This window comes from Malus domestica, chromosome 09 (genome assembly GCF_042453785.1).
Source record: "Malus domestica chromosome 09, GDT2T_hap1".
In the NCBI taxonomy this organism is placed as follows: domain Eukaryota; kingdom Viridiplantae; phylum Streptophyta; class Magnoliopsida; order Rosales; family Rosaceae; genus Malus; species Malus domestica.
In genome coordinates this window covers 20,639,936-20,712,024 of record NC_091669.1, presented here as the reverse complement: position 1 = coordinate 20,712,024, position 72,089 = coordinate 20,639,936, and the positions used below count along the sequence as shown (strand labels likewise).

Here is a 72,089-nt window from a genome sequence, read left to right as displayed (position 1 = left end):
AAATCATCAAGAAATCGTTCGAGTGGTTATAATCACTTCATGTATCCAAATAGAGATAGGGAAATATCACCATAAGCTGCTCGTACAGGGTATCTTTTACATGTGGAGATTATGATGATGTTTCAATGACTATCGATCGACTTGACAAGTCAACTCACTTTTTGTTGGTCCAGAGGGACTACATTTAGACCACTTGGTAAAAATTCCTCATTCTTGAATTTATCAGATTTTCTAGGGTTTCAATCAACATCTACTCTGATTGTGATTCCATATTCACCTTTTGTGCTAGAAAGCATTTCAGTCAACCTTGGGTACGTGTCTACCCTATTGTGTTTCATATTATTTTTGAAACAGACAAATCGTCTAGGAGAATTGCTCAGACATTGAAATTTAGTTGTGACCATTAATTCTTCAATGACCGAACAAATACTCTGCTAAGCAAACCGTGACCATTGGTGATTGAATATTCTGGAAGCTACAGTTGTAGCGAGATAGATGCATTTAATCCAGTTACTTTGTATTCTAGATTGATGGACTTGTTTTGACTCTCAAATTCTTGAATGGTCTTTTAGCCTTCTCGACATAATTTTTCGCTAAATTTGAGAGAAATTCACTATGAACCTACTGGCTAAGGCGTTGTGAACTACAATTGTTCGACTACATGGTGTGCAAGTCACCACCATATCTCACTGTGATGCACGTTTCACTTTTAAGTCCTGGGAAATCATCTTGAAAACCATGGGTACTAAGTTGTTATCCAATACCACATTCACCCTCAGACTAATGGCCATTCTGAACGAACTATCTAGATTTTAGTGGACATGTTGCGTTTTGTTCTTTTTGCAATTTTAGCATGATTATGACCGACACCTATCCCTGTTAGACTTGTGTGTAACTACGGTTACAATTTTCAGTTTTGGGTATGGCATCGTTTGAGACGTTGCATAGAGATTTTATGCACAATACATGATCGACAGAAGAGTATTGCGAACAGGTATTCGAATGATCTAGATTACGATGTAGCAAAATTGTGTGCTATTGACGTTGTCACCCGAGAGGGTAGTACGTGGCATGATTGAGCGTTATTCAGTTGATTTATGCGTCTTTCTGATGTGGAAAAAACTAACACACAAATTAAACCCTATTAAAATAGTTGTAGTACGCGTAATTAGGGATCGTTCTAGGCTGGAAATCAACTAGGGATGCTAATCAACACACTGCACTTAAAAATTGAAAACTAGACTCAAACAACTCAAAACAAGCTAAACAGACTCAAAACACACAAACTAAGTTGAATTGACTCAAAACAATAACTAGATAGCAATTTGGACGAAAATTGAACTCAAAAGACCAAAAACAATGTAAAATAGCCAATTGATGTGAAAATTAACTTGACACACAAATTAAACCCTATGGATGACAATTGTAGTATATGAGCAAATAGGGATCGTTCTAACCGGGGATTAACTAGGGATGCTAATCAATGTAAAACTGACTCAAGAACATAAAAATATAATGTAGAACACTAAACTAGACTCAATTAATGCAAAACTAGGGTTTAAAACACCTAAACAAACTAAAAACTCAAAACAGCAACTAAAAGGCTCAAAACTGCCTTTAAACCACTTTCTGGGCAGTTTTGAGTACCTAACACTAGTTTGGACGAATTTGGACTATGACTTGACTCAAAACACTTAAAAACACAACTAAATGGATTTCTAACTAATCTAACACTTTAAAATAAATGGGGGAATGATTTTGACGAAATTAAAACTTTAAAACTCAGACTTTAAAAACAAATGTAAAGCAGCACAGATTGTGATTAAATAGGATGGTGAGAAGCTAGTTAGAGGGTTCCTTATCCACACATGAACATATGCATACAACTCAATCTCCAATTACTCTTTCAACAAACCATGAATGACAATGCCCCAAATTAACTAGATTGCACCAATTAATTCTCAGATTTCCCTAGATTCATTGAATTGAATGGAATACGCATGACAACCAAATTATTCTTATCAAGGACCCTAACTATGGAATACGCATGATAGAGACACATATCAAAGATCATTAAGTTCAATGGACATCATAAGCATTGACGAGGCATTCATAACTATGGGATACGCATGTTATTCTTGCCTAGGAATTACTTAACGCAATCGTGACTAGCGACTTTCACTACTTATGAATATAAGTTAATAACGATTAGGTGAAATTCCCTTATATCCTAGCATCAAGTTTAGGCATGCAAATTAAGTGTCGACCCTCAACCCACATACATAAACAAGTTATCAATCAAATAGATAAGTAAATCACATTCACAATTTCTGAAATCATAATTGGAAGAAATCAAATCATATAAAACATATGTCCATGGCTTCAAATTCACCTCTAACTAAAAAGAAATTAGTTCCACATGTCTAACATAATTGAACAACAATTTAAATTAAACATGAAAACAGAAACAAAGAAAGAAAGAACTCTAGAAACTCCAATGGTTGAAGATTGCATGCGGCAAAAGCCTTCCTCCTCTCCAAAGGTCACGGCAAAGCTCCTCTCTTTGGTAGAATGGATGTGTTGCGGCAAAAGGATGGGGGAAGGTTAGAAAATATGGAAGAATGGTGGTAGATGGCTTGCGGCCAGGAAGAAAAATGGCTAGAATTGTGTTTTTGAGGTTTTTGGATGTGTAGAATGGTGTGGCTGGAAATATGGACGAAAATTCTGAATATGGAGAGGGTCGTCTCCGGCCAAGGGAGGTAAAACACATATATATAGGCAGCCAAACCCTAAAGAAATCAGGTTAGACAAATGGGCTAGGGTTTAGGTGCGGCTAGGGTTAGGAAATCCACCAAAAACTAGGGTTTCTAGAACATTAGGTGCGGCATGGGCTTAGGGTAAGTAATCAGATTTTTTTCATGTGAACAAGGCCTAAGTGCGGCTGATTAAGTGGGCTAGGGTTAGGGTTAGGTGCGGCATAGGTCCAAGAGGCAAAGATGGGTCATCCAAAAGCCCAAAGTCAAGAATAGAAACTCTCGAAAATGGAAACCTCCAAGAATAGAAACTTCCAACTTTAGAAACTTTAGTTGCCAATTCCGACTTCTTTGTTCTTTACTTTCATTTCTTCATTTCTTAAGCTCCCTCGACCTTCAAACTCGTCCATTCCTCGTGCTCCATTTGCATACACCACATTCCAGCTCACTTTTTGCTCCAAAAGCACCAAATTGCATCATTTCGTGTAATATGTCCTTTAACCCTGAAAACACATGAAAGTAGCTTAAAAGACTACTTTGACGAAGAAAACATAACAACAATGCATAAGAACTAGCTAACTAAGGCGCATAAATATGCTCCTATCAAATTCCCCCACACTTAGCTTTTGCTAGTCCTCGAGCAAAACAAACAAAAGAAAGAAAACAAAATGAAACAAACTAACCAAAACAAAACAACCTAAACCTTCCAACGTTTGCCTCAGGGATTTCCAATGCACATGACATATTAAAAATCATCATTCCCACAGATTTTAGCCATCTTTACACTTACGCACATACTTAATTATAGTCACCACGTACTAGTTCACACTTAACCAATTAAAACATGATTTTGAACTTAGTAACATGCCTTAGAGAATTTGCTCAATTCCTCACTAGATATGCACTCAATTTTCACACAGATTTTCTGACTACACACCCTATACTAGTTATATGTGAGAAGATTGATGTAAATATAAAAACGAATGCTCACATATGTTATAACAAGGAAAGCTTTTTCTGAATTTAATAAGCATGTATATGATCTCATGAAAGGAATGCTACTACTTAGACGCGAGAACCAGTGACACCATATACTCATACCAATCCCAAACTCCACAAATTGATATACACAACACTCAAGATAGAAGTTAAGGGTTGTAACGGGGCTTGGGGTATTGGCTAACAAAGAAAGGTGAAGGGTAAACAAACGTTCTTACAACAATAATAAGCAAAGCAATGAAATTGACACTTAGAATTCACTTTTGGGTGCAAAAATCACTTTTTAAGCTAAAAGGGGAAATTCATGCAACACTTAGGGTCAAATTCAATGTTTTGGACCCTTTCTTCAACAACCAACATCTTAGAGCTCATTTTCATGCTCTTTCAACTCTTTTTCACAATTTTCACATATTTTTTTCTTTTCTTTTCTTTTTCTTTTCTACGAATTTTTTTCCTTTTTCTTTTCTAACCCATGCCTCATTTAAGACTTTGGTACACAATACACAAGGCTCACTTTCCCCCACACTTGTTTTCTGCACACCCTTGATCAAAAGGAATTCATTTTAAGTCATGCTTACTATGCTTTAAGAACAAGGGTATGGATGGTCCTAATCTAGGCTAGGTAAGGATAACGTGGGTTAACAAACAATATAGGCTAAACAAGGCTCAACGGGGCTAAAACCTACAAAAACAAATGTATGGAATGAAGGCTTTTTGGATATGGTGGCAACTACTAAACAACTTCATCTTGAATACGTGTTATGCAATTCAATGAAATGTTTTGAATGAAATTGGCATGAGTTCTAGCATTTGGAACCAAAGTGATGAAACGCATTCTAAGTAACAACCAAGCAAAGAATAATGAGATCATGCAACGACTTTAGAAAACAAGAATGCACAGATTTTAACTCTCCAAATAAAGTTTAGGCTCAAGTCTCTCAGGGATGTAGCGTTAGTTTGAGTTCCTTCCTTCAAGCATGTTACAAAAACTAATTTTTTTTCTTTATGATTACATGTGAATTCATAAGTTATAACCACAACCAAGCATAAACCAAGAGTAAATCAAACTTTCATCCATGTTTATAACTCTCTTTAACAGTCATGCAATTAAAAACCGAATCCTCATCATTGTGTTGGAAGGTACCCTAAGACACAAACAAACACACAAAAACAACTCTTTTTGGGTTTTTTAAAACAAATTTTCAAATTTTTATGGGATTTTCGGATTTTTGAATCAAAACACATTAAAACACACCAAAACAGCTTAAAACACCTAAAAACATCCAGAAACAACATTGGGAAGTATGAGTGAGAAAACCCTACGAATTTGCATCAAAACACTTTGGTTACCCCCCCACACTTAAACCAAACATTGTCCTCAATGTTTTAAGCATAGACTCACACAAAAACACATAAACAAACAAAGAAACACTAACAACCGAACAAGGCAGAAACGAAATAAACAACAAAGAGAAGGGTTTAGAAACACAAATCTGGAATTGGAGTGCTCTCTAGGTCTTCCTTTGTCGAATGCATGGGTTGCCTCCCACGAAGCGCTTGCTTTAACGTCTTCCAGCCGGACGGTACCTCCATTTAAGCTGGACTAGGTGCCACGGCATGGAGGGGTACCTCCTCCACGACATGCTCCTCGAAATACTCATGCATTGGGTCTATGTATGGCAGTGGATAATGATGGTCCCAGATTGTGGCATTGAGCTTCCCATGGTAGAAACTCCCATAATCATGGATTTGATTTGGTACCTGCACCACAGAAGGCAATAACCTATTAGTGGAAATGGGAATTGGAATTAGAGGAGGAGGCTTACCAATGCATGTATATGAAGACTCAAAAGGGGCAGCAAAGGTGGTGCTCTCAGCCAGATTTGGTATTTTGGGTGTAATGACATGTTTCGTATACTCCACTCCAATACCCTCTTTGATGATGCATCTAGGGACATCCTTCTTGATTGGTGCGCATGAATGTTCCTTCCCCACATTTTTAATCACATTTATTGCAAAACAAGAACGAACATCATTAGGATTCTTAACATATTCAGGAACTTTGAATTTAATCAATTCATCACCAAACTCCATTGTTAACTCTCCCTTAGCCACATCAATCTTGGTTTGGGCTGTCTTCATGAAGGGCCTCCCTAATAGTATCGGCAATGGGGTATAATAGGGTGAATCCTCCATGTCAAGCACATAAAAGTCCGCTGGAAAAATCAAATTGCCCACCTGCACCAAAACATCTTCCAAAACACCCTTTGGATATGCATTAGAACGATCGGCTAATTGAATAATCACACCATCGTTTTTAAGCTCACCTAAGTTCATAGATGCATAAATAGAGTATGGCATAACATTAATCGAAGCCCCTAAGTCTAACATGCATTGTTCAAATTTAGTCTTGCCAATAACGCACGGAATTGTAAAACTACCCGGATCTTTGCATTTAGGGGGTAATTTCCTTTGTAACATGGCAGAAACATTCTCACTTACTTGGACCACCTCTTTGTTCGAAATCCTTCTCCTTGATGTACAAAGTTCTTTTAAAAACTTAGCATACCTCGGGACTTGCTTAATTGCATCAAGGAGCGGAATATTGACTTGAACTTTTCGAAAGGTCTCTAGAATGTCCTTCTCGGCTTCTTCCTTCTTTGATTGCCTAAACCTGCCAGGAAAGGGCACATTCAGTGGAATAGAACTAGAAAAAGTCGAATTTGGAATTACCTTGGTGGTTGAGGACGATTTAGGAGGGTTAGAGGGTGGCGGCATGGATTGTTCATCCTTGGCTGTGAGTTTTGGTCCCTGTGCTTCCTCTTGTAGCAACTTTTCATCCTCATCGTGACTTGATTTGGATGATTTTGGTTCGGCTCCAACCTGTGTACCACTTCTCAACATGATTGCATTGACGGTTTCAAAGCCTCCTTTAGGATTCACAACGGTTGAACTAGGCAATCTGCCTTGTTCTCTAATTTGCCCTATAAACTCGGCAATTTGACCCATCTGCTTCTCCAAATTGTCCACCCGTTTGTCTTGGATTTGTCTTTCCTTATTTTGAGTTTGTACTTCCTGCGTCAAAGTAGTAAGTAACTTAACAACTTGATCATTATCCAAAGACATACCTGAGTTTGGTGGAACGGTTTGCACTTGGTTTTGATTGGGGACGAATGGCTTTGTATAAAAGCCCGGTGGTTGCTGCCTAAATCCTCCTTGTTGTTGGGGTTGTTGAGGATCCCGCCATTTGAAATTCGGATGGTCCCTCCACCCCGGATTGTAGGAATTAGAGTATGGATCATGGCATGGTTGATTTTGGTTCCCAAAACCCACGGCATTGGCAGATTCCCAACCCCCATTCTCAATCAATTGAGGGCATTGATCGTTGGCATGTCCTTGCATCGAGCACACGCCACACACACTTGGTCCATGAATCTTCATTCGCTCGGCCAACTGAGAAACAATAGAGGTAAGGTTAGCTAATTGGGATTGAATCTCGGGCATAGAACTTACCTCATTCACTTGTGGCCGTGGAGGGTCCCTTTGTCCAACACCTTCGTATTGTTGTGCATTATGTGCTCGGTTGGCAATTAGAACTTTTGCAGCCCCCGGAGTTTTATCCACCAACGCACCTCCCGCCGAGGCATCAAGCATTTGGCGTTCCATGGGAAGGAGTCCTTCGTAGAAGTATTGAATGAGTAGCTCCTCCTTCATTTGATGCTGTGGACAAGAAGCAACAAGTGATTTAAAACGTTCATAATAAGAAGGAAACGATTCACATGGGTTTTGTTGGATGCCACTAATCCGTTTCCTCAAGAGAATGACTCTTGAAGTTGGGAAAAACTTCTCCAAGAACGTTCTTTTCATACTATCCCAAGATGTAACCGTTCCGGGTGCTAACTCGTAAAGCCAATCTTTCGCCTTTTCCAAAAGTGAGAATGGAAAAGCCTTCATCATCAGAATACTCCCGTCAACATTGATGGGTGTCATGCTCGAACAAACAACCTCGAACTCCTTGAGATGCTTGTTGGGATCTTCCATGGAAAGCCCATGGTATTTCGAAATGTGGTGCAACAAGCTTGACTTCAACTCAAATTCGTCGGTCTTGCCTTGGGCAGCCGCGGGGTATTGAATGCATAATGGTGCGGCATTGGTCAACCCCGAGGCCGAAAGCTCTTTAATAGTCCGATTGTCCACTGCCATAACTTCTTCTTCCACTTCTTCAAACTCAGATTCGGCCTCTGAACTTGAACTAGGTTCACTAGGTTCGGGATGCCTCCTCTTTCTTCTCAAATCACGTTCAAAATCGTCGTTGAAATCCAATATGTGTGCATGCACGGTTTGAGAGCTCCGCGTCATGCACTAGTACCTAAACCAAGAAAACAAAACAAAATAAGAAACTAAGTAATTTATACTAAAACACACGGCAATAACACAAGGGATTAGCAATTTTGCTAATCCCCGGCAACGGCGCCAAAATTTGATGTGAAAATTAACTTGACACACAAATTAAACCCTATGGATGACAATTGTAGTATATGAGCAAATAGGGATCGTTCTAACCGGGGATTAACTAGGGATGCTAATCAATGTAAAACTGACTCAAGAACATAAAAATATAATGTAGAACACTAAACTAGACTCAATTAATGCAAAACTAGGGTTTAAAACACCTAAACAAACTAAAAACTCAAAACAGCAACTAAAAGGCTCAAAACTGCCTTTAAACCACTTTCTGGGCAGTTTTGAGTACCTAACACTAGTTTGGACGAATTTGGACTATGACTTGACTCAAAACACTTAAAAACACAACTAAATGGATTTCTAACTAATCTAACACTTTAAAATAAATGGGGGAATGATTTTGACGAAATTAAAACTTTAAAACTCAGACTTTAAAAACAAATGTAAAGCAGCACAGATTGTGATTAAATAGGATGGTGAGAAGCTAGTTAGAGGGTTCCTTATCCACACATGAACATATCCATACAACTCAATCTCCAATTACTCTTTCAACAAACCATGAATGACAATGCCCCAAATTAACTAGATTGCACCAATTAATTCTCAGATTTCCCTAGATTCATTGAATTGAATGGAATACGCATTACAACCAAATTATTCTTATCAAGGACCCTAACTATGGAATACGCATGATAGAGACACATATCAAAGATCATTAAGTTCAATGGACATCATAAGCATTGACGAGGCATTCATAACTATGGGATACGCATGTTATTCTTGCCTAGGAATTACTTAACGCAATCGTGACTAGCGACTTTCACTACTTATGAATATAAGTTAATAACGATTAGGTGAAATTCCCTTATATCCTAGCATCAAGTTTAGGCATGCAAATTAAGTGTCGACCCTCAACCCACATACATAAACAAGTTATCAATCAAATAGATAAGTAAATCACATTCACAATTTCTGAAATCATAATTGGAAGAAATCAAATCATATAAAACATATGTCCATGGCTTCAAATTCACCTCTAACTAAAAAGAAATTAGTTCCACATGTCTAACATAATTGAACAACAATTTAAATTAAACATGAAAACAGAAACAAAGAAAGAAAGAACTCTAGAAACTCCAATGGTTGAAGATTGCATGCGGCAAAAGCCTTCCTCCTCTCCAAAGGTCACGACAAAGCTCCTCTCTTTGGTAGAATGGATGTGTTGCGGCAAAAGGATGGGGGAAGGTTAGAAAATATGGAAGAATGGTGGTAGATGGCTTGCGGCCAGGAAGAAAAATGGCTAGAATTGTGTTTTTGAGGTTTTTGGATGTGTAGAATGGTGTGGCTGGAAATATGGACGAAAATTCTGAATATGGAGAGGGTCGTCTCCGGCCAAGGGAGGTAAAACACATATATATAGGCAGCCAAACCCTAAAGAAATCAGGTTAGACAAATGGGCTAGGGTTTAGGTGCGGCTAGGGTTAGGAAATCCACCAAAAACTAGGGTTTCTAGAACATTAGGTGCGGCATGGGCTTAGGGTAAGTAATCAGATTTTTTTCATGTGAACAAGGCCTAAGTGCGGCTGATTAAGTGGGCTAGGGTTAGGGTTAGGTGCGGCATAGGTCCAAGAGGCAAAGATGGGTCATCCAAAAGCCCAAAGTCAAGAATAGAAACTCTCGAAAATGGAAACCTCCAAGAATAGAAACTTCCAACTTTAGAAACTTTAGTTGCCAATTCCGACTTCTTTGTTCTTTACTTTCATTTCTTCATTTCTTAAGCTCCCTCGACCTTCAAACTCGTCCATTCCTCGTGCTCCATTTGCATACACCACATTCCAGCTCACTTTTTGCTCCAAAAGCACCAAATTGCATCATTTCGTGTAATATGTCCTTTAACCCTGAAAACACATGAAAGTAGCTTAAAAGACTACTTTGACGAAGAAAACATAACAACAATGCATAAGAACTAGCTAACTAAGGCGCATAAATATGCTCCTATCACCAATCTAGACAGATTCTAACCTAAGAACACAAAATAGAAAGGGGGTTTGTTATGGACGAATTTAAAGTTAAAACTAATTACTTGCAGACACAAACTAAAGTTAATACGAAATTGGATGTTTTTAGGGTGTAAAGCTAGTTAGAGGGTCCTTCTCCACACATGACACACATGCATACAAATCGATTTCCAGTTATTTCTTCGATAAACCATGAATGACAATGCCCCAAATTAATCATGAGAAGCACAAATTAACTTTCATATTTTCCTAATTTCATTGAATTGGACTCAGGGACACAACCAAATTATTCTTATCAAGTTCCCTACATGAATTGCATAATAGATATACATATCAAAGATCATTAAGTTCTATGAAAATCATAGGCATTGACAAGGCATTCGTAACCATGAACTGCATAATACTCCTGCCAAGAATTCACTTAACACAATCATGACTAGTGACTTTTACTACTTGTGAATATAAGTTCATAACGATTAGGTGAAATTCCCTTATATCCTAGCATCAAATTCATGCATGCAAACTAAGTATGCATCCTCAATCAACACACAAGAATAAGTTATCAATCAAACAGATAAGTAAATTGCATTCACAATTTATGAAATCATAACTGGATGTAATCAATTCATATCACATATATGTTCATGGTTTCGAATTCTCCTCTAACTAAAACGAAATTAGTTCCACATGTTCATCATAATTGAAAACCAAATTAAACTAAACATTGGACTAAAACTAAGGATATAAAGAACCCAGAAATACTCCAGCACTCCAATGGCAGATTGGGCACAATTCTTGGTGCTAGGGCACGGCACAAGCTCTCCTTCTCCTTGCAAGCACGTCACAAGCCTCCAAACTCCTTCAGAAACCTGCGGCACTCATGTATTTTTCTCTCTGATTTCTCTATTGTGTGTGGTGCCAAAATAAAGTCAAAAAATATGTATTTATAGGCTAAGGTTTCAGCGCAAAGGTTGTAGAGGAGAATGATTACACAATGTTAAGGAAAAAGGACTAGGAAATTCACACAAAGCTTCTAGAATGGGATATCTGGCAGATTTCTAGAAGCTAAAGGATAAAAGGTGCGGCACCACTTAGGATCAGGAATAGGGCTTCTAGAAAGGGGTATTTAGGTGATTTAATGTGCAATTGATCCCCCCCCTTGCAGCTAGAATTAAGGTAGGAAAAGATTACGTTAGGATAAGATAAGATAAGGTTAGTTTGGATAAGATAAGGTGGATAATGTTTTGGATAATGTTCCTTTTAGTTGATTCCTTATCTTCTTTGTCTAGACTTCATTTTCTTCATCTCCTTAGCATATTCCTAGCCTTTTGAACTCTAAAAATATCCATCCACCTTGCTCCATACAAGTGTTATCCATTCTTGGCCCAAAACTGCTCCAAATTGCACTTTCTTGCCAACTTTGTCATTTGGACCTACAAACACACGAAAATAGCTTAAAACACTCTAATAAGTATAAACTAGTTATGAAAATGCAAGAAAACAAGCTAACTAAGTCGCATAAATATGCTCCTATCACTTTCCCAATGGGGGCAAGATGGTAATATTGCACCCTTGAAAATTTGTTACTTACTTGTCAGGACAACAATGAGTTGTCAGTATTGCGAGCTGCAGACCGTATTATCAATAACTTATTCGTTAGGTTTGTTAAGTAAGTGGACAATTAGTCCCATCTACGTTAGTATTTTTATTCATTTATTTACTTATTTATTGTTAAATAAATGAATAAAAATACTAACGTAGACGGGACTAAACAATACATTGAAATGAAGGAAAGCTATTTATTGATATCCCCGATAAGTCACAAATATGTACATATACATGAGTCAAAATAAACAAACAAGAGGGAGCCTTCACAAAGGTTGCTTAGGAGAAGTCTCAGCAGTCGGTAGAGCCCCAGAAAGAGCAGGCACTGGAGGGGGATCATTTGGAGCCTCAGTACTGGACAGAACCCTAGAAGGAGGAGGCAGCAGAGGTTGATCATTTGGAGCTTCATTACGCGGTACAGCCCCAGAAGACGAAGGCAATAAATGCCTTTGGAACAAACCCACAAATCTTTGATGATCAAGTAAAACCTGACCATTAGATTCCTTCATCTGGTCAAACTTCCTCTTCATGTTTGTAGCATAGTCATGTGCGAGCCGGTGCAACTGTTTATTCTCATGCTTGAGCCCTCTAATCTCCTGTTTGAGACTCATCACTTCAGCCGCCAATGATTCAACTTGGCGGGTTCGAGCAAATAGGCATTGGGCCATATTAGACACAGAACCTGCACACTGAACACTGAGAGCCAGAGAATCCTTAACAGCCAACTCATCAGACCGTTTGGAAAGTAGTCTGTTATCTTTAGGAGTGAGAAGGTTCCTGGCCACTACCGCAGTGGTCATATCATTCTTCATTACGGAATCCCCAACAGTAAGAAGACCAGTAGGGGAGACGAAGGATGGGCGCCATATGTTGTCTGGAGAAGGCGTGGCTGCCTCTTCAACAAGGTTCAAGTCAAAACAACGGTCGGAGGGGCCAGACATTTTCAAATGTGTTGAAGAGAGAAGAGGTCGGACAAATCAAGATCTTAGAAGTGCAAGAATGGAGCTTCTACTGGTGGAGATTCAAGTGTGCTTTGGAACTTAATGCCAGCCTCTATAAAAATCTGCACTCGACGGAGCTTCAGAAATCGAAGAGGCGTTTGCTTTCTCAAAAGATGGGCTGCTTAAAGACCACGAGACGTTTGCTTTCTCAAAAGTTGGGCTGCTCAAAGACCACGAAGGCCGATCTCAGAAATCGAAGAGGCACCTACTTTTCCAGCCTTGTCAGCACCTGTCAGCTTTGCGGAAATTATGGGCATTATGTCGAAGATTTCTGGTGAAGTAGAAAGCACATGAATCTTACTGTTCAATCACCCACTTCCCACACGCAACATTAGCTCATGGGTACCACAGATAACTTTGCCAAAGTTCTCTGACAAAGTTGAGACACGTGAAGCTTGCAACTCCCACTACACCGCTCTGACCAAGAAGGGTAAAAGAATAGCAAAGAAACAGCACTAACAAAGTTTAGACACATAAATTTTGAAGGTCTAGCTACCATATTATTACCCACAAGGGTAAAGGAACAGTACCACTGCTAGATAATTGGAAAGTCCCTGTGTGTCAACCTCTGTGCTTCGTGGCAAGATAGACTAGCAAACATGCCCAACCTTTTCTCACATTCGAGAAAACACTCCCAACAAGATTGCTTGCTCCAAAATCGAAGAGGCACTGCCCTCCGAATCTCGAGAGCCAGACTCCCAACATGATTATTTTCTCAAAAATCGAAGAGACACCGCTCTCCGAATCTCGAGAGCCAGACCCCTAGCAGGATGGCTTTCTCAAAAATCAAAAAGACATCGTTCTCCGAATCTCAAGAGCCAGATCTCCGACAGGATTGCTTGTTCGAAAACCGAAGAGGCACCACTTTCCCAACTTCAAGAGCCGGATCTCCTTGGATAAAGCTTGTCTGTAATCTTTACACGCAACATCAGCTTTTCAGATACCATAGACCACTTTTTCAAAGTGCTCTGACAAAGTTAAAACATGTGAAGCTGGCAACTCCCACTACCGTGTTATGACCAAGCAGGGTAAAGGAATAGCATTACTACTTGTTATTAGGGAGACTCCTATATATGTTGACCTCCATCCCCAACAGACAGGCAGACCTGCAAAAATGCTCAACCCTTCCTCATATCTGAGAGGGCACTCCCAAAGAAGCCTTTCGAAATATTCAGCTTTCTTTCCCCCCGATAATACCTCTGCAAACAAGTTATACTAGAGCAAGAATATCTCATATCATCAGGGTTAAAAGCAAGAGTATCCCATATCATGTTTTTTCCCTGTCTTTTCCTTTGGCCTTGTTCCTACCTACAAGACAAGGAGAAAGAGAGCAATCAATCAGCACTTGGAATCAAGCTTCCAGTCAGGAACTGACTGCCTGGAACCCCTTACTTGATTACTTACCTGGCATTGCTCTCGAGTACTCATCTTCAACATCTTATGCTTCTAGGGAAGATACCGCATCTGCCTAAGGAACATATAGGGCAAGTGAGAAGGATACAAGGAAGCATGTGGAGACAAGCGTAACAGCACACGTGCCGATACATCCACTACTCTGTCAAAAGCAAAAGTATCCCATATCAGCAGGGTCGAACGTACTATAGATTTGATGGACTTGTTTTGACCCTCAAATTCTTTAGTCGGCCTTATACTCTGAAGGAAACCAGAAAACCCTCCAGCCCAGTTCAAGAATAAGCCTGTGGAAAGTTACTTCTTCAAAAGCAAAAGTATCCCATATCATCTCTTCTCATTTTTCTTCTCTTTATCCTTCATGCTGCCTGCAAGATAGGGAGAATGTGAACAATCAGCCGGAACTCGAAATCAAAGTTCTGATCTGGGACTGATTGCTTCGAGCTCTGATTGCTTACCTTGTCTGTCACCTCTTTCCGCAGATCCTCTAGCTCGGCGACTTGGAGGACTCCTACTACATGGTTTGTATCGCGCTTGACCAAGCCCGAAACTACAAGTAAGCTTCAAGTGAAATTGATACATTACCTTGTGCATCTCCACCAGTTAAAGATACCACCCCCGGATGGAGGAAGAGTACTTCCAGAGAAGATGCCACATCTACCTACGAGACAGATAAGGCAAGTCAAGACGATACCACACTCCGGAACTTAGAAGTTTCGTGATTACGAGATCATTCTCCCACAATATTTCCTAATGTCATTTGTACTAAATCATTCACTTATACTCACTAAAAGAGAGCTTGAACCTATGTACTTGTGTAAACCCTTCACAATTAATGAGAACTCCTCTATTTCGTGGACGTAGCCAATATGGGTGAACCACGTACATCTGGTGTTTGCTTTCCTATCTCTATCCATTTATATACTTATCCACACTAATGACCGGAGCAATCTAGCGACGATCACAAAAAACGACCGTTTTCGCTACCTAGGATCTATCTTGCAAGAGAGCTGAGAATTAGATGGAGATCTCAACCATAGAATACAAGCTGGATGGATGAAGTGTAAGAGTGCATCCGGCGTGTTGTGAGATCGTCGTAGGTCACTGAAGCTCAAGGGAAAATTTTATAGGACGGCAATAAGGCCAGCGATGTTGTATGGCACAGAATGTTGGGAGGTGAAGCATCAACACGTACACAAAATGGGTGTAGCGGAGATAAGGATGTTTCGTGGGATGCTTCGTGGGATGTGTGGGCACACGAGAAAGGAGAAGATTGTGAATGAGGATATCCGAGGTAAAGTAGGAGTAGCCGAAGTTGAAGGAAAGATGAGAGAAAATCGGTTACGGTGGTTTGGACATGTGCAAAGAAGGCCTACTGACGCTCCGGTTCGAAGATGTGACTACGGAACAGAGGTTCGGGGCCGAAGGGGTAGAGGAAGACCTAGGAAAACTTTGGAAGAGATCCTAAGAAAAGACTTGGAGTACTTGGATCTAACGGAGGACATGACACAAAACCGAGCGTAATGGCATTCTAGGATTCATATAGCCGACCCCACTTAGTGGGAAAAGGCTTTGTTGTTGTTGTTGTTGTATTTACTTATTTATTGTTGGGGTTTGACCCAAAGATATGACATGCATATCTTCGGAATTTATGATGCTACAAGTGCGTAAGTGAAATTTTTCTACGTTCAGTTTTGATTTCAGTACAACTATTTTAATTTTATTAAATATGTATTTTGATGTTACATCATTATATATCTATTTTTGAATTTATGTTTTTCTAAAGGACTAAAGGAAAAGGAAAGTTTGAGTTTGGAGGCATGAAAGAGGAATCATTGCAACCCAATCACGTCGGAATGACATTCTCTTTTATGCAACCGCTCTAGCTTGATTTCTTCTTTATATATTTTCTTTCTATCCTCAAGTACTTTATTTTAGCAACTTATTTCAAATTTCGGGGATGAAAATTTTTTAAGGTGGGTAGATTGTAACAACCCGTCCCTAATTTTACAATTTTATAAATTTTAAAAGAGTGAATTTATGAAAATGCCCCTAGAGGCGAGATTGTTGACTTTTGTCGACAATCATTTCGTGATGCGTATGACCTATTATTTTCATGTATTTATGTTGTACTCGATCGTACGAACGTGTGGGCGCAAGTGGAATTGAATTTAGAGTTATAACGAAGATTTTACAACACACTAAATACTGAGGGCAAATTGGTAAATTCATACTAGGAAGATATTTTGTCTTGTTTTGTGAGCCATGTGGGGCCCACACACCACTCCTTCCTTGTCCTCGGGTTCCCTTCTAGAAATTTTTGGACCACTCTCTTGTTACCACCTCATTTCCTCTCACTATTTTATAATTTTTTTTTAAACTCTCTCTCTCTTTCATTATATCTTATTCATCTCTATAAATAGAGAGGCGAAAAGGCTAGGAACCAACCACACCACCCTTTTATCCGGCCAACCACCCTTCCAGACCACCAACCCAACTTCTATTTACTCTCTTCCCTTACCATCTATCTCTCTCACACTTAAAACTCTCTCAAGCTATCTTTGCTTCATGTGCATCGACACATCACCAAGCCCATCACCATACACACACCACCATCGTCACTCCGCGAGTCCTCTAACAACCATCACACATTTTTAAGCCCTGAAATGAAGACTAAAATGAAACTTGAGGACTTTCGACCTCTATACGAACTCAGAGATTTTCCTAACAAAACTCCGAGTTTCTAGACCTTTTCCTTTTTATCCTTATAGTTGTTGTTGATTGTGTTGACGTGTTTTGGACGGTGGAATTTCATAGAGACGACGTGGGGACTTTTCCCCAGATTTCAGGCAATTCGCGAGTTGTTGCACACTTTTCCGGCTACTGCAAGATCCAGTGAGGGTATACTTCAATTCCTTGTTCTCTGATCTTCATTTTGGTATGTTACATGGCTAAGTTTCGTGGTTGATCGAAACTAGGATTTATCCCGACCTTATCTTTCGTAGTTTTTAGCGGTTGCAACGGCAACTGGCAAAAAAAAAAGCCTAAGCCCAAACCCAGCCCAAACCTTTGCCCTATTGACCTGATCCGGCCTATTTCCGAAAATGGATCTGGAATATTCCTTGTGTTGACTTTTTAAGAATTTTCTCGGAAACCCAAGCTACTTGCAATGCCTCGATTCCGTTTTTGACATCCATTTAGTAAAATTCCAAAGTTTTAATGTTGTCGACCGTCGAGGCGGCTCGGTTAACTTTTAGGGTCAACGGTTGACTTTTTACAAAATTTGCCCAAGACCATTCTTAGCGTATTTTGACATCCTAATTTTGAATCTACCGTTTGTTTCTCCAAATTCAAATGTTTTAATTGAGTTTTACTAATGGGTCTCTATTATGCTTAGGTACGATTAGCATCGGCAATCCGTATTACTCGTCCGAACAGCTACGACTTCGCAAGTATTTGTGAGTGGGTCTTTTCTTTTATATATTATTTGAGTTTCCATACATAGATTAATAATGCATTTTCTAAGTGATGCCATAATTAAATTGACGTTATAAGAATTGTTGCGATGATAAAAATTGTGAGATTATTATGAATCACACAGATGCACAGGTATGCATATTATTACGAGATACCTTCTTTATATTTATGGTAGTGAATAGTAATATGTCGACGTAAATTATTGATTTACCGCTTTATGATTTGATTTACATTATTTGCTCATCGTTGCTGCACCAATGTTAGTACTCGCCCGAGCCAAGGTCAGTCTTTCACGTGTATGTTCACATTGCACCATTCGCTCACTTTGGATCCATTATAGGTGTCAGTCCTGTCCTAGGTTACTACAAGCAATTAAGACTTGTATGTGACACGTATAACGCCAGTCTTCACGTGAGTGTAGTACTTAAGCGTAAATCATTATTATACCCAACCATGTTCATGTCAAAATACCTCAGCATGAACTCATGTGTCAACATATGTCGATGAGAACTCGTTATGATATGTTTGTTATGTGAGATATTGTGATTATCGAACGTTAAGTGTTTATCCATGAAATATTGTGACATATTGAATTCTTGAGATATTGCAGGCTACGGTAGGTACTTTCGTACTATACGTAGTATGTATATTTTGAAAACTACACTTGCTTTACGACGAGGGGTTATTATGTTTTTGAAAGGTTTTTACAAAGCTTTATTTTTAGGCCCACTCACCTTTGTTTTGGAGATTTCGTATCAATGAAGATTCTTGGCAAATCTTGGTTTTGGAGATTACCTTCGACGAAGATTCTTATTGACAAAGATTCTTGGCAAATCTCAATTTTGGAGATTACCTTCGAGGGTATAATTCTCACCCTGTTTCTATAGTATTTTACTTATGTTCTGCATCACGTGTGAATTGGGTTCAATCCCGCTCACATGCGCACTCTTATATTTAGGCACTTTTAGGTTTAAATTCGTTCACATTTTTCATATCACTACACTTTATGGCTTTGTCACCTTTATTGTGTCGGCCAACATAGCTCGATTAGAAGTTCAAGTGGACATTCCGGGTAAGGATGTGTCATTTGAGTAAAAATATGGATTAATATCGACTCATTAAGTATCATTATAGAGAAGTTTTGCTCTACTATTTTTCTTCCTTTACGGTGGAGGAAACCAAACATGTTTTTCCAAACAATAAAACTATTTGTGCACACAAATCTTGCCCAACGAACCACATGTTGTCGGGTAAACGTACTTTACATGACGAATTTTTCAATGGAAATGGTGTACCTAATTTGCAAATGATGGATTACTACAAGTGTATCCAATTGTTAAATGAATTGGAGCACTTTTGAGGGGATACATACAAAGAAAATAAATAAACTAGATACAACAAGGTTAAATGTCTATGTCCAATCCAATGCAAGGATCATGAACAAGAAGAATTTAATCTATATGCTCATTGTTTTTTAAATATTGAACTTGTTGGATGGATATACTTTGTGTATTCTTCTACTTTTATTTTCGCATTTTATCATTTTTTTAGGAATATTTTATCATTATTTTATTATTCATACAAGTATAGGTTTTTTTTTAGTGTAAATAGACACTTAATTACAAGATATACAATAAAATGAGACTTTGGATGCGGTCCTTAGTTATGAATATTCTTTTATTGAAACCTTGTTGGTTTTTAATTTTTTATCGAAGTCTGTGAAATTAATGTGATAATTTATTTCTATGTATGTTACTAATTTTTTAAATTAAAAATTAAAATTTATAGTTGTTTATATTAATGAGATTTTAAATATAAAAAATCATAATTTGTGGGGTTAAAAATATTAAAATATAAATATACTATTTTGTGTGTATATATAAACATGGGTACATTCATCAAAATTAACCAAAAAATTATTGTACCAAAACATGGGTACATTCTTCAAAACCACAAAAAAAAAAAAAAAAAAAGGTATTAGGCTTAATAACATTAGTAAATTTCTTCGATTAAACTTAACATGGATACATTCTCAAATCAAAGGAAAAAAAATGTACCCGTATAAGTTTAAAATTGGATTAGAAAAAAATTGAATAGATTTTATATTAAAAAAATGGTATTTTTTACATATAACAAATTGGTATATTTAAGAATGAGTAAATTTTAAGATTAAAATTTTGAAAAAATTACATGAATACAACATGTAAAATTAAAAAATTGAAAATATTTTTTAAAAAAGCTAATGGGTACAAACTTATTCTAATTTATTTATTTATTTTGGAAATGTTTTGAATTGAAAATTAGTTAGGAGTTTAATAAAGGAGTGAGTATTAAAATTCTAAATCAATTATTAATTTTTTTTAAATTATTTAACTGACATGTAAATTCATTATTACATTAATGCTAAGGACTTGGATCAAAATCTGAAAATTAATAAGGTTTCAATCAATGAACATTAGTAACTAGGAACCAGATACTAATTTTTTCTACAATAAACTTACATAAATTTGCTTAGATCCCTGCCCTCCGCCCGACTAGCACTTGACATATTTTAGAACCTTGGTCTTGAGTTAGGACTCCAGAGTCGCAACAAGCTCGAGTTGTAAATATGATTTGGTATTGCTGTGCTTTGAAAAAAAACTGTTTCTGCTGTATTGTGAGAATAAGCAACTGTGAAATAAAGCAGTAGAGTATTTAGTAAACTTTTTTGTAAAAATGCTTTTGGAAAAAAAAAACAATATGATAGTGTTTGGTAAACTTTTATATAAAACAACTGTGACTGTAATGACCAAAAATGGTATAATACTAGATGTGCTATTAATTTAATTTTCTTAACAAATAAAAGTGAATTACTAAATATACTTTATTTTTAAAAGAAAAATATTTATAAACGTTATCTTAAATATAAATTAGTATGACAAACTACTTCAATTGAAATATTTTAGACTGAATAGCTATGATTCATTAGTACAATATTGTTAATGTACTTGAAAGTAGTCTAATTAGATGCATTCATCAAACTTGCCGCTATTCTATTTCTTAATGCCTGTCTCATGTGATCTTTCAACTTGATAATTTTGGTATTCTTTATCATCATCATCACTACTATCGCTCTCTTCACAAAAGTCCATGGGGTCATCAAAATGACGATCACGTTCAAAATACCTTCGTATATAGTTATGAAGAGCCATTGTAGCAATGACAATCTTCACTTGCTTATTGTATAGGTAATTAGGCATATCCCTTAAAATAGCCCATCTTTTCTTCCATACCCCAAAAGTTCGGTCAATGATGCTCCTAAGAGAAGAATGCATGTGGTTGAATACCCCTTTATGACCCGTTGGTTCGGCACCTCTACGAAAATCCGGGAGATGATATATTTCACCTTTATATGGTCCCAAATAACCTCTCATTTGTGGGTACCCCACATCCATTGTTGATTAGTGAGCTTTCTTCTTTTAACTCATTTGTCGGCACCTCTCATTTTGTGTTCTGTAGCAGCTCCGCCATTGCTGATTAGTGAGCTTTCTTCTTTTAACTCAGTTTATGTGTTATAGATTTTGTTCAAGTTGTTGTATTTTGTGGGTGAGTCAGTGATTGCAGTACTCATGACTGGAAAAAGTTTGCTTTTCTGGTTTCTGCTGGGTTTGCTTTTTTCTTTTTTGATTACATAAGCTTGATGAATTGCTTGTTATATGTTGTCCTTGAATTAATTGTTAGTCTTGAACTTCGATAAGTTATGTACTTCTTATTCGGAGAAGAGGTCCTTTGCATTGTATAACATTGCAGTTCAAAAATTTCATGTCTTCTATGATTAAGGGAATTCAAATTTGCCTTTCGATAAGGATACAAACTTTTTGAGACTTGGATTATTAAAGTGTTTGCGTAGTATAGTCACTTATGCAATTTTCACTGTAGTTGTGACATTTTGGAGTGTTCCACCAGATCCAATTCAATCCGCACAGCTGATCAGTTCAGTTTGGTGGATTGGATCCATAACAATAACTGATTCAATTTTGGTTGGTTTTTAGATTTTGGAATCAGATCTAATCCAATGCAAAGCTAATAGCGTTGGATAGGTTTCATAGGATTAGATGATTGATCTGTTGTCATTGTCTATCCAATAATTCCAATTTCAATAGATTCACGTGTAATATGAAGATAGAATCTATCCAATATATTTTCCTTCTTAACTTTGGTAATATTGCTGCAGAGTTGAGATTCTTCCCTGCTAAGAAACTGATCAATCGGGCATATTGCAAACACTCAAGCTTTCTCATTCATTGAATCTGGTAAGGCCAATGTATCTCTACTGACTAATTCTCTGCTCCTTTTTTTAATTCTTAGCTCCTACTGAATATTTTGCATTGCTACTGAGTTGGTTACTTATTGCAAGAATTTGGAATTTGGAACATTATGCTCCTTGTGATTTCAATCACAGGTTTATTTGATTAGTGGCGTCATGGCCAAGCATGAGGTGGCTCCATGTGTACTGTGTATGCTTTCATGTACATAATGCTTTGATTAGTTATTTCTTGGTTATATTACAATATTATTTGTTCTTGTTTTAATATATATATATATATGTAGGAAGAAAGTGAGACTATGCAGTACTAAGGCAAGCTACTAGGAAGGGAAAAACAAGAGTGGCTAACCAAGGAGAATTTCAAAAGAAGAAGGTTGATAAGAAAGGGAATAAAAATGGAGGTGCTGCAAAACTTTGTGGTCAAATTGACCGTCTTGTTGAAGCTTATGAAACTAGGAGTTATGCAAACTTGTTGATGAGGCCGCTGCATATAGGCAGTAGTATTCCGGAAGTGATAGCGTATGTTGCACAATTGCCCGGTTATGAGCCACGTAGCGAGTTATGGTTGTTTGTTACATGTTTATTTTGTAGTGCAGAGAAGCGAGAGGTGTTTGCTACTATGAAAGATCTTGAAGTCCAGCTGACTTGGTTGAAATATATGTTCAACAAACTATGAATCAGGACTATGAACCTCAGAATCACAGAACAACTCAGAGAAAAAGACCCAGATAACAATTCTGCCGGATTTTGGAGCAAGAATCGGGTCAAAAACTTCTGAGATTGCCAGTTTGGTTGTTTGCAGCAAAGTGTCCACAGAGGCACAAGAGTGCTGCTCCCGCTGAATTGAACAAGAAGGTAAGAATTAAGCAAAGTATGGTGAGAAGCAAACTCGTGTGATCTGAAACTTTTTTTTTTTTTTTTTTGGTTACACCACTGACTATTTCATCACATTTTCTTGCAGTGGAGATCAAGGTAACATATGACACTAAGATATCAGGGTCGTTTCTCAGTGTTGCCGCCCCAATATCTTGTCTTTACAAAACTTTGTATTATTTTCTTAGGGGTTTACTTGAAGGGTTCGAAATCGAATGATACATTTTGGAATGTTGGTTTATTAGTTGTGCTAATTATCGAAACGACTTTAAGTATATGATGCTAAATAAATCGATTTCTGCAGCAGCTGAAAAATGATTTGCATTTCCTAAGATATAGAAATAGAATCCACAACATTGAACATAAACGGAGCAACTGTCGATTTTTTCTTGTTTCCTCCACAAACCCTAATTTTTTCCCCCAATTTTTTCCTCCATCCCCAGTTTTTTTTCCCGACACCCATACACTCATCCCTTCGCTCTTCCCACCCCTCTTTCACTCACTCTCCCCATCCCCAAATTTAAAAATCCAAACAAATAAATAACGAAATTTTAGACAAGAAAAGCTTACCAGAGGAAGGAGGGAAGGCGACGGCGGTGTCTGTGGCGCTGAGACTGACGGAGAGAGAGGAAAAGGAGGAGGAGGAAGAGGTTGTTAGGATTCTAGTCCATCTCAGCTATTACCTTTTGTTAAATGCCTTGTCTAGTAGTGGAATGGTAGTACGTAGTGACTCATCAATAGTGCACCTAACCTTTTGTCTGTAGTGTCTGTGGTGGGTATACAATCCCCCTTGTGTTCCCCTTTTGAGATATGAATGAAAAAGCACTTTTATAATTTCTCTGTATTTCCTTTCTCCGCCATTCTGTCTTTGGGTGCTGCTGGAACCTACCATTTGGTATCCAGAGCCCTGGTGTGCATCCATGGGCAAAAGTAAGGCATCTGTCACGGTCGCCGACGTGACCGAGGATGAACTGGACCGTGAGTTTCAGCACCACCAAATCCTCACTCAGCTGCAAGATTTTCAAGAGTCTTTTTCCATGGTGAACCTCCGCCAGGATGACCTCCAACAAGCCATCGCAGATCTCTCGGCCCACCGGATTCGTCAAGACCAGGTACAATAGACAATTCTTGACGAGATTCGAGCCCTAAAAACAAAACCCCAACCCAGCCCCCAAATCCCAATCGGTTCTATCCCCATCTCTCTCGGACCCACACCCTTCTCCGCCGTCCATACTCCCATTCCCCCACCCACATGGGGTTTCTCCACGTCCCCAACAGTAACCGCAACCTACCCTCCGGCTCCGCATATGGTCGCAGGTCCCTCGTCCCTTCCCTTCACACCCCTCATATCTACCCCCACCCACTCAGTAAGCCACACCTCCACCTCCCGTTACCTTCCCCCACCCTCCTCTGGCCCCAAACCCTCTTCCTTCACCCACGAAACTTACTCCGGACACCCACCACCACCCTCTTCTCCGCCATTCTCTGGCCCCAAAACCTTCAAGATTGACCTTCCTCGTTTTTTTGGGGACGACCCATACGGGTGGCTGGCCATGGCAGAGGAATTCTTAGACTATCACGAGATCTCCGAGCACCGTCGCGTCACAGTAGCCGGCCTACACCTGAGCGGCGATGCGGCCCATTGGCTCCGTTGGTACAAAATGAGGTTCCCTCTATCTTCTTGGGTCACCTTCACTACCCAACTGCTGCAGCGATTCGGACCGACCGACGCCATGAACTTCAACATGGCCCTGTCGCACATTACCCAAACCACCACTGTGGAGGCCTATGTCGGTCAGTTTATTCGCCTCTCGTGCCGTACTCCAGACTGGACAGATGCTCAACTATTGGGAGCGTTCTTGGGCGGCCTCAAAGACGAGTTGCAGGATGATGTCGTGGCCCAAGGACCATCCTCACTGGCAAGGGCGATCGAATTAGCTCGCATCTACGAGCACAAACAGAGCCGCCGCCCGGGGCCTCGTTCTGGGAATTTTCGTTCCTCCACATACAGCCCTAAACCCCAACTTTCCTTACCACCCAACCCTTCTTCCCCAACCCCTACCTCTCGACCCCTCCCATCAACCACCGGCCCTCCACCACCTAAACCAATTTTACGGCTCACACAGGCTGAGATGCGTACCCGTCGAGAGCAAGGGCTCTGTTTCAACTGTGACGACCAATATCGTCCTGGCCACCGGTGCCGCCAGACCCACATTCTCATGTTGTTGACGGATGAGGATGACCAGGCGCTCCTTCCAGAGACTCGGGACCCCACCCCGCCTCCTTCCCCTCCGGTTGAACAACCTGAGCACCCCATCGCTCTCAACGCAATATCCGCCACAAAACGTGCCCGAGGTCGCGCTATGCGCTTGGAGGGCTTCCTTCGCCACACTCCAGTTCACGTGTTTATTGACTCCGGGGCCGATCAAAGTTTCCTCAATCCCCAAGTGGCGGCTCGCTTGGGACTCCAGGTGGACACTGCTAGAACCGAAGCAGTTATGGTGGCTACGGGGCGTTGTTTCCGCACCAAGGGAGTCGCTCACCAAGTTCCCGTGCGCCTTCAGGACTATACATTTACTAGCGATTTCCACCTCCTAGCGGTGACGGGCTGCGATATGGTACTCGGTGTGGATTGGTTAGAGACCTTGGGTCTCATCGGTTGGAACTTTTTACTCAGGATCATGGAGTTCTCCGTGCACGGAACGAACTATCGGTTGGTGGGCATGTCCACCTCACCTGCCCTTTCCGCCCCAGTGCAGCCGCCTGCCACTACTTTGGGTGAGTCGTCTCGACGAGCCCTACCGCACCTGGCCAGTCTCACCACAACCGAGAGCTCTTCTCTTCCCCCACCCGCCTGCATTCAGTCTCTCCTCACCCGATATCAAGAACTCTTTCAACCACCATCCTCTTTACCTCCACACCGGGCGATCGATCACAGGATCCCATTACTTCCCGGCACCGGCCCAATCAATGTTCGGCCATATCGTTATGGGCATGCCCAAAAGGCTGAACTCGAGCGCCAAGTCGACGACATGCTCGCCACAGGCATCATCCGTCCTAGCATGAGTCCGTTTGCTTCTCCAGCACTGTTGGTGGCCAAAACCGACTCCACATGGCGCTTCTGTGTGGATTATAGAGCGATCAATGCCGTCACAATTAAAGATTGCTTTCCGGTTCCCATTATCGATGAGCTCTTAGCGGAATTGCATGGCGCGGTGATCTTTTCTAAATTGGATCTCCGCTCTGGGTACCACCAAATCTGCATGTACGAACCAGACATCCACAAGACAGCGTTCCGTACACATGAGGGCCATTACGAATTCACCGTCATGCCCTTCGGTCTCACCAACGCGCCGGCCACCTTCCAAGCCCTGATGAATACCATCCTCAAGCCACTACTACGGAAATCTGTTCTTGTTTTTTTTTATGATATCTTAGTCTTCAGTGATTCCTTGGATAACCATATCTCACATTTAACTGCTGTATTTGATATTCTCCAACAGAATCATCTCCGTTTGAAACCATCAAAGTGTAGCTTTGGGCAATCTTCCATTGCTTATTTGGGCCATATCATTTCAGCTTCTGGGGTGACCGTAGACCCCTCCAAAATCGCAGCAATTGTTGAATGGCCGACTCCTTCGAGCGTCCGTGCTCTCCGTGGGTTCTTGGGCCTCGCCGGCTATTACCGTAAGTTCGTTCACCATTTTGGTCTCATTGCCAAGCCTCTCACGGACTTACTCAAGAAAGATAGCTTCTCATGGTCTCCCGCCTCAGACACAGCCTTCTCGGCCCTCAAGGTAGCATTGTCTACAACTCCGGTACTAGCGCTTCCAGATTTCACCAAGCCTTTCACCTTGGAGTGCGACGCATCCAACTCCGGCATTGGTGCCGTCCTATCCCAAGAGCATCATCCAATTGAGTTCCTTAGCAAGCCTTTGGCACCCAAACACCACTCCCTCTCGGTGTATGACAAGGAAATGCTCGCAGTGGTATTTGCCGTACAGAAATGGCGTTCTTACTTAATGGGCCACCACTTCACCATTCTCACGGACCACCAAACTCTCAAGTATTTCTTGGACCAACGCATCACAACTCCAGCCCAACAAAAATGGTTGCTGAAACTCCTTGGGTACAACTACACTTTGGCTTACCGACCCGGGGCATCCAACGCCGCCGCCGATGCCTTATCCCGTAGGCCCGAGCTCCTCTCCTTGATGGGTCTGTCGCAACCACTCTTTGATTGTGTTGCTGACATTCAAGCAGCATATGCAACCGACCCTCACACCGCCGAGGTGATTCAGGCGTTGCAGCACGATCCTCACAGCAAAGGTTCCTTCCAGTTGCAGGGCGACCTTCTCTATTACAAGTCCGGGCTCTTCGTTCCCGCTACGTCCCCGTGGCGCTCCCAACTTCTCCACGAGTTCCACGCTTCTCCTTCGTCGGGCCACTCAGGCTTTTTGCGCACCTACAAGCGCCTCACCCATAACTTCAATTGGCCCGGACTCAAAAAGGAGGTCAAGAACTTTGTGGCTGCTTGTGATGTTTGCCAACGCACCCATTACGAAACAATTAAACCCCCAGGTCCTTTGCAGCCCCTACCCATTCCGGCACAAGTATGGACAGATATTGCCATGGACTTTGTCGAAGGTCTTCCCTCGGGCCATGGTCGAAATGCTATATTGGTGGTAGTGGACCGTCTCTCCAAGTACGGGCACTTCATCCCTATCAAGCACCCATATTCCGCCCCCCAAATTGCCGAGGTGTTCATTCAAGAGGTGTTTCGGTTGCACGGTATGCCGGCATCCATTGTCAGTGACCGTGACCCCATTTTTCTGAGTGCATTTTGGACGGCCTTCTTCAAACACCAACAAACTGCCCTTTGCAAAAGCTCGGCATATCATCCTCAATCGGACGGGCAAACGGAGGTTCTTAACCGCACGTTGGAGCAATATTTGCGCAGCTTTGTCATGGACAAACCGAATACTTGGGTTCGTTGGCTTCCTTGGGCCGAATGGTGGTATAATACTACCTTTCAGTCAGCCATCAAGATGACGCCATTCCAGGCCGTCTATGGTTATCCTCCTCCAACAGTTTCATCGTACCTTCCAGGTTCCTCACCGGTACACTTAGTGGATGTGACTCTCAAAGATAGGGACACTCTCCTCAAGCATTTGCGGGAGAATTTGCAACTGGCCCAACATCGAATGCGTCAACAAGCCGACAAGCACAGATCGGAAAGAGTTTTTACGGTCGGAGATTGGGTGTTCCTTAAACTCCAACCGTATCGCCAAACCTCTGTCTCCAAGACTCACTGCCCCAAGCTCGCACCCCGCTATTACGGGCCCTTCCAGGTGCTCGCCCGCGTCGGCCCGGTTGCCTACACATTGGACCTCCCCCCTCAATCCCGCATTCACCCCACTTTTCACGTGTCGCTGCTCAAGCCGAAACTGGGTACACATGCGGTTGCCTCTGCAATCCTGCCACCCATCGCTGCTGATGGCTCTTTCCTGTGGTTCCCTGAACTGGTCCTCCAACGTGGTATGTTCAAAAAGGCCAACAAAGCTGTCACTCGCTGGTTGATCAAATGGCAAGGGCTGCCCGAACACGACGCCACTTGGGAAGATGCAGACTCCATCGTGCGTCGTTTTCCAGAGTTCAACGCCTGAGGACAGGCTTCTTATACGGGGGGTGCCCTGTTAGGATTCTAGTCCATCTCAGCTATTACCTTTTGTTAAATGCCTTGTCTAGTAGTGGAATGGTAGTACGTAGTGACTCATCAATAGTGCACCTAACCTTTTGTCTGTAGTGTCTGTGGTGGGTATACAATCCCCCTTGTGTTCCCCTTTTGAGATATGAATGAAAAAGCACTTTTATAATTTCTCTGTATTTCCTTTCTCCGCCATTCTGTCTTTGGGTGCTGCTGGAACCTACCAGAGGTGCAGCGGCAGGCAACAGAGGAAGAGGGCGTGAGAGAGTGTTTTGCGAGGGGGCTTGCAGAGAAGAGTGAAAGTGTGAGGAAGGCAGGAGAAATGAGAAAGGAGAAAGGAGGGCAAGGTTGGCAAATTGAAAAATTTATTAACAAAATTACTGTAGCTCCGTGTTTTTCACATTAAGTTATTTTTGAAGTTTATTTTAGCTTTTTTTCATCTGAAAATTTGAAATAAAGCTGATTTGAGGGGTTTATCAAACACCAAAACTCTTTCATCTTTTTTTTCATACCAATTTTTATATAAATCATCTCAATACTAAACCAAACCATGCTGGAGTCCCATTTTAGTAGATTTGGTGCAGTGCCTCCCACCACATCAAGTGAATCTCAACCGTCCATCAAACCCAACAACATATTGATATCACCCTCCGCAATCCAACGGCGCAAAAACCCTCGCAGTCACTCCCCCAGGTCCCACCAGCTCATCTCTCTCAGATGAGCTTGCGTGAGCGATGGAGCAAAAAAGCTGACGTTATATTTTTATTTTTTTTCTCTGGAGAAAACTGAAAATCCGCGAGAAAATAAAAGAAATGGGAAGAAAAAGCGAGCTCTGAAGCTTTTCTTCTGACTCTGTGATACTCGCAGTATCTTTTATACCAGGTATATTTGATTGATTCAATCCCTGCAAGTTTTCTTCCTTTTTTGGTTATCGTTTTTGGGTTATAGGGTTTTTATTTCTGGGAAATTTGATTATATTTTGATTAATTTTGTATGATCATTAGTGGGGTTTTTAAGTTTTAATTCGAGTTTATAACTTAATGCCATTTCTTTGGTTCGATCGTTTTGGGACAGTGAATTTTTGGAAGGTTTTGAATTTCTATCACTACTAAGTGTAATTTAGTGAATTGAGCGAGTGTATGAAGTTTTTCAGACGTGGGTTTTGCTTCTGAGATTGAAATAAGGCTCTGATTTTCTTAAATTTGATCTATTTTGATTTTCCATTAAGTGGGTCTCTGTGTTTTGATGCTGTTTTGTGCATTGACTTGTGTTGTACTACTTGTTTGAGACCGAAAAACTAGTCGAAAATGTAATGCATATCGGATGAACGTATAATTGCGCATGGTCATCCACTTAGGAAGATAATTTGAGGTTTTTATTCTGTTATAGAACAAGTCTTAAGTGTTTATGGGATGGGGTATGAGGTTTATTCACTTTCCGCTTGTCCGGTTGTATCTTTTTGTTGAATCTTGGTTATGTTTTTTTATGTCTTGTTCTCGTTCTTGTTTCTTTGTCGTGGTGATATCCCCGACAAATTGGGGAGTAATTTAGTAATGTATGAACGTCAACTAGTCTCGTGAATCATGTAACCACCCATCTGTTTGGTTGTGTGATCCTGATCATTTTTTGTAGGCTGGCATTGCTCATTTTACCAATTATGTGATATTGCAATCCAGTTCTGCTGCATTTAATTAGTATTGTTTGATTTATGTTTTATAGAAATGATTAAAAGAACTAATCATAGTTCGGATATTGTTGCAGCTTACAGCCTTAGATATGAAATAGAAATAAATTCTTTGAATCTTCCAGTTCCAGACCGTGCCATGTATTGTGAGTAAGAAAGAGGAAGACTTTTGATCAAAGTGAAAAATCTAGAAAGTTGAGCATAATCTATATGCATTCCCACCTTCCAATTTGGTTGGTGGAGTTAGATGGATGTTCCCTCTGCAGCACCTAATAGTGACACCCAAGGTGACCAATTTCCTTTGCTACTAGAGCAGATGGAAAGTCATAACAATTGTGTGCACGTAATTGATGTAACAAGGAATTATGATGCTTCATCAAGTACATCTAGTGATGACCAACGTCCTAGAGTGGACATGCCCCAGCATGAAGACAGACCATCAGCGAGTACACATGCCCCGACTTATCTAGGTGCATCATTTTCATCAAACAGATTAAATTCTAGGAATTCCTCATTTGTGAGGAGACGTGATGGGTATAGTCATCGCCGAAGAAGCCCTTTAAATTCAGGGTTATGGATTTCCGTTGAGCTTGTTGTCACTGTGAGTCAGATTATAGCATCTATTGTTGTTTTGTCACTTTCAACAAACGAAGATCCACAAGCCCCTTTGTTTGCATGGGTTGTGGGTTATGCATCAGGTTGTGTTGCAACACTTCCTGTTCTTTACTGGAGGTTCCGTAACCGCAACAGGGCTGCTGAGCAAGAATCCATTCAATCGCATCAAGGGTCTTCTGTAAGCAGTCCTGAACCAACGTCTTATACAGCTATTTCAATTACTCAAGCTTCAGATGAAGAGCACAATCGCACCTCCGAAACGGTTACAACTAACCCTCAAATTGGAGGACCCTTAAGTGCAAGGTTTTCCATTTTTCCCTCATCTTCCCATTTTATGTTTAATTGGTGGTCATGTCTTGCATTTTACTTATTGATTGTCACCTTACCTGTCAAGTTTCCTAGTGAGCATGCTTTAAGGAGAATGAGTTTAGTTTAGTTCATTAAGTTGTGTTTGTTATGAAAATTAAACACACATTTCATAACTTTTCAACGGTATGTTCCCGAAAAGGCAAGTCTTCTCTAAAAGTTAAAATGCACAAACGGCTAATAAAGATACACAAGACGGTAGAATCACCCAACTCAATATTTTCCTCAAAAATATTTGGCACTATCTAATTTGATAATGAAGAAATAAATTATCACTGTTTGAAGAACCTCTTCGTTCGTGTTCATAACACACCAAGAAGGTGAAAGACAACATACAGGGCCTCTTCTGTCGAATAGTAATCTTAAGTATTGAGCCTCCATGAGCAACAATGCAAGCAAGTATTAAACCTTGCAAGGAACCTTATGCCTTCCAGACATTGATGATGGACTGAAAGGGTGAATGGATGGATTATCAATTAACCAAGTGATCTACAGTACTTGAAGGATGAACTACCTCATTCATTCACAACTTACAATTTTGATAGGGAAAGATATTCATAGTGCATGCTAGATCACCAAGAAGTGGCTGACATAAAATACCACATGTTAAATTTCAGTTTTGAGTTTCTTGTCTGCTGCTCTGCCTCTAATTCTTCTCTAAAGGTTTTCCTGCTTGGGTTTCTATAATATACCTGTTGTCATCCATGCTAGCATAAAATCATAGGTCGTATTAGAAATTTACTTACTTTGGAAAGTGAAATCAAAAGGAGATCTATTTTTACTGTAGCATGTACATAGAAATAAGACAATAAACTGAAGCATGATGACAACGCCAAGATTTTAAGGCCACTTTGATACATCAAACAGTTTAAATACTATTTTCAAGTTGTAAGTATCTTATCTTTTTGTCTTTCCATGTGTTTTATGCAATTTATAGATGTGTCGTGAAGTGAGGAAGTCATTCAATTTTGCAGAATTAATGGGTTAGTGGATCATTTCAAGATGGCCTTAGATTGCTTCTTTGCAGTCTGGTTTGTTGTAGGCAATGTGTGGATTTTTGGAAGTCACTCTTCTCCTTCTGATGCTCCTAAACTGTACAAGTACGTAAAGTTAATATGTGCTATGTTTGAGTCATCTAACATTTCCTTGGTTTCTTCTAGGTTATCGAGTCATTTTTATGTATTCGGTGTTTCTGATAGGTTATGCATAGTGTTCCTTACCTTCAGCTGTATTGGATATGCAATGCCATTCATACTATGTGCAACAATTTGCTGCTGCCTACCTTGCATCATTTCTGTCCTCGGATTTCGAGAGGATCTTTCTCAGACTAGAGGAGCCACCGTGGAATCAATTAATGCTCTCCCGACGTACAAATTCAAGTTGAAGGAAAACGAGAGCAATGATGATCAGGAGGGCAACCTAGGTAGTGAATGTGGCCTCTTGGCTGCAGGGACAGAAAAGGAGCGTGAGATATCTGGAGAAGATGCGGTGAGTAGGTTCTGTCCCTCCCAAGTTCATGGTCTTGAAATTAAACCGTGCTTAATCAAATTTGATTCTCACGCCAACTTTAACCATCAAGTTCATAAAATTTTACCTAACACTAAATTAAAATCCAGTATACTTCTTACGTATTACCTAACACGCGTCATTAATTATTAAGTTAGCTGGAGGTATCAGATATTCGAACAAATCGAATTTTATTTAACCGTATTATAATATTACTATAAAACAAAATATTACAACCAATGACATTCGTATTGGTTAATTGGCAATAATCACTTTCTTGGTTAACTGGAGTTATATGCCCGCGTAGTTGGTTATATATAGCGTTGCGTTTGTTATAGGAACAAAGCTTTATACATTCCTAAAGTTTTGGAAAGTGCAACAACGAGACCGTTTCCTATCTGCAATTCTCATTTGATTGATTTGCTTTTCTCCTTCCATATGGTGCAGGTTTGTTGTATTTGCTTGGCAAAGTATGCAGATGACGATGAGCTACGGGAGCTACCATGTTTACATGTCTTTCACGTGGAGTGTGTTGACAAATGGTTGAAAATAAATGCATCGTGTCCCCTTTGCAAAAGTGAGGCCGGAGAGAGCAGCGGCGAGGCCAGGGACTCCAGCCAACAATAGGGTAAGCAAGATGAGCTCAGCGATGACGTTGTATATGAAAGCAGAGATTATTCTAAATTATGGAACGGTTAAACCCCAATTGGGGTGGTTCATCCAAGTGCGAAAATCTCCATCTCGTTTCACAAAGAGATGCCTTTGACAACTGAGACCGTTCGTTGTCTTGGGTTTTATTATGTGGACTCGCGGTTCAGTATATCTGTAAATTTCATCTCTACTAATCAAAATATACGCTGGAGTTTTGTATTCTTTCTGTGGTTGGCATCCATTGCTATAGGGAAAAAAATGACTGCTGTTTCACGTCCATAACCGTTCTACCTTGGAGTAGAAATGCTGCCTAAGAAGCGTTCTTAAACATGATCGAAACTCCCTTCTGTTCTGTTCAGGTGCTCATACTTTTCCGGGGTTTAGAAATTTGGAACGTCATGGGTCTATGGATTCTTGAAGAAATCATGTCTCAAAATCTTGTTGCAAGCAAAACAAATTAAAGCTGGCAGATCACCATAAGCTCGGAAAGCATCACACACCATAAGCTCGATTGGAAAAATATACATAAAATTGGTTCGCTACCAACGCGTTGATTTGAAGTGATGTCCATGGCAAAAAATTTCAAATAAATTAGTGTTTATACATAGTGATGAACGGAAATAAAATGGGAAAAGTACAACATTGCTCCGGCATCTATTCCGACCGGCTCTAAGCCCATCGCTGAAAAAATGATATTTTGTAGCTCCTCCCTGACCTATTTGTAAGCTCGGGCGTAGTCGCACCTACCAAGAAGCAGACTCAACTAACATGCTCACAAAAATGTGAGCAGGTTCAAAAATACGAAAGAAAAATCAACCCTAGAGGCACAATACAAAGTAGATTATACACATTTTCAAGAAAACCTCATCTTAAAGCAAACCATAACATGCACAAAACCTCCGTATAGTTATCTCAAAAGAGCTGCAACCTAACATCCCCACAGCATACGTTTTTGACCTGCAGCTTGGCTTTGTGATTTGTCAATCAAACACCGCAAAGTTGCATGTTTCTTTAGTTAAAGTTTCTATTCAACTTCATGATTGGACACTGAGGCCTTTGAAGGCCTCTAATTTTCCATTTACTGCAATGGAATCTGCACTTGGATGCTGCTCTTCCGAATGTTTCGCCCTTCCCTTTTGGTTGTATGCTGAGTTGGGTACAGCAGAGCTACATTTACCTTCAAAGTATGTTGAGTAAGGGAAGTACTCGGCACATCGCCCTTTCCATCCTACAAAGGAATCAAATAGCATATTACTGAATTATATCAATTTGCATCGGATGAAGCGCTCTTAATACACGTAAAGCAATACAAATTCCGACTATTTCCCAACCAAAAAGTATCTTTGTAACATGGATTACTACCAGGACGAGATTCAACTCAGAAAAGCATAAGATGACGAGTATAGGTAACAAATTTTCGAAACAAACAATTTAAACTTGAGTGAGATGAACTGGAGCAATCCAATGCGCTATTTGATACCAATATCTTCAATTTTGTGAGAAGTAACCCAACTTCTTATATATACCATAAATTGGCTAAAATGCCAACACCAATATGTAAAACTGCTTTTATTATTTTATTGAGTACGAAAGGAAGGTTGACCATGAATAAGTGTACGGAAGGAACAAAATACACTTTAGCTAAACTACTTACTCAAAGCAGCCGCAGGGTCACCAACAATTGTTTCAAGGAGTTTGCTGACAGTAATACAATCTTTGAGTGTCCACTCTCCGACAGGTCCAAGTGCTCCATTTCTAATGATACATGCAAAGATTTACAATAATTACTTTTAAAGAAAGTACACCGATTTTCAATTTTCAAAGAAATTCATAAAATGGATCAGCGCATTACTTGGGAACCATATTGTTGGTCGACTCTTCTATTAATTTAATAGCCTCAGATTTCTTGTGAGGTTCCAGAGCATATAGCATTTCTGCAACTGCAGCTCTATGCATCAAAGAATCTGAAAAGACGAACAAAGAAAGGATGACATAAGTAAACAATTCAAACAATGGCTTAAGCGTTTATCGTTTAAAGGGCAATCTTAAAAGTCACCTTGATGTTTCTCCAAGAAATTCTTGTTTGCCTCCACCAAAGATTTATTCTGCAATTGACTACAGAGAGAATAGAACAGATCTCCAGTAAGTGAGTTTGGTGTCAAACACATACAGCAGGGGGAGAGAGAGAGAGAGAGAGAGAGAACAAAGTGCACATTCAAAGAAAACCTGATCATTGGGCGCTCAGCTTCCAAGACACTCCAAACGAGTTTCTCACTATCAGTCACAGGAGCTGGCATTGAAGCCACTTTATGGAAGAATTTAATCTGTTAACATATTAAGTCTTGCAATAAGGGCCTCTAAAAGAATCACAACATATATGTACACATACAAACAAGCGAGACATGATGTATGACGTACCAAGGAGCGATGTGAGTCTGGGTGTTCAGCATTTAACCTCAGAAGCTGCTTCAAAGCCTACAGCCAAAAGAAAATTTACAAAATATGAGTAAAATTGTTGTCCAAATCAAAAGAATGATTTATGCAAAACAGGTCAAGTAACTTCCAAAATACAAAGTGATTTAACTAGCAATAATGAATTTCTATTCCTGGCAGAAGCACTTTGTGATAGATGGTAAACTAACAAGTATAAATTCCAAGTACTATTTTCCAGTTGTTTGTGACAGATATCTTGGATACTAAAATTCGAACTCTTCCAACCATAAAACAAAATGGGAGTGCTTCAAGTAAACAAAAATAAATGAGAAACATCTTGCTCAATGTTACCTGAAAGGCAAGCAAAATCTTCTGCTTCCTCATATTTACTTCAAAAGAAAGCAAGTGTGTCTCCAAGGACTCGGGCGAGTTCTTCTGAAGCAGTTTCAAGTACTTAGTAGCTTCTAACATGGGATCCTCAACCTGAGCAAATATGTACAAATGTAAGAGGGAGAATAATGCCATTTACTATGTCACAGCAGTATAAAGTGAAATCTAAAGATGCCTGCATAGCAGTTAGAAATATGAAGCTTAGGGGTAAGAAGCAATTGGGAAACAAAAATAACCTGCAACAACTTCTCCCCATGCGGATCAGGGTCGACAGGCTTTACATGTCGTTTCCCAGACTTAGAAACACCACCTGCATTAGATTCTTCATTTTTCCCCTCTGCCTCCTAAAAAGAATGCTGAGTGTTAGGATGGGGAAGACAACAATGACAACCACAAGCTACACAAAGAAAATACAATACCTTCTTAGCTCGTGCTTCTGCCTTTCTCTGTTTTTGCCTCAGCTTCTTTTTCTGAGAAGAGGGCAACTTAGACATCTCATCATCTTCTTCGGATGTAGATTTCAAAGGAGTATCATACAGCTTCAAATAGCATCTGCATGTCAAATTCAATAACCACGAATATGAACATGGGCCAAGAATTAAAGTACTGCATATTATTCTATTTCAAAGTGAATGACAGACTACAAACCAACAAATTCTATAAGGCGTAAATAACATCAAATTTTGGATGCAGTTGTGACATGGAAAAATTATATGAAAACTGCAAACCATTAATTCTACTTCACCTGATTGCACCAACCGCTGCTTTGTGAAAATATGCATGTGAATGCAACCGATCTTGAAATTTAAGCATTTCAACATAGGCCCGCAGCGTCATTTTCCTTAAGCAATAAGAATGGAAGTCAAACTGATCTTCTGTAATATCAGCATAGTGCTTCTCCACACCTAAAAATCTTTTCAAGGCTCGTCCAAGATCACCTTGGCGGAAATAACTCTCACCAGAAGCAAGTTCATACCTTCAAAAGGACAAAGTATGGAATACTAAGAGTTCCTGACCAAAAATGTTATTTCATGCAAGCAGTAAATGGTCCCAGAGAAAATTGATACAAACCACATGCACTGCATATCATGAAGGTTGTTGTGCTGATCACCATCTTTTGTGAACAATACAGCAGTTCTATCTGCCAAAGGAACCTTGAAAAGGAGGGGAAAAAACATGTAGAAAACAGGCTCAGTATTAAGAGAAGCTATATAGAAAGGGCAACACAATTCAACAATTTCTACGATAAAAATGCCTACTAAGTATGGCTCCCCTATATCGTTTGTTTTTTATATAAGTGTGGCATTACTTGTTTTGTTTTAGGTGATTTGGTTCAAATGGACCCTATGTCCATTCCCCGCACACCCCCCCCCCCTCCTCTCTCTCTTGCTATGTTCCTTTTTCTACAAAATATTTTCCTATTAACAGAACAAAGAGAAAAGGTCACGAAAGGTGAGATCCAAAACCTGATCAGCCTGCAGCATACGCTTAACGCAGTCACTATTTATATAACGATCTGCAAGATCCATGCATCTAGCTTCATCTGCCAGTGCAGCAGCAGCAGGCAAATCACCAGCATGCTTCAAAACCCGACTCTGTGAACAGGAGGCGAGACAAAACTAGTTATTGACACAAACAAAGCTTTCCAACTAAACATGTAAAACATTGTTCAACTTAAATGATCCATTACTTTTTTGTGCAAGTTAAAGATAGAATACAATGAGAAACAGTATTACCCAAGGATACTAATTTGGATAGTTTAAATTAAGGTAATCCTTAAGAGTGAACTGACGTTAATACAAAATATAAATAATCAAAAATACAGCAGCAGCCCAAGAATAAAATTTAAACAGTCTGCGCAAGGCCTTGCTTGTGGTCTCGAAACTTCTGGGCCCCCCAATATACAGGGGGTAAGAATTTTATTCAATGCCTTCCAACGACTCATATAAGAACTTACCAGAATACAGCACCTACAGTTGACCTTTTCAATATGGCATGTGTTAGAACTTATCAAGGCTTTTTATCTAAGCACTGAATCTCATTTTCGCACCTCATTCACAACTCAAATAACTCCGAAAGAAACAAAAATATGCATTAATTTTCATTGTTATATGTAGATTACTAAAATAGACTATCTAGACAACGCCACCATTTGAACTGCCTGTTATACTTCCCTCGCAAACATCACAGAGAATAAAGAGAATAGGAACACCTCAGAAAACAATTATTTAAAGCCACAGCTGGTGAAACCAGAAGACAGCAATAAACAGCAAAAGCACACAGACGGGTGGTTCAAACCAACCTTTGCAGAGTATAAATCAATCACAGTTGGAGTGTGCTGTATGGCCTCATCAATTTTAGATAGAGCCATGTCATATTGACCTCGTCTATCATAATGCTGCATCAGTACAAAAGCTATAAGTATATGTGAATTCAAAGCAATAAGAATTGAAGGTGCAGAAGCACCAAAGATAGAAAAAACCCATAAATTACAGTCAACCTGAGCCAACAAAAACAAGGCCCACAAAAGTGTCGAAGGGGGCTCCTTATCTTCCCTGTATTCAAGACAAAAAGCAACAGCACATAAGCATAAACAAATACTAAAAGAACTCCAAGGCACCAAAAACAAAAAAAAACAAATTTAAATGGATAATAATATTTTTTTTATAAAAATAGTAAGTAGTTAGTACCAGAAGAGAATAATATTTAGAGTCTAAAAACCAATCCACCCGTTGTAGCTTTTCACACTCAGCAAGGAGGTATACGACAATAATGATGTTGTAATGCTAAGCCAGATGATATGGTTTATACCTAAATCATAATTTCACAATATCATAATTACAGTTGCGTATTACCTCCCAGGGTATCGACCAGTCGTACAAACAGAATGTTCCAACTCAAGAATAAGTTGTTCCAGAATGTCTGCCTGGATAAGAGTTCCCAAAATAAAAATTTCAAACCCAATGAGTTAATAATCCCAATACCATCATCTACTTCCCACAACCTGCTCAAAATATTCAAACCATAATACAAATGATTAGACTAACCTTTCCAGGGTGATCATACAGAGGAGAAAGATCGGAGAATAATGAAGGAACTCCCTAGAAACACAAAAAGGATTGGTCAAAATTTAAACTCCAAAACTGGGTAGTCCGATAAGAACTGCATACATATGACCATAGATACCTTAGTAAGGAGAGGCCTGATATAATTATCTGCTGCTTCTCGAAATTTGTCACCTTGTAAGAAATCAAGTGGAATTCTCTGATTGAACAAAACAGGAAACAAAGAAAGTTAAGACAGTAGAGAGAAAATAATCATGCAATTAAACAAACATCGCACCCCTGAATATGTGGGAATGCTAAGATAGTATAGATAAATAAAAAATTAACTGAGGAAAAAAGAAATAGCACTATAAACATCAATAGAAAGTATGCTACCTTAACGGCAGACGACCAATTGTATTTCTGCGCAAGGGATTTGTACAAGGTATCCAAGCGTTTGATTTCATCAGGGGAATACTGGCCATTCTCTGCATACAGCCCAAGACATTTTTGCAGGCCTTGATAATATCTGGCCATTGAAAAAGCAACTAATTAAACTCACCTTAAACAATAGGAAATGTGTAAAGAAAGATTACATTATACATAGTAATACTTTCCAACCAAAAACTTAGTCAACAACATTAGAAAAAAAAAAAACTAAAGCAGAAAAAATGAACACAATCTTGAGATAACCAAGGTCACGCACCATTGATTAAGGACATGTTTAGTGGGAAGGAGAATGGAACCAGTTCAGTGTTTACAAAGTCAATAGGCATGAGGAATCACACCATATTCTCGTTGTTTCCACTCTGTTTGGGTACTTGGGATTGGGAATATTCCACCAGGAGTCAACATTTTATAATACCAACCCAAGTAACTTTGATACAAATTTGACTGATTTACATTTTTTTTTTTTGTTGGACAAAACTGATTTAACTTGCTTAATCAATAAAGTTTTTGTCTAGGATAGCATAGGATAAGCAATTCTAAGGTTTAAAAATAACATAAAACTCCAACTACTGTTCTCAAGAATCCCAACTCAAAATAAGCACATATCGTTCATCCAATAAAATTCTTGCACCTTGTCCAAACATCTAAAATGAAATTTAGGACCTATAAATGGTTTAAAAAATGCAAACATGGTAAGTGGAAAATGGACATTACCCATAGTTGTCGGGATTCATGGAAAGCAATACCCTATACAATTTACCACCTTCTTCTAGGTGACCAAGCTTCACCAAAAGAGAAACCTCTTGCTCTTTATAGTCTAACTTATCAACCTAGAAAGAAAAAAATCAACAAAGAATGGTTAGGAAAAAAAAAATCAACAATGAATGGTTAGAACCAGAAGCCACTAATATTCAAATTATGAAATTAAACAACCCGATTGACCAGAAAAAATTGAAATACACACTTACAATTCTCAACTCTTTCTTGTGCAACTCCTCAAGAGCTCTCTCAATTAAGCTACATTCCTCCAACAACGAAATCTAGAGACATTCACATACAATGATCAAAAACTTACGAGGTAGCCACTAAAAATACCATAAATTTTGCATGAAAGTACAAATCTGGTACAATAACAAGCTAATGGAGTCATGCTGGCAGAGTTATAAAGAACTAGGCATGATTATGCAGAAGGAAATTTGCCAAATTGAGTTATTCCTACCTTGAGCAATGGCACCATTTACGACAACCAAAAAAACAGTTTCTCAAATCACTTAAAATCATTCTTTAGAAAGATCTATAGAAAGCATTACATTAAAAATAATAATTAAAGTGTCATTAAAAAAGAATGATGATTGAAAGGTTACAATTATTATGAAACACGTCCTTTTGATGATACCGTTACCCGTGAATAAAAAGTCATTTCAAATTAGAAGTCTTTTTTTCCTTGTCGTATAGTAGCTAAGTACTCAGTAGTGATCAAAACTTGACCTAACAAACCCCAACTTTATCTTCCAATTTCAGCCATTTAAGCTCTTTTGAGTCTTTCCATGGCTTATCCAAACTCCAAAATATATTCATCAAATATAGCTAATATAAGACACTTACACAAATTACTTAAGCACCTATGTAAAATCAATTTATTTCAAACCAAAATTGATCTCATCATATGTTGACAGTTTGAAACCCAACTTAAAACTAAAAGTAGAAGTACAAGAGGTAGAACCAAGATATTTATATTAAAGAGCACGAATCCTCCTCATTTAATAGAAAATGGAGAGGTACATTCATTTGATCCATACAGTTGAATGTACAGGCCCCCAATACTGGAAGCATACCCCTCTGCAGGGCATAGACAATTCTCACATGGACTTACAGTTCCTGTTTTTACAGGCCTTTTCCATTTCGCACAGCAGAGAGGAGATGAACCTATAGAAAAAGCATCAGTGAAAAATACCTTATATAAAAGCATCTCCCCATGCTCACAACGCTCATTATCTGGAGGGTAATCATCTTCAAGAGTCCCTTCATATGCTTCCAGGATTTCAACAGCTTTTAAAGCACTAAAAGATAACAAATTAATTTTTTGTGTACTACTTACTGCAAAATTTAAAAAAAAATTCAAAAGTTATGATTCATACTTTGAATTTAAATGATGGGAAACAGCAAAGCCAATCCAATTCATGCGATGATTTGGTTTCAAAGTCAGAAGTTGCTGTCTTGTCTCAACAAAACCAGTCAAATCCCGCATTTGAGCCTGTAACACGATGGGTAAATGCATCAGTAGCTGATTGAAATTTGCATATAAATAAACCAAATTAAAAAAAAAGTCCAAGATTATTGTAGATAGCACAATAGAAAAAGTAAAAATTAACGAAAGCATTATATCAGTAACCAACAAACTAGCGACACAGGTGAAATGTATATGTTAAGCAGAAAAACCCTGACAAACTTGAGAATTAATGCAAATGTATACTAGCGATCAAAATATTTTCTTATAAATTCTCTTTTCTACAAGTCTGATGGACCCCAAGCGGCAAGTATAAACTTATTTATGATTCATAGTACACATATACATACATATATATAGTAATTGGTATCTCCATAAGTTAAAAATACGCCTGTCCTTATCGTCCCACTTCCTAAACAAGTGCACCAAATTGCAAACGATGAGGATTTCCGGTCCGTATATCATACAGGTGAAATTAGTCCTTAATGAAATGTAGCACAATCCCCTTTTGTGGTCAAGTTCAGAGACCCATAAAGAATATTAAATATATATTTTTTTTAACTGGATAAAGAATATTAATTTAGGCAACGGCAGATAGCCAATACAAAATCAACTGTGGACCATCTTTCCAGTGGCAGCCAAACTGATGTGTGCTGTTTAGCCATTTCCGACATTGACTTCAGTTTGCACCACCCTTGAATTTGTGTCAAAAATGTTCAGCCCTCTATTTATGCATTACGCTTTCTACTCACACAAGATAATATGTCAAAAACTTATCATTGTTATGCCAAGTTTAATTCACAACTTATTAAAGTAATGAGGTCACAAGATTTGGAAACATTCTCTCCTCTCAGCCATCCAAAACTCAAAGTCACTCTTTATATAAAACCTCATGTTAATTTTTCACAAGTCTTACTTTATAATAGTCAGTCGTTCCTGCATATATTTTGGCAAATAAAATCTCAATGGATCCAAACAACCATTACAGGGTACACCATAATGCATCCTATTACTTTTCCAGATAGGCATTAACCTCCAATACTGGTATAATGAGAGAACACAGGAAAAATCATCAATATCATGCAAAGACACTCTTGACTTATAACATCTCAATTTCAAATGACAAAACATGTTGCAATCAGTAGGTTAGAAAATGTAAAGCATGCACCCATGTCAAACATCGATAAGTGACAATGGCCATTTTATGTTTTTAGGCAACACTATCTTCTTGTTGCATGCAAGTTGATAAGAAAAATTCAACAAAGGCATTTACTTGGTTCTAAGCTTTAAGTGACATCTAATGTATACCTGTAGGAGTGACAGATCCCGTAGTATTTCAATATTGTCTGGATCTATCCTCAGAGCATTTCTGTAGCATTTTATTGCCTCCCTGTATTCTCTGTCTGACCGGTAAAGAAGACCATAAACATGCCAGCAAACATGACTTTTGAGGTCATTCTGGGTAAAGGAAGACATAAAGGTAAGTCCCATAAATTACAGAGTAATTAGGATATATCCACAACACAATATAAAGTAAAAGAAGAATTGAAACAACATCCTCACCTTGAGTCCTATCCGGACAAGTTCATATGCTTCAGATTTGCGGTCCATGCAATTTAATGTTAATCCCTTCATTGATAAAGTTTCTGAAAGGGTAGCATGATTCCATAAATTTGATATTTTCTTTTATTAGGGATGGGAAACAGAAAGTATTTTACTGACACAAAAATTAGTATATTTACATTAAAGTTCAATATCATTCTACCATAAAGAAAAACAGCAAGTATAATCAACTAAGAACTCAAGAAACAACTGGGTTTTTTTCGGCTTGCCTTAAGAAACAATCATAAGTATGAGCGTTCAAAAGGAAACCACAGCAAAATGGGGAAAAAAACAAAGGAAACTTTTGGGTGGATAAGTAAAATAGCATAGCTCCAGTAAAAACAAACAATAGCAAAACACAAAACACAAAAAAAAAAAAAAAAAAAAAAAAGCGCTAAACTGATCACCATCTCCAATATCTTCAGTTTCATGAGCCACATACTTCACAGAAATAAAGGCTCAAATATATAGTCAAATCCAAACTACAGTATCATATATTCCAAAACTATACATTTAACAACGGAGAGATACTACAAAATCAACAACCTAACTAATGACATCCATACCCGCAGGAAGAGAGCGACAATGATTATATCACCAGCATCATGATTTCATTATCAATCTAATTTTCTGAGAAGTGCTAATCATCATAGTCCCAAGTAATTGGACATATGGGATAGATAATAAAGTATTTTGTTGATAAGCAATCATCTTTTGAGCTCAAGAACTTCTATCATCCCATAGTTTCATATATTTCTTGCATTTAAGTTGTACTGGTTCTTTTTCTTTTCAGAACAGGATTCTTCAATATCACCTGTCCTTCTGGATTCGTGAACCCAGGGCTTTTCTTTTCAGTGTTCACTAATTCCCCGTATAACGCATTAAACAAATCAATGAGAATGTCTAAATAAGAAATCATCTACTACCAATGACAATGAGACATAATATTCAGTGGGGTACATAAAAGCATTTTCGGTAGACTATCAGATAAACTTTATGTAAGTTGAGCATATTTGAATTAAAACATTAAATTCACGGAACTGTCTCAGTAAGAAAACAAAACAGATCATTTAGTTGGGCCAAAAGACAAGCACTTCTAAATTAAACAACACATTTAGTAAAGGCTGTAAGCATACCTCCATGGTCTGGAAACTTTTTCAATATGGCATCTGCTGCCTTCAGTCCCTTCTTATATTGTTTAGTTTCATATGATTTCTACAATGATGTAAACAAGAAAAAAGAGGTTTAAATTAGTTGTAGCACAACAATGTGTGATAAGTTAATTACAAGAGATACAGATCATACTGCCAATTATTATCACCATATTAATATAACAACAGGCTAAATAACAAGACCCAGTATCGTAATCATATATAAAGTAGAAAAGCCAGCAGGTGAAAAAAAGTAATCCTGCGATAATAACTTGAATACTAAATTCGACCAAAACAAAATTTACTAGAAACTTTCTGGATGTATCTCTTTCTTCTACCAAGACAGCTCATTCGATGGAAATGAAAAGGTGAAATTATATGAGGGTTTTTTGTTATTGGCCACAAAACAAACCCAGAGGTTAACTGTGTGCAGAGCAGTCGTGATAACGTAAACCTCAGTTAAAGTTTCTGTAAAATGCTTGCATTCCATATTAACTATCCGGGATTAGAACCAGCACCATATGGATAGACAATATTTAACCAACTTTACGTTAACAATCAGGGTCAGCACAGAGCTTTGTAGTGCACATTATACAGTTCTCAATTAAGATTAAGAATGTACTACCGTGGTGCAACAAATTACCAGAGATGGTAAGTTATTTCAAATTAATTTTTCTTACTTATTGATTTGTTTATAATAATCACTACCCACAAAATTTCACTTCCCAATCGTTTTCTTCTACTTGAAAACTCAATCCTTTAACCGAAGCAGTACCAAAGTAATAAGCTTTACATTCACTAAAACCAAACAAAACAAACAAAACCTAAACTGTAATGCTTCCTTACAGACGAAAGACAAAAAAATCAACGAAGCTGATGAAATTGCAGAATACCCAGTAGACTTAACCATTCATTTAGCTCAAAAACCCTGACATCAATCTGAAAGAGGCCCAATTACTACAATTTACCAAAGTTCTCTAATTCCTGAGCAATATAGAATACAGTATACAAGCAGAGCACAGAATCGCACAGAAAATCTAGGGTTTTGCTTCTTTTCATCTTCTGGATTGTGTTAGTGAGAACAAGTGAAAAAAAAAATTGGATCCTAGTGATAAGCAGTAAGATAACGAGCGGCATCGGAGCTTACGACGATGAGCTTGAAGAGGTTGGCCTCTTTGGGGGGGAGTGAGGCACCCATTGTTGCAGACGAAGAAGAAGGGCCTCACGTACTAGAGGGCCCGGAGAGGCTTCCGGGAGTGCGGCGGTCGGCGGTGATGAGCTGCGTTCACACAGAGAGAGAAAGGAGAGGAGAGGAAGAAAATGGTGGCGTTTATTTATCTGCTGCAACCCTACTGTGAAGGAGAAGCAAAGAGAGACCGAAAGAGTAAAATAAGACCTCGAAGCTGTTAGGATTTTACTTCTTTTTTTTCTTTTTTTTTTCTTTTTTTTTTTTAAATTTTTTATAGGGGAAGTTTCTATCTATGTACCGCTTGTGAAATGGAAATTATGCATTTTATTTACTTTTTTTTTAGTGCAAATGACTATTATAGGTATCAAAAAAAATTTTTAATCTATATCTATATAAGAAGAGCCCCAGTTTGGTGAAGTTTTCCATAATGCTAAAAATGCCCATTTGTTTCCTTCACAATCAAAACCCACAACATTCAAAAAAACAAAGACAAATTGGTAAAAAACCATATCTCAACAAAAAACTGTATTGGAAAACAAAATAAATAAAAAAAGAAAAAGAAAAAAGAAAAGGGAATTTAAAACCAATACTGGTCAAGAGTCCACGTAATGGGTAAGTGATTGCTAACTGATCTTCATTTAAAAATAAATAAAAATTAAAAAAAAGTAGATAAAATACATAGGGTGAGAGATTGACTAAAAAATTCAATCCAAAAAATGAAAAACAAAATTGGAAAGAAACGTGGGATTGTGGGAGATTCTGCAGTTTTCAAACTACTTTCAGTAATTGAATAAAAATATAAAATAAAAAAGAAACCTAATATGTTTATAGTTAGATTAATTATCCCACAACTATTTCATCATATTCTAACTTTCCATCGTAAAAAAAAAATAAAAAATAAAAGTTTATAAATAAAAACAAGAGAAATTTAGATGTAGCGGTTACCAGAAATGGAACCGCCACGATCCCCACAATGCATACAATGAAACTAGATGATTTAAGACCCATCCTCCACACCTTTTTTTGAGTTTCTACACTGTTTCGACACTGAGTACTCCGTCCTCTTTTCTCATGTCCTTGTTGTAACTTTCTTTGAGCTAGTCTAACCATTTTAGGAGACAAATGCAAGTGTGACAGCCCGTCCCGAAATATAATCTATTTTATTCTCTAAAAGCGTGGAACTACTATTTTTACCTTTGAGTGTTGTGTGGTGATGTGCGGTTTAAGTTTTGGATGTGGACCAAATATGTGTCCTAATTGTTTAGACCCAATTAGAACTCAATTTTTCCTTGTTTTTGGTTGGCTGCAACTTGGACCACACGCTCACACACACACATCAACCTATTGACCTTCTCTCTCTCCTTCCCTTTCGAGTTTTCTTCCATTTCCATACAATTGTACAGACAATCTCTCAAATCTACTTTTTCATGCACAGATTGAGTTTGTAAATGCCATCATCACCTTCCTTGTAACCATATGAACTCAACTATACCCTTGGTGGGACGTGAGGGCTTCTGGAACTAAAAGCTCCAATGAGGAGCACTGTTCACTTGTCATGATAGCGTTGGTTTCAAGTAGTTTTAAGACTTAGAAAGGTTTTATTCTTGCTTTTCTAGTACTTTGGGTTAATTTTGGAGTAATTTTGACGTAGAAACACTCGGGTTTAGTGAGTTGTAGGGTGGCGGGATTATCGTGACTTTTTCCGGTGAATTTTCGGTAGATTTAAGACCTAAAAGTGGTAAGGAATTGTTCCCTTTGTCCTAAATTTCATTTTGGTTCAAAGTTCATGGATTTTGATTGAGATATGAGTGAGAAATTAAGCTTAGAACATTTTCCGGAATCCGGCACTCGTAGCGGTGCAGGCACCAGACTCCGTCAACTTTGGTTCGCCGGAGTCAAAGTTGACGGAATATTCTAACGGCGTGAGGTATCTAATATTCCCTCACGCCGTTAGGGTTTCTGTCCAGCGTGCCAGGCGCGTGGCCGCGGATGTGGCCGTGCCTTGGGCTACGCGTGAGGGCGTGTGGGACGTCGGAAAATTTTTCTAAAAATATGGGGATGTTCATGGGATTGAGTAGGTCACGATTGTATATTCAAATACCCTAATTGAGCAACCTATGAAAAGTTATTACCTAGTTTTGGTTATGTGTTTTTAAATAACGTTTAAATAGTTGTTTCGCATATAGGTGAGACCTATTCAGAGGACAAGCGCAATCAAGCGAGACTCGGGGGCTACGACCCTTCCATATATCAGTGAGTGGGCTTTTGGTTTTCAGTATATACTTATATCCTTGGTATTTTTCCCAGAAAATGTGTTTAAATGAAATTATGTTTTGAAATGCCATGCCTATCGATTTATATTTAGATTATGAATTAGCATAGTAATTGCATAGATCTATGTTAGACACTGTGGATGCTCAGGTAAGTGTTAGGTGAGTTGTAAATTGTTAATGTGAGTTGATGATTATTTTGAGATGCATTGAGAGTTCATAAACCTGCACCTCAGTGTTAGTGCTCATGCCCATGGTTAGGGCACAGTCCTTCTTGTGATTTTCACATCCCGCACCATACGCTCACCTTGGATCCAAGTTAGGTGCACAGTCATGTCGTTCAGATCACTATAGATGGTTCCAATTCGTAGGTGACCTGCGATTATTCCCACAATCTTCACATGATCATAGCACTTGAGCGTATTTATTTACACCCAGTCATGTCGTGCAGACCACTATAGGTGGTTTTGACTCATGTGCAGGTATACTTGTTGAGTTATAGGGTCAACCGTACATGCCACTTTAAGTGGATCCGGTTGATATGTTAGCTCTCATGAGTTTATTTCACCTGAGTCACTTATTCTGTTATTTTGAGATATTTGGCATGGCATACTTATGAATATCGCTTTTCTGAGCATGGTTTTGAGTTATGTATATATTTTATTTGTCTAGGAAATTATACAAGTTTTACGGTGAGGGGTTACTACCTTTGATAATTGAAAATGTTTTGAAAAGCTTTGTTTTTACCCACTCACACATTCTGTTTTGCGCCCCTCTAGGTTTTAAGTAGGAGTGCGTGTTGGTGGCTTACGAGGATTTGACAGAGGTGTTGACAGATTATCACCAATGTAGGATCACCTTTGGGTATTGTACAATTAGTACATATCCTGCCGGACTGAACTTAGGCTACTTATGCTCTGGTTATGTGTAATCACATTTAATCTCGTCACTTGCACTTTGTCTTATCTGGTACTCTTAATTAGTTTGGTTTTTATTTATTCGTATTTCTCTATATCAATTTCATTTCTGCACTGCGCAAATGGTTACGTCACTCTCACGTGACGGCCAGCATGCCTCGATCTAAGTCAGGGTGTGTCAGTTTAGTATTAGAGCCTAGGTTTTGTAGTCCTGCATATCTTGTGAATATTCTAATTATTTTTGTATCTTCTGTCAGAACTATGCCACCTCGTAGAGAGCCACGTCCTTCAATTGAGTCTAATTTCCCTAATATTGCTTAGTTAGGCGAAGCTATAGCCAATGTTATTCAGTCTTCGTTTCGTCCTCCTCAAAGGACTCCCCTGGAGAATGTATATAATTTGAAGTTGGGTAATTTCATGGGTAATGAAGGACATGAGGGAGCAGAGAAATGGATTAATCATCGTGAGAAGACTTTTTGTTTGATGCATAGATAAGGGAATCTTCTGGAGGATAGGTGGGTTGAGACGACTACCTGGTTTTTAGGTGAGCAGCCTGCGTTCTGGTGGAGACAAGAGTCTTATCAGTTATCACTAGAGGAAGTTGCTGATTGGGAAGTTTTTAAGCAGTTATTTCAGAAGAGATTCATTCCTCTAGAGTATATAGATCGCAAGAAGCAGGAATTTACGCATCTAAAACAAGGAAAGATGATAGCTAATGAGTACTATAGGAGATTTACTGATTTATCTCGCTAAGATTGCTGCTAATCCGGTTGAGATGCTTCGTCGTTTTAGGTTGGGTACTCGAAAGAAGTGGCGTTCTATGGCGATCACGACTCCCTATGCTACTTACAAGGAGTTTTATGAGATTATGCTGCAAATTGAAGATTCGAAAAATATGTCTAGTGATAGCGATGAGGAGGAAGAAAATGATGGTAATTAGAAGAAAGATGATAAAAGTAAGGGTCAATCATCTCAATGACCTCGCAAGACTCAAAGCTTTAAGCGTAGTGGAGCTAGTTCCAGTTCTTCCAACGAGGGTTTGAGTTCCACTGGTCAGGGGAGAGGTGGTAGATTTTCAGAAGGTCTTAAATTCCAAAGGTAGGGGGATTCTGGTAGAGGAGGTGTTCCTTTGTACCGCAGATGTAATTATAAACATTTTGGGGAGTGTAAGTGAGGCAGTAGTGGATGCTATACTTGTGGTCAGGTGGGGCATAGAGTTATTCATTGTCCACACAATAGAGGCCCCAGCAACCTTCCATACCACCACCAGTGGAGATCCAGCAAGTTCCTAGACTTAGTAGTGATAAGCTCATATTTATATATATTTTACATCAAATTCACTTGTCTTTTCTTAGTTAGTTCCTTATATTTTTGAGCTATTTACTTTGTTTTTTTGTTTAGTAGGATTTGTCAAGCAAAGAAAAGAAAAATAGCACAAGTTGGATATTAAGTGACAAATTTGTCAAAACTGCCTGTGCAGGTCAGTTGACTTTGGAAGCAAGTTGCGAACAGCTCAGAATGAATTAGAGAATGAGCCTTATATGGTTAGAAAGCTACGGATGTCTATTTTTTGGAGTATTTCGCGGATTGTTAATAGCATTTTTGTAGAATAAGTTATGGCCGTTTTAACACTGAAAGGTTTCCAAGACGCTGTGCAGTTTGTAACTGCATTGAAGGCAATAAATCCAATAAAACTTGCAGCCAAGAACAAGCCAGCTGACATCTCCTCAAATATCAAATGAAATGGAATTAAAGATGAGGATTAAGTGGGAGTAATTGGCATAAAGGTTGCCCAAAGAGTTACAATTGTTTTACAATTTCCTCTCACTTATTGTCATCACTAAATGGCTGTTAGTGGGGTGAGTTATGGAGCAGAAATGGGGCAGCAAGCATGGGCATAAAGGCTGCAGGTTGCAGCAGCAAAGGAGAGTTCTTTAGAGAAAAAAAGATAGAAAAAAAAGGAAGGAAAGGAAGGAAAAAAAAGCAAGGCTGCTGCGTTGAGAAAGGAAGGAAAGGAAGGAGGAAATCTTGGCATTCTCTTCTCTCGGTTTTATCTTCTCAAACTCATGTCTTTCTTTTGGTTTATTTTGAGAACTATGTGTAACTAATTTTTTAGAGGTTAGGGGCTGTTTTGAAGCCCCGAATATGATTGCAATTTTGTTATGACATTTCGTTAAATTATTTTTATGAATGGATGAAACTTGGTTCACTACTTGTCTCATTGATGAATTCTTTATTTGTTTTCTATGGATGCATACGTAGTAAGCATATATAGGATTCTAATACTATGAGTATGTGTGTGCCTGCCCTTGTCGAATGAGGACCTACATATGTTCTAAAGTAGTACTTGTTAATTGCGATTAACATGTGAACCAATTTCTAAGATAAGTAAGACAACGACAGTACTTACGATGCCTTGTGATGACTCAAACTCTTTTCGTTCTTAATGATTTCTACTTGTTAAATCTATGAACACGCCATTCTAGATTGCATGCTAGGGACTAAGTTAAGTTGAAAACGTCATTCTCTTAACATACTACGTAAGAAAGAGTAATAGGTTGAGTTCTAACATTGAGCCAACTTGAGCATCTTCATCCGGAAATAAAAGAAATTTGAATGAAACATAACATGTTTGCATGATTATTTGGTGGTGGATAGCAATACCCCTAACTCGTTTTTCTTAATTTGTGAACTACTTAAAATTTGTTTCATCCTGTTTTTGTTCGATTTAATTTAAATAGAAAATCAACTCCCAAAAATCCCAAAAGTTTGTGTGAGTGTAGCTTTGTGTGTCTAGTATCTACATATAAAATTTCGTAGACTTTAGATATGTATAAGTCAGTCTAATAATTATTTTTCGGTGGCTGGTCAGTAGGGACAGCAACCCAGTTTTTGTGACATTTTAGGTAGTTAGATAAAACAATCTTCTGCGGGAAAGACCCTTATTTTCATATGCTACAATTGACAAATCTTAGTGTTAATAAGGAAAATCAATAGGACATTTGTGTGCTACTTTGTGGTGTGCTTATAATCCTATCAAGTAGTTATGCCTAGGTGGGTCGCAGAGAAGTCAGTCACTTTTCATCGTCTTAGATTACCTGAGGTTACAGTTGTGGGTGAGCGTAGTGGGGTAAGGCATGGTGTTATTTCTGCCATAAGGGTTAAAGGGTTGTTAGTGAAAGGTTATCAGGGATATTTAGCTCATATGGTGCTGAATGGTAATACTCCTTGTAGTGTGGAGGATGTTCGAGTAGTCTGGCATTTTCCTGATGTATTCCCTGATAATTTACCTGGATTGCCACTAGACCGAGACATGGAGTTCACTATTAATTTACTTCCAGGTACAAATCCTATATCTTTAACTTCTTATCGAATAGCTCATGCTGAATTGAAGGAACTAAAAATCCAATTGCAGGCATTAGTTGATAAGGGTTTTATTCAGCCTAGTACTTCACCCAGGGGAGCTCCGGTTTTATTTGTGAGGAAGAAAGACGGGACTTTGAGGCTATGTATTGATTATAGGCAATTGAATCGGGTAACAATTAAAAACCATTATCTGTTGCGGCGTATAAATGATTTATTTGATCAGCTTCGAGGCACCTGTGTGTTTTCTAAGATTGATTTGAGGTTTGGTTACTATCAATTGAAGATTAAAAGTGATGATGTTCCTAAGACAACTTTTAGGACTCGATATGGTCATTATGAGTTTCTTGTGATTCTATTTGGGTTAACTAATGCACCTGCAACTTTTATGGATTTGATAAATCAAGTATTCCAGCAATATTTAGACAGGTTTGTCATTGTTTTCATTGATGATATTCTGTTGTACTCTAAGTCTAAAGCAGAGCATGTTTGACATCTTACTTTGGTGTTGAAGAAATTGAGGGAACACCAGTTGTATGCTAAGTTAAGCAAATGCGAATTTTGGCTTGATCAAGTGGCATTTTTGGGACATGTTATATCAGCTCAAGGTATTCAAGTGGACCCTCAGAAAGTGGCAGTTGTGGAGAAATGGGAGTAACCACAAACAGTTACCGAGGCACGGAGTTTCCTTGGTTTAGCAGGTTATTATAGACGGTTTGTTAAAGATTTTTTAGTTATTGCTTTACCACTAACAAGGTTGACCAAGAAAGATGTTAAATTTGAGTGGGATGATAATTGTGAGCAGAATTTTCAGTAGTTGAAGTATTGTCTCACTCATGCACATGTTTTGACGCTGCCTGATGATAGTGGTAATTTTGAGATCTTCAGTGATGCTTCCTTGAATGGCCTAGGTTGTGTGTTGATGCAACATGGTAGGGTAATTGTTTATGTTTCGCGATAGTTGAAACCTCATGAGATGAATTATCTTACTCATGATCTTGAGTTAGCAGCTATTATCTTTGCCTTGAAGATTTGGAGACATTATCTTTATGGTAAAAAATGTAAGATTTTTATGGATCACAAAAGTCTTCAGTATCTTTTCACTCAGAGGTATCTTAATCTTCAACAACGAAGATGGATAAAGTTGCTCAATGATTATGATTGCACGATTGATTATCACTATGGTCATGCAAATGTGGTGGCAGAATCACTTAGCAGGAAATCCCAAGGCCGAATTAATGCTTTATACGCTTGTCGTATCCCTCTTCTTGCAGACCTAAGATCCATTGGAGTGAAGTTAGAGGTGGAAGATCGAAAGGAAGCTTTACTTGCTAGTTTCCAGGTCAAACCAATTTTAATTGATCGAGTGCTCGATGCTTAGATGAATGATGAGGAAACCCAGGAATTAATTCAAGCAAGAAAATAGGAGAAAGAAAGATCTAAGGATTAGAGAATCGGATGGTATGCTTATGCAGGAGGGAAGAATGTACTTGCCAAATGATGCAGAATTAAAGAAAGAAATTCTTGATGAAACACATGTATCGGCTTATGCAATGCATCCTGGGGGTACTAAAATGTATCATACCATTCGACCATTTTATTATTGGCCGGGTATGAAAAGGGAAATTGCTGAATACGTGAGTAGGTGTGCCATTTGTCAGCAGGTCAAAGCTGAGAGGAAAAAGCCATTTGGATTGATGCAGCCGCTTCCCGTTCCACAATGGAAGTGGGAAGATATTACTATGGATTTTGTGTACAAGCTTTCTCGTACACGAAATGGTTATGATGGCATTTGGGTGATAGTTGATCGGCTTACTAAATGTGCACATTTTATTCCAGTGAGGGACAAATATTCTTTAAGCCGATTAGCTGAATTATTCATATCGAAGATTGTTAAGTATCATGGGGTTCCAGTTAGTATTATCTCGGATCGTGATCCTAGATTCACTTCAAAGTTCTGGGTAGCATTTCAAAAGGCTCTTGGTTCAAGATTACTCTATAGTACGGCATATCATCCTCAGACAGATGGGCAATCAGAAAGGACTATTCAGACGCTGGAATATATGCTAAGTTCTTCGGTATTACAGTTTGGTGATGTTTGGCACAAGCGTTTAGATTTAATGGAGTTTGCCTACAACAATATCTATCATTCGAGTATTGGTATGTCACCATTTGAGGCACTTTATGGCAAGTCTTGTCGTACACCTTTGTGTTGGTCAGAGATTGGTGAAAGAGTTTTAGTGAGCCTTGAGATTGTAGAGGAAACTACTCAGAATATTCAGGTAATTAAGTCTAACCTGAAAGCAGCCCAGGATCGACAAAAGAGTAGCAAACATGCATGCCAATGATCGAGTGTATAAAGTGGGTGATTGGGTATTTTTGAAGCTATCACTATGGAAGGGTGTTGTAGTGCGGTTCAGGAAAAAGGGTAAGCTAAGTCCTAGGTACATCGCACCGTATCAGATCACCGAGCGAGTCGGTGAAGTTGCTTACAGACTTGAGTTGCCTCCAGAGTTATCTAAAGTGCACAATGTTTTTCATGTTTCCATGCTTCGTCATTATAATATTTCAGATCCATCACATGTGATACCTTCTCAACCATTGGAAATAAATCCAGATTTGACTTACGATAAGGAGCCAGTGATGATTTTGGACTGAAAAGATAAGGTTTTGAGGAATAAGACCGTGCACTTAGTGAAAGTTTTGTGGAGGAATCACTTAGTTGAGGAGGCTACCTGGGAGACAGAGGACCGTATAAGAAAGTTATATCCACGCTTATTTTATGGTTATTAGTGGTTTGTAATTATCATGTGAAATTTCGGGAACGAAATTTTCTTAAGGGGGGTAGGTTGTGACAGCCCATCCCAAAATATAATCTATTTTATTCTTTGAAAGCGCGGAATTACTATTTTTATCCTTGAGTGTTGTGTGGTGTTGTGTGGTTTAAGTTTTGGATGTGGACCAAATATGTTAAGTCCTAATTGTTTGGACCCAATTATAACTCAATTTTTCCTTGTTTTTGGTTGGCTGCAACCTGGACCACACGTTCACACACACACATCAACCTATTGACCCCCTCTCTCTCTCCTTCCCTCTCGAGTTTGCTTCCATTTCCATACAATTGTACGGACAATCTCTCAAATCTACTTTTTCATGCACGGATTGAGTTTGTAAACGCCATCATCACCTTCCTTGTAACCATACAAACTCAACCATACCCTTGGTGGGACGTGAGGGCTTCGGGAACCTCTGGAACTAAAAGCTCCGATGAGGAGCAATGTTCACTTGTCGTGATCGCATTGGTTTCAGGTAGTTTTAAGACTTAGAAAGGTTTTATTCTTGCTTTTCTAGTACTTTGGGTTAATTTTGGAGTAATTTTGATGTAGAAACACTCGGGTTTAGTGAGTTACAAGGTGGCGGGATTATCGTGACATTTTCTCGCGAATTTCCGGTGGATTTAGGACCTAAAAGTGGTAAGGAATTGTTCCTTTTGTCCTAAGCTTCATTTTGGTTCAAAGTTCATGGATTTTGGTTGAGATATGAGTGATAAATTAAGCTTAGAACATTTTCCAGAATCCGGCAATCACAGTGGTGCTAGCATCGGACTCCGGCGAACAAAGGAAGAAGGAGGCGAATATTCCGTCAAAGTCGACGGAATATTCTAACGGCGTTAGGTATCTTTAACAGTTTATGCTGATTTTTAACGGAATATTCCCTAACGCCGTTAGGGTTTCTGTCCAGCGTGCCATGCCTTGGCCGAGCGTGTAGCCATGCCTTGGCCGGCGCGTGAGGGCTCATGGGACGTCGAAAAAAATTTCTAAAAATATTGGGATGTTCGTGGGGTTAAGCAGGTCACGATGGTATATTCAAATACCCTAATTAAGCAATGTATGAGATGTTATTACCTAGTTTTGGTTATGTGCTTTTAAATAACGTTTAAATAGTTGTTTCGCATATAGGTGAGACCTATCCAGAGCACAAGCGCAATCAAGCGAGACTCGGGGGCTACGACCTTTCCACGTATCAGTGAGTGGGCTTTTGGTTTTCAGTAAATACTTATACTTGGTAATTTTCCCAGAAAATGTGTTTAAATGAAATTATGTTTTGAAATGTCATGTCTATCGATTTATACTTAGATTATGAATTAGTATAGTAATTGCATAGATCTATGTTCGATGCTATGGTTGCTCAGGTAAGTGTCAGGAGACTTGTAGATTGTTAATGTGAGTTGATGATTATTTTGAGATGCATTGAGAGCTCATAAACCTGCACCCCGATGTTAGTGCTCCCGCCCATGATTAGGGCATAGTCCTTCACGTGATGTTCACCTCCCGCACCATACACTCACCTTGGATCCAAGTTAGGTGCACAGTCCTGTCGTACAGACCACTATAGGTGGTTTCGACTCATAGATGACCCGCGATTTTTCGCATAGCACGTGATCGTAGCACTTAAGCGTATTTATTTATACCCAGTCATGTCGTACATACCACTATTGGTGGTTCTGACTCATGTGCATGTATACTTGTTGAGCTACAGGGTCAGCCATACATGCCACTTTAGGTGGATTCGGCTGATTTATTATTTCTCATGAGTTTATTTCACCAGAGTCACTTATTCTGTTATTTTGAGATATTTGGCATGGCATACTTATGAATATCGTTTTTCTGAGCATGGTTTTGAGTTATGTATATATCCTATTTGTCTGGGAAATTATACAGGTTTTACGGCGAGGGATTACTACCTTTGATAATTGAAAAGGTTTTGAAAAGCTTTGTTTTTGCCCACTCACACTTTCTGTTTTGCGCTCCTCCAGGTTTTAAGTAAGAGTGCGTGTTGGTTAGGGGTGGTTCGGTATGGGATATCGAACCAAAACCTTAGTCCCGATTCCTAAACCGAAATTTTTGGTATTCCCAATTTCAAGACCGTTCCCAAACCAAAATTTCGGGAATCCTAATTTTCGGGAATCTCGAAATAGTTTCGGTATTTCGAGACAATAGGGAATCCCGAAATATTTTTGGGCTTTTGGTGATTCTGTATTCCCAATTCCTATAACTGTTATATTTTCACTGAAATAATCAGGTACATACTTTAAACATTACTGTGCTTCTTGTTTTCCTTCGTTTCGTGATTGTTCTTCCATTACTAGTTTCAACTTCATACTCCTGATGAGTTACCTGGCTTGAGGTTGAAGAGGTAGAAGGAATAATGCATGAATTGATCAAACGATATCGGTAGGCAACATTAAACTCTTAAACAACCACCAGTTCAACTGCGGATAAGTTTTATATGATATCTTCTTTTTTTAGTACTGAGATGCATTTATAAATTTATAACCTATAGAACAAAGTTGTTTTACCATTTAAGAATACACTAGAAGGCTAACCTATTACAGAAGTTATATACCTTTTTGTAATTCTGTGGAATACTCATTACACTTCCGGTGTTTATGTTCTCTACTTTCTTCAACAACTTTGACAGTGTTTGTGTTACTTCCAGTAAAGGTGACTCCTATCAATGAAATAGAATTACACATAACACATATCATAATCCTCACATATCATAATCCTTCATATCTTTATGTTGCAGGGATGAAAAATAAAGTAACATGATTTTTTCATTATTGTGCCAACATGATTTATATATATTATTATCTGTGTGTGTGTGTGTGTGTGTGTATAAAATAATTAAAAATATATATTTCGGTTCGGTATGGGAATATCGAAATATTGGGAAGACAATCCCGATTCCCATACCAAAATTTTGGTATTTTTTCGGGATAGCATACCAAAAATTTTGGGAAAATCGGTTTGAGATCGGTATTTTTTTGGTTTGGTTCAGGATTTTTGGGAATTTTTTCCTCCCCTAGTGTTGGTGGCTTACGAGGATTTGACGGAGGTGTTGACAAATTATCACCATTGTAGGATCACCTTTGGGTATTGTATAATTAGTACTTGTCCTGCCAGACTGCACTTAGGCTACTTATACTCTGGTTATGTGTAATCACATTTAATCTCGTCACTTGCACTTTGCCTTATCTAGTACTCTTAATTAGTTTGATTGTTATTTATTCGTATTTCTCTATATCAATTTCATTTCCACACTGCGCACATGGTTACGTCACTCTCACGTGACAGCCAGCATGCCTCGATCTAGGTCGGGTGTGTCACAAGGGTAAGTGTCTAAGATGTTTAAATTATGGGAACTTTAACAAAAAACCACATTTTTATACTAAAAAAAATCAATTCTGGTACTATTCACTTTACCTTTTATTTTGTCCTTATCGTTAAAACTCAAAATTTTCAAGTCATTTTCATTAGTTTTCCCTTAAATTATTATTCTTACTATTCACATTCAACAATAGATGTCTTTGCACAACTCCACCCGTTTGGAAAAGGCAAAAGTAAAGGTAATGACACTTACTATTTACAAAAATATTTTTTTTTTGGTAAATTACATAATACTCCCTCAGGTTTAAGGTCTATTACAACCTCATACAACATCTTTAAAACATTTCACTTTCATAGCTCACCTACTATTTTATTTCAATATAGTACCTCCGTTATATTTTCCATCCATTGATCCGTTAAGAGCTGACGCGGCTGCCATCTGTATGCCACATGGCAAAAAAAAAGTAATTTTAATTTTTTTTAAAACATGAATCTTCTCCAAAAAAAAAAAATGCAAAACCCACCCTACCTCTCTTCTCCCTCCTAAGTCGAGCAACCACCTCCCCTCATTCGACCCGGAGTCCCTCCAACCGCTAGAATCCCAATCCCAATCCCAAGAATCCCAACCCCTCAACTCTTCCGCCTTCTCCCTCCAGCTCTACCCCCGCGACACCCTCTTCAATTCCCAGCACAAGGACTACAAATCCCTCACCCTTACCAAACTCGGCCGCGACTCGGCCCGAGTGAACTCGCTCCGCACCAAGCTCCAGTTGGCACTCTAGGGGATCAAAAGAAGGGATCTCGAGCCCATGCACACTGAGATCCAACCTCAGGACCTCTCCACCCCCGTCATCTCCAGCGTTAGCCAGGGCAACGGAAAGTACTATATTGAAATAAAATAGTATATGAGGTATGAAAGTGAAATGTTTTAAAGATGTTATATGAGGTTGTAATAGATCTCAAACTGGATGGGTATTATGTAATTTACCCTTTTTTAAAATAAATATTAACTCTGTAAGTTTGTTTTTATTGAAAATAAAATGATTGCCTAATTCCAATAAATGAGAATTTAGGTTCTCATATCTCATTTCCCTATTTCATTGATTTAATCTAATTCATTTCTAGTTTTCAATCTAGGTCCTTGGGTTTTTATCCACGTCAGTATTTGAATAATGAAACATTCATATATCAACATATTTAAATTTAATAATTAAAAAATTATTTACATATATCTATTTAGTGTTAGAAACGTTATATTGGGTATATATGTGGTGAATTCGTGGTACCACATTTTTTGCAAAATTTTTGACACAAATCTCTATGCATTAGATTTAAAGACACTCAACTTAAATGATAGCTGACATGAATTTTTAACTTTGAAAATTAAAGAAATCAAATTTTCTCTCATCTAACTCTTTTTTTGAGGAAAGTAAATTTCAATCAAATCTCTCTCATCTATTTCTAATAATCTATGAAAAACAAAAACAAAAGGCCAAATCGTATAAATGGTTCCCATCATAAGGTATTCGGAAAATAACTCTTGTGGTAAAAAAATTCGGATTTAAACTCCTGTAGTGAAGTCTGTTAGGATTTATGCTCAAAATTGAAACTTTAGTCGTTCCTTTGTTAGTAACTTGCACATGAACCTCACATGTGAGGCTAAGATTGTCATTTCATCCATACCATAGTCGATTTCCATGTAGAAGCAAGACATTGCGAACTGAAATTGAATAGTTGGAGAGAAACTTTGTAAGAAACCAAAAAGTAAAAAAATGTAAACTTGTTTTAGTGGGAGAGAAACTTTACCCTCCATAAACCATTATGTTGAATTTGGCTCTTCTCGAATTCATGAACCAACTATTTTTTCTCTGTAAATTCGATAATCCAGGAAGCGAAATTGGAATAAAAATTCAAAACTTTTACCAATTGTAGAGAGAGAGGAAAGAGAGAGACCTTGAGCATCCATAGGGAGAGAGAGGTCGTCGTCTTGTGAATTTCTCAGTTGTCGTGAGTGCCTCCTCATCGATCCCTCACATATCTTCCCAGTTGATGGTTTCTATTTTTTCTGTTTGGCTGTTGGGAAAGTGAAAAGGAAAACTTTGCCGAAATTCTAAAAGTCTTATCGTGGACGGTGGATCAAGTGGGTTTATGTTTCTCCTGTTATTTGTGGTCTTAGGATGAGAGTGATTATGAAAGGGATGAAATGACCATATTAGCCTTACACATGCATATTACTTACAGAGGAATGACAAAATTGTCAATTTTGAGTATAAATCCTAATAGATTTCACCATAAGGCTTTAAATCCTTTTTTTTTTTACCATAAGGGCTTACCATTTATCCGATTTGGCCCAAAACAAAAACCCTAACTACATGTCAGCTTCTCCTTTCTTTCTATGCAAACTTAATAAGTTTTTCTTTCTCATCATTACTCAATTTGTTTCTAATCTATTCTCATTCAAAATGGCGGAGAAGGTGGCAAATTTTTCATCAAACTTTCACTCCATGTCTCTAGTATGTACTCAATTTAATATTCCTCAGTTTTTATTTTGATCGATGGTTATAGTTGTTTTTTTTTTAGTCAACGTTTATGTCAGCAGTTGATCTGGAGAACCAAGATTGTTGGGAACGTAAGCCTTTTGTTTATCCTACGACCATAATTCTAAAATTTATATATTTATCATGTATGTTTTAACTTAGATCATTAAGCATGATTAATATATGTTAAATAGGTACAAGACACAGTTCAAGTCGAGAATGGTAAAACAAGTAGTCCAAATAAGAATTCAAAAGGCTTGAAAGCTCCATATGTAGGAATGCTTTTTGACACAATGGAATAAGATAAAAACTATTAGCTAGATTATGCGCCACAAGAGGGATTTTGGATTCGAACTTAATATTTATGCAGGACAAGAAACGGTTTAGACGAAATAACAAGTAGACAATTTGTTTGTGCACATCAAGGAAAACACGTTCCAGGAAATATAGTACATGAGACTTTGGAAGAGAATGAAGATAGAAAAACATGTCAAATTGAGAATAGGAAGAAAATGAATAAGAATTGTTCTATAGTGAAATGTGGGTGTAAAGCAAGTATTCGAATTGTACTTGATAGACAGTCAAATAAATGGAAAGTTTAAGTGTTCAAAGACGTTCACAACAACAAACCAATTACACTAGAAAGAAGAGCAACTAATTTCTTTTGGGTGGACGCTCAGTTGCCCATGGCATATCACTATTTTTGTGATGTTACATTCAATACAATTTGACATGTTTTTACAACATTCACTAGAGTAAATCACCCCTTGAAGTCAATACAATTTGGATGCTGTGCTTTAATAAGATGAGGCATACGTGAACTTTTTTTTTATGGATTTGTCACACCAACAAATCTTAGAGAGCTTGTCGTTAAATATGAACAAGCATTAAAGAAGATTATGAAATAAGGAAAGTGATGAAGATTTTGAATCAAAACACAAGTATCACATTGTCAATGAAGGAGAATTTCTTCTACAACATGCATTAAATTGTATACTAGAAATGTATTCAATAAATTCAAAGATAAATGGAGTAAAATTAATCGGTACAGGCTTGAAGAAATGCCATGTGTCAACGAATATCATGCATGCGTAGTGAAATCAAAACTTGGAGAGCAAGAAGAATTTGTGGTGAAGCAAAATGTGCAATACCTAAACATTTTATTTTACCAAGATGGAAACAAGAAGCAAACCAATTTAGGATCATTTATTCCACAAGTTTGGTCACAAATGATGGTAAAGAAAAATTAGAAGCTTTAAGACTTAGCCATATATGCCATCAAGCAACTAAGTTGGCTTGTATTACAACTTCTTCAAATGAGGTATACACAATTTTCATGAACAAACACACATGCACAAATCTCAAAGGAAAAGAAATAATCCTAATTGAGAAAATAATCAGAAAACCAAAGAAGACACAACCAGAGGCTAATTCTACATAACACATGACAAACAAATATCCAAAATTAACAGATTACAGTAACATTCCAACAAAAGTAAGAAGACCAGAAAAAAGCTATGCTAATTATTTTCTTAATAGCCAAACTATACATATAGTGAAGAATCAAGATTGGTCAAGTCTTAACGGTCCTTAGTGGTGACCTGGAAAACACAAAAAGAGTTTTTTGTCTCCAATTGACCTCGCTAAATAGCAAAAAGAATATATTAGTGTCCCTATCCGAAGCAAAATTGTAACCATGCAAAAAACACATCTAACATTCAGAAATCCCATTTTATTTATGTAACAGAAAATAAATACAATATTAATAATCAATGCAAAACGAACTCTAGTACATGGCATAAAGAGAGAGACTTGCACATTCCATTATGCAATGATATACCATTGACATAATCGCACATTCTTTATCTATTGTTATGCAATGGGTTGATCAATTTATGGCTACCTATAAGGCTTTAATTATAAATGCCTTGGACACCTATTTTGTTTCTTCCTCCATTGCGCAAGATATAGCAATTTATTGGCAGCTCAAAACAAATGCAAAGTGCCATTACAAAAGCACCAACCCTTCCTAATTGTGAAGACCCCAATCCTCGTAACTCAATTGAACTAAAACACAAGCAACAGAAAAAACAACTTTAAATTCTCAATTTTACACACAATTCAAATTCCCACCTATCTTTCCGAGCATCCAAAGAGAACATACCATAATACCAAATTCAACTTCAATATAATCAAATCTAAACCAAACTGTAAATCGAAGCTATGATTTCAATAACCCCAAAATTTCAAATTGCTTTCCTTTATTAGTGAGAAGTGCGTTCGAGCCTGAACAAAAAAACCCCTAAATCAGGGAAAATAAAGAGCCAAAAAATCCCTAACAAACCTAAATTAAATTAAATAAAATAAAATTACTGCATATATTACTTCAAAAACATTACCAGGGACTCCAATTAGAAGTACAACTGTGGTTGAACTTAAGCTCCGTTTGGGAAAATGGGCTCTTAGAAATCCGAGTCTACAATCGGAAATGCTCTGGTAATGTTTGAATAAAATAAGACTAAAGATATTATTTGAATAAAATATAACAACAAAAAACTATAAGAATATTAAGTACCATAAACTTAATCACTACCAAAAACTATACAAATAATTGAATAAAATATAACTAAACAAAAATATTAGGTACATGTAATTTATGATTTGATTGCTGAGAAATGAAAATACCTACACATGAGAAGAGAAAAGGAAATAATGGAACAATCCCGACCATGAAACAAACTATGATATAGTTGTAATGCACTTTCAATAATGAAAAAGAAAGTTACTTTCGCAATCATTTTTTTATTGTTTTTTTTGTCTCTTGTGTGTATTGAACTAAAATACCTTAATAAATCCAACTAACCCAAGCTTCTTTCTCACTCAATACAATGTCATTCTTAGCTTTGTCTATTTGAGTGATCTGCACATGCATCCGGCAACCCACCTACACCATTAGGAAACAACATGTGTAAGAAGCAAATTAACAAATCAACATATGCAACTATCTAAGGGAGGAAAAAGTTAAACAATGAAAAGTTGTTAGTTGAGGTAAATCATACTCCACAATGAAAATTAGTAAAGATTAAAGTACAAAACAATTGAGGTAAATCATACTCCATAACAAAAAAAATTTAGAAATACAAACTTAAAATATTACCCATCATGCTAGCCGCTTCTTCTAACACAATTACTTTCACCTTTCTAATATCATAGTATTTTTTTTTCATTTCTGCAATCAATACAGTCCAATCTTTGAATTTTTCATTAAGTTGGATGGTAGAGTGTAGAGCCTAAAAAATGTTAGGCTGGCTGCTACAAAGATAGTAAAGCCCAACAGCTCCATCTAACCCGTCAATTGCTAAATGTTAAATTTCTTGAACTATACAACCTATGACAAAGACCCGAACAGTTAAAGAATAATGGACATTCGTTGTACTCAATCTGCATATATCCCAGGACCAAGAAAGTTATGAAGAAACAGAAATGAAACTGTACAGCAGGAAACAAACACTATGAAACTGGCACTCAAGTACTGTAAGGAAAATCAGATAGCATTCATCTAACCAGAGCTTCTAGCTGCTAACAATTAGTTGTTAAAACCCTAACACTAATCAAGCGATCCTGCACATACATCTAGCTTTCTTCATATCCCGCTAGTAATAAAATGCATTCAAGTGCGTAGTAGCAGCTTGCACAAATAAAGCAGTTTAAGTATGATAAACAGAAAAAGGAAATGGAAACATGAAAACAGATGGAATAAGAAGTGTCATAAAGATGTGATATCTGACCATGTAAATAAGTGTTCTTGAGTGACATTACGAGTAGATCAGTGAGTTCACGATAGCGCTTCTCTAGCTCCATATGTTCCTGCAAAATGGAAAATATAACCTATAAATAAAATAGTGCTCAATATAACCTAGTAAAACTCTTCATATGAAGATATACAAAAAGAGAGGAAGCAGATATCACCTGGCGCGAGTAATGCTCTGCATACCGTTGGGCAATAAACAAAGGACACTTACCTTTAAAAAAGAAAGCTTGCCCTCTGCATCCCTCTAACCTTGGCGTGCACGGTCCACTTCTTCCTGCCATGCTTGCACCTTAGTATTCACAGCTGTAAGTGAATACTATAATACCATGGTGATGATTTAATATCCTTAACTAATTTGGGTTGGGCTGGGCGCCCATGTGACAATGACTATAGTCAAAATTTCAATAAACCAAAATAATATGCAGATAAATAAAATACAAAATAAAGCCAACTAATTTAATGAAAATATAAACAATTTGGACACATTAAGACACCGAGCAGCAGGAAACTGACCTGTTCTGAATGAGGCATCCGTCTCAGCCTCTCCAGCAGCCTTTCCCTGGCGAGCAAGACAGACCCTGGAAACCTCTCATTCCCACTCAAAGTGGCACTGCTTCCGGTGACCCCATTTCCAGAACCCTGGTGGATCCCACCCTGCTCGAGCCCAACCGCCGCCCACTCCTGCAACCAAACCCAAACGCAAGATTCGATCACATTCCGAGAACATAAGGTTATATGAACGAATGCAAACCAATTACAGAACTCACACTAATTGAACACAAATTTCAGCAAATACCCAGAATAAATAGCAATAACTTGACCATAACCCATACCCAAATCACAAAAAGCGGCAAAGATAACCTCAATCCCACTTAAATCCAAACAACCAGATGACCCAATCTTCCAAATATCACTAACTAATGATCAAGGCAGCTACAAAACAGAATACAAAAATGTGAGTTCTAATTGAATTCATTTACATATACCTTACGCCATTAAGACTTAGTAATAAATTTATATTCATGTATTCCATAAAGAAAATAAACTCGTCATATAGAACAATTATAGTTACATAATGATTTGATAAGATAACACTTAAACTGTGAAAGACCTTGCTATTGCAACAGCATGGTAGCAAAGCGTAAATTATTTTAATCAGCTACATACCAATTGGTTGTAAATTTTCTGATTGCAGGTTGTTGAAATACCAGCCATAACATTCTTAGCATCAACCTCGTCCTGCAAGGAAAGGAAGTTAAACTTAAAACAGATCAATCTGGGAACACATGTAACCTAAAAAATGTTATGCATTAAACTTGTGCTTCCAAGCATATATTATATACGACTTATCCTGGATGTTCTTCTTATATTAAAGAAACCATGATTATTGTTGCATATACCTTAAGCTCTGATAGTAGCATAGATACAGCCCAGTAAGCAGGGTCTTCTGTGCTTTCCATCAAGGTTCTAAAAGTCGCTAGGCGCTAGTCGGGCGGTAGGCTGGGGTCTAGCGCCTAGGCGGGGCCTAGGCGGGCGCCTAGACGGACTAGGCGGATTTAAGTAAATCTATCATATTTCATGTAAATAAGTGTCTGCTTCTACTTGAAATATATATAATTTCATCATAAACTACAAAATAGAATGCATATATATCATGAAGTATTGGAACATAATGAAAACATGTAAAATAAGGATATAATGTTTGTTCATTCAAGTATGCAACAAGTCTCTTACAATTTATTGGAAAAAAACAAAATGCAAAATGAAAGTTATGTATTTTCTGTCTTGGTGAGTTGCAACCTAAGCGGGTCTAGACGGGTGCCAAGGCGGGCTAGGCGGGTGCTTAGGTGGTCTAGGTGGTGGGCTGGGGCCTAGGCATTAATCGGGGCGGTGAGCTGGGGCCTAGCGCCTAGGCGGGGCCTAGGCGGCGCTAGACGGGGATTTTTAGAACAATGCTTTCCATGATAAACATAAACTCTAAGGGACCACCTGATAGGAGCATATTTATACGACTTAGTTAGCTTGTTTCTTGGCATTTATGTTGTTAGTTCGTAGTTATTTTAGTATTTTAAGCTATTTTCGTGTGTTTGTAGGTCCAAAGAGTTAATGTGGCAAAGAAGTGCATTTTGGAGCATTTTGGAGCATTTTTGGGCATGGAATGGATAACATATGCTTGGAGCAAAATGAATGGACGAAATTTGAAGTTTGTGCATCATCATCTCCCTCTAAATAACCATTTTAGCACACTCATTTCACCCAACACATCCACTCATTACAACCGCCCAACACATTCACCTACCACTACATCCACTCATTTCACCCAACACATCCACTCATTTCAACCACCCAACACATTCACCTACCACTACATCCACTCATTACCACCACCCACTACATCCTCTCCCTAGCCTATAAATATATCTATCCAAAGACACATTCAGGGGGACAGTTTAGGGAGAAAGGAGGAAGACACATTCTGTTGCAAGGCAGAGTCTTTTCTTCTTAACCATTCTACGCATTCCCACAACAAAAACACAATTCCATGCACCTTCATTTCCCTTTCCTTGCCGTGACCTCCATCTAACCTAAACACATTCAGCCATTCCTCCATACAAACAAACCTTCAAACACTCACCAACACCTTGTGCCGTAGCAAAGGAAGGGAAGGAAAGTGCTTGGACGTGCTTGCTGTCCAACTTGGATCGTTGGAGCGTTTAGGTGTTTTCTTTCTTTTCTTTCTAATGTTTAAATTCATTTCCTTTCGTTTTGTTGTAAATATGAGTGGCTGTTTCCCTTTTGGCTAGGGGTGATTTCAAAGCCATGATTATGTGTGCAACATAATTTGATAAATTCCAGTTATGAACTCTTGAATCGTGAATGCAATTGGCTTAACTATTTGATTGATAACTTATTTGTATTTGTTAATTAAGGGTCGACACTTAATTGGCATGCATAAATCCGTAGCTATAATATAAGAAAGTTTCATATAATCGTTACAAACTTATATTCATAAGTAGTGGAGGTCGCTTATAAATGATCGTGTTAAGTTCAATTCCTAGCATAAGTGACATGATGTCATAGTTGCAAGTGCTTTGTCAATGCTTATGATTTTCATTAAACGTAATGATCTTTGATTGTATCTCTATTATGATGTCATGTAGGGAACTTTTGAAGAATGTTTTGGGTTGTCAAATGATGTCATCCAATCCAATAAAATAAGGAAAATCTGAGAGTTAACTAGTGATGTCACGGTTAATTTGGAACATTGTCATTCATAATTCAATGAAGTAGTAACTGGAAATCAAGTTATTTGCATACATGTCATGTGTGGAGAAAAAGCCTCTAGCTATCCCATCCATCATCTTATTTCTCAAATTTGTTTTACAATCTGTCTAGTTTTTCATACTTGTTTGTTTGTTTCAACTTCGTCCAAAACTCAATCCCCCTTTACTTTAGTGTGTCTAATTAGTTAGAATCTGTTTTAATTTGTGATTTTAAGTGTTTTGATTCAAGTAATAGTCAATTTTCGTCCAATGTCATTCCTAGTGTCTAGTTTAAGTTTATTTGGTTGTTTTAAGCTGTTTTGAGTATTGTAAGTTTGCTTTGAGTCTTGTGAGTATTGTTAAGTGTTTTTAAGTTTAGTTTTATGTTTTTGAGTCAGTTTAGAGGTTATTAGCAAGCCCTCCTAATCCCTGATCCAGAACGATCCATATTTATACTTGTACTACAATTGTCAAAAGAGGGTTAAATTTGTGTGTTAAGATAATTTTCGCATCACCACCATAGAGAGAAGTGACCTGTTCTCGTAAATTAAACCAAATAGTTCAGACCATATTGGAAGAAAACCTTGAATACAGATTCAACCTATTAAATCAGTTAGCAGAAGGATTTTGAACACTTCACCAGATAAGACATCCCTACAGACAACACATACAATTTATACGTTACCAATGATTCAAGTTCTGTGTGTGCAACGGCGATGAGAAGGCAAGGTGTGCAACGGAGATCAAATATACCTGCCATCAACCAAAACCAAATGCAAGCAAAACCCATAAGAAAAACCCATCAACTAAAACGCAGCGCAAGGTAAACCATCAACCAAAACCAATAATTTATCAATTGCAATAATTAGGTCAAACCCACATTGACATTTCACTTAGAAAGAAAAGTTACCTTGCACTGGGCGGCGTCCTGGGCATTTCATGTTCAAACTCTGGCACTTCATTGGTTGGTGGAAATACCAACGGATGAGAAGGCGGGGTGAACAACGGAGATCACAAAGCAGTGATTGAAGAGTTCACAAAGCAGGGATTGAAGAGATAACGAAACAGAGATCGAAGAGATCGTCAATCGCGTTGCAGAGTGAGAATCAAGAACTACATCAAATGAGCCTTAGCACAGTTCCATTTATTCAAGCTTTCTGAGTATCAATTTTAACACATAAGTGAACAAAGTAAAGTTACTAAACCTTAATTAACTAAATTTAGTAAACCCTAATTAAACCACTCACATTGAACCCAACAAAATGCCATAAACAGAAACCCAAATCAAATTTGTTTAAAAGCCCTTTATGGCAAATGGGTATAGGAGCCTCGAATCGGGGCCGGTAATCAGAGTTCGAGGCTGGTACGGGCTGGTTCCAAATTTTTAATAAGAGAAATGGGGCGGGGCGGGGCAGGGCGGGACGGGACGGGGTGATGAAATTTTAGGGGCAGGCCGGTTCTTGAAGTATAGAAAAACGGGCACCCGGACCGGCCCGTTTGTAATAGAACAAGGCGTATGTATTGGGATATTTTATTACAAACAAGGCCTATTTTATTACAAAACAAGGCCTAAGCATCAGACCCATGCACACAGCCCACACCTCCCAACGTCTAATACCCCAAGACCTGGAACCTTCCATCATTTCCTAGAATTTGACAACAAGCAGTCCCCCTCATCCCCAAACCCTCACATTGTAAACCATCAGTAGTCGTCCTCTTTCCCCAAACCTTAAACCCAGTAGCTTCAGTGTTCTTAGAAACCCAAATGGCAAGGCGTTTTATCCCAACTCTCAACCGCGTCCTGATCGAGATAAGGTTCCCGCCCTCCAAAACCACCGCCGACATTCTTTTCCCCGAGTCCTCTACCAAGGTAAATTATATGACATCATATTCTTCTTCGCATAAATGTATTTAGGGTTTAGGTTTTATCTTGATTTGAATTTTAATGGTTGCGATTGGTCCAATCGGTGCAGCTAAACTCAGGGAAGGTGGTTATTATGGGACCAGGGGCCAAGGACAAGGCTGGGAAGTTGATGTCGTTGCTGACATAGTCGTCGTTTGTGTTGTAGTGGTTGTAGTAGTCGAGCTGCTTGTTATCAACCAGTAGCACCGTCGAGTCGTCGGGGGTCAATCGATCTCCATGAGCAACCTCTTTGTTCTTCTTTGTTTACCCTCGCTACTGTAGGACCCATGGATACCCATAGGAACCGGCCCATTTCAAAAGGGCAGGATTAAGTCTGGATCTCATTTTGAAAAATCCAAAACCCGCCCCGTGTTATTTACAAACGGGTTCAGTCCGGTTCCTTAAATTTTGGGCCCAGCCGGGCCCTTGCCCACCCCTACTTTATAAGATTATGAACCATCAAATTTAGTTGACTTTTCACTAACAAAAAGCCATGATGCAAACACCGATAACCAAAAGCAAAGTAATCGGAAAGAACACACAAAATAACCAACAAAGTAATGACATAAAAGTTTCAAGCATGTGGTATCATTTGTGAATGAACAAAAAAATAGATGTATCATGTAGTCTGCAGGAATAGATAATTGAGAATTCTATTCACAGGGTGACCACGACAACAACAAACAATAGAAAAATGAACTAAAACAAGCAAAACACATATAATGCATTTTTACAAAGAGGTTGCAACACTGAAAAAACCTTGCAACAATAGTAAGAAGACAAAAAAAATTATCTATTCTAAAGTAAATTAGTTCCATCATGCATAAATCAAGGCAGCTACGGAAGGCTTGATGCGTATAATAACTAAACACACAAATTAAACCCTCTTTTTATCAATTGTAGTAAAGTATGTAAGTAGGGATCGTTCTAGGCCGGGGATTAGGAGGGATTGCTAAATCACTTGGAAACTGACTTGAAAACGTGAAAACAAAGTTTAAAACACTAACTAGACTCAAAGAATGCAAAACTAAACTTTAAAACACTAAAACAAACCAAAAGACTCAAAACAGCCCCTAAACACTCAAAACTACCTTAAAAACACAATCTGGGCAATTTTGGGACTCTCACACAAACTTGGACAAATTTTGGTTTTCTAATGAACTAAAACACTTAAAAACATAATCTAAGACAAGTTCTAATTAATATGACTCAAAGAAATAAGATGGGGTTGATTTTCGACGAAAATAATTAAATTAAGACAAGAACAAAGTAAACAAATTCTTAGACAAATTTGGGTGAATCAAAACACTCTAACACACAACCAAAACAGAAATTAAACACTTTGAAACAATAAAGTAAAAGGGGGATTTTGGTTTTAATGAATTTGAAAACAAAACAAACTTTGTAAAACAAAACAGATTGTAAGTGAATTTGAATGAAACTTATGGATGGAAGATTAGCTAGGAGGTTCTTCTCCACATATGTCACACTTGCATACAAAACGATTTCCAGTTGCTTTTCGATAAGCTATGAATACTCAACGCCCCAAATTAACCGTGAATTGCACTAATTAACCCTCAGTTTTTTCCACAAGTTATTAGGTTGGATGATTGCATACGACAACCTAAAACATTCCCTACAAGTACCCTACATGAATTGCATAATAGAGATACAAGCAAGAATCATTAAGTTCTATGAAAAACATAAGCATTGACGAGGCACTCGTTACTATGATTTGCATGAAACTTATGCCAAGAGTTTACTTAACGTGATTGTGACTAGCAACCTTCACTACTTGTGAATATAAGTTTATAACGATTAGGTGAAACTCCCTTATATTCTAGCGTCAAATTCATGCATGAAAATTAAGCGTGCACTCTTAACCAACATACACAAATTAGTTTTTATATGAACGGATAAGTAAATTGAATTCA

General features: G+C 38.2%; 2 protein-coding genes and 2 long non-coding RNA genes across 7 annotated transcripts; 3 read left to right on the top strand and 1 right to left on the bottom strand.

Moving 5' to 3' along the window:
* Positions 1-21,116: 21,116 nt before the first annotated feature.
* Positions 21,117-23,137, top strand: LOC108173082 (uncharacterized). 2 transcript variants are annotated; one of them, XR_011584066.1, is made up of 6 exons: positions 21,117-21,246; positions 21,941-22,019; positions 22,169-22,223; positions 22,318-22,552; positions 22,630-22,888; positions 22,995-23,137. It is a non-coding gene; the product is annotated as an uncharacterized lncRNA (long non-coding RNA). The 2 variants fall into 2 exon arrangements; XR_011584065.1 differs by having other exon boundaries at positions 22,625-22,888.
* A 6,203-nt stretch (positions 23,138-29,340) lies between these two features.
* Positions 29,341-33,654, top strand: LOC103436803 (E3 ubiquitin-protein ligase At1g63170-like). 2 transcript variants are annotated; one of them, XM_008375257.4, is made up of 5 exons: positions 29,341-29,495; positions 30,375-31,215; positions 32,253-32,378; positions 32,478-32,766; positions 33,232-33,654. In XM_008375257.4, exons 2-5 carry the CDS (start codon positions 30,545-30,547, stop codon positions 33,409-33,411), a joined length of 1,266 nt encoding a protein of 421 aa, XP_008373479.3. In that variant the 5' UTR covers positions 29,341-29,495; positions 30,375-30,544; the 3' UTR covers positions 33,412-33,654. The 2 variants fall into 2 exon arrangements, with proteins under 2 accessions (XP_008373479.3, XP_008373485.3); XM_008375263.4 differs by having other exon boundaries at positions 29,350-29,495; positions 32,505-32,766.
* A 335-nt stretch (positions 33,655-33,989) lies between these two features.
* Positions 33,990-46,497, bottom strand: LOC103436822 (N-terminal acetyltransferase A complex auxiliary subunit NAA15-like). The gene is made up of 26 exons (XM_070827389.1): positions 45,880-46,497; positions 44,718-44,796; positions 43,543-43,625; positions 43,288-43,437; positions 41,891-42,006; positions 41,707-41,812; positions 40,721-40,792; positions 40,467-40,582; positions 39,699-39,831; positions 39,445-39,522; positions 39,306-39,359; positions 39,114-39,184; positions 38,759-38,813; positions 38,561-38,656; positions 37,725-37,853; positions 37,330-37,412; positions 37,004-37,234; positions 36,678-36,810; positions 36,495-36,602; positions 36,220-36,351; positions 35,854-35,910; positions 35,662-35,759; positions 35,492-35,550; positions 35,288-35,399; positions 35,090-35,190; positions 33,990-34,663 (listed from the first exon to the last, which is right to left on the bottom strand). Exons 1-26 carry the CDS (start codon positions 45,928-45,930, stop codon positions 34,470-34,472), a joined length of 2,697 nt encoding a protein of 898 aa, XP_070683490.1. The 5' UTR covers positions 45,931-46,497; the 3' UTR covers positions 33,990-34,469.
* Positions 46,498-55,576: 9,079 nt separating this feature from the next.
* LOC114826762 (uncharacterized) lies at positions 55,577-58,057 on the top strand. 2 transcript variants are annotated; one of them, XR_003775810.2, is made up of 4 exons: positions 55,577-55,780; positions 55,858-55,944; positions 56,045-56,331; positions 56,431-58,057. It is a non-coding gene; the product is annotated as an uncharacterized lncRNA (long non-coding RNA). The 2 variants fall into 2 exon arrangements; XR_011571378.1 differs by having other exon boundaries at positions 56,416-58,057.
* Positions 58,058-72,089: the final 14,032 nt, after the last annotated feature.

Coding starts and splice junctions, on each gene's coding strand:
- LOC103436803 (XM_008375257.4), top strand. CDS start 30,545: ATGGATGTTCCCTCTGCAGCACCTAATAGTGACACCCAAGGTGACCAA. Junction 32,379..32,477: donor GATGCTCCTAAACTGTACAA/GTACGTAAAGTT, acceptor TGTTTCTGATAG/GTTATGCATAGTGTTCCTTA. Junction 32,767..33,231: donor AGATATCTGGAGAAGATGCG/GTGAGTAGGTTC, acceptor CATATGGTGCAG/GTTTGTTGTATTTGCTTGGC.
- LOC103436822 (XM_070827389.1), bottom strand. CDS start 45,930: ATGGGTGCCTCACTCCCCCCCAAAGAGGCCAACCTCTTCAAGCTCATC. Junction 44,797..45,879: donor ACCTCTTCAAGCTCATCGTC/GTAAGCTCCGAT, acceptor ACATCATTGTAG/AAATCATATGAAACTAAACA. Junction 34,664..35,089: donor TGACCCTGCGGCTGCTTTGA/GTAAGTAGTTTA, acceptor ATTCCTTTGTAG/GATGGAAAGGGCGATGTGCC.